The sequence below is a fragment of the Miscanthus floridulus genome, chromosome 9 (genome assembly GCF_019320115.1).
Source record: "Miscanthus floridulus cultivar M001 chromosome 9, ASM1932011v1, whole genome shotgun sequence".
Lineage (NCBI taxonomy): Eukaryota > Viridiplantae > Streptophyta > Magnoliopsida > Poales > Poaceae > Miscanthus > Miscanthus floridulus.
In genome coordinates this window covers 84,710,020-84,782,108 of record NC_089588.1, presented here as the reverse complement: position 1 = coordinate 84,782,108, position 72,089 = coordinate 84,710,020, and the positions used below count along the sequence as shown (strand labels likewise).

General features: G+C 45.5%; 2 protein-coding genes across 16 annotated transcripts; one reads left to right on the top strand and one right to left on the bottom strand.

Annotated features, from left to right (window-relative positions):
* Positions 1 to 40,273: 40,273 nt before the first annotated feature.
* Positions 40,274 to 43,625, top strand: LOC136483879 (nudix hydrolase 13, mitochondrial-like). Of its 4 annotated transcripts, none has more exons than XM_066481037.1 (6): positions 40,274 to 40,642; positions 40,839 to 40,996; positions 41,332 to 41,452; positions 41,645 to 41,728; positions 43,061 to 43,210; positions 43,318 to 43,625. In XM_066481037.1, exons 2-6 carry the CDS (start codon positions 40,887 to 40,889, stop codon positions 43,504 to 43,506), a joined length of 654 nt encoding a protein of 217 aa, XP_066337134.1. In that variant the 5' UTR covers positions 40,274 to 40,642; positions 40,839 to 40,886; the 3' UTR covers positions 43,507 to 43,625. The 4 variants fall into 4 exon arrangements, with proteins under 4 accessions (XP_066337134.1, XP_066337131.1, XP_066337133.1 ...); XM_066481034.1 differs by having other exon boundaries at positions 40,827 to 40,996; XM_066481036.1 differs by having other exon boundaries at positions 40,807 to 40,996.
* An 847-nt stretch (positions 43,626 to 44,472) lies between these two features.
* LOC136483877 (retinoblastoma-related protein 1-like) lies at positions 44,473 to 51,515 on the bottom strand. 12 transcript variants are annotated; one of them, XM_066481031.1, is made up of 18 exons: positions 51,302 to 51,512; positions 50,958 to 51,004; positions 50,555 to 50,738; positions 50,366 to 50,432; positions 50,097 to 50,276; positions 49,800 to 49,990; positions 48,849 to 49,716; positions 48,044 to 48,200; positions 47,876 to 47,948; positions 47,617 to 47,790; positions 47,422 to 47,535; positions 47,189 to 47,315; positions 46,997 to 47,109; positions 46,436 to 46,551; positions 45,596 to 46,342; positions 45,347 to 45,443; positions 45,213 to 45,273; positions 44,473 to 44,998 (listed from the first exon to the last, which is right to left on the bottom strand). In XM_066481031.1, exons 1-15 carry the CDS (start codon positions 51,341 to 51,343, stop codon positions 46,189 to 46,191), a joined length of 2,607 nt encoding a protein of 868 aa, XP_066337128.1. In that variant the 5' UTR covers positions 51,344 to 51,512; the 3' UTR covers positions 44,473 to 44,998; positions 45,213 to 45,273; positions 45,347 to 45,443; positions 45,596 to 46,188. The 12 variants fall into 12 exon arrangements, with proteins under 12 accessions (XP_066337128.1, XP_066337122.1, XP_066337123.1 ...); XM_066481025.1 differs by having other exon boundaries at positions 44,473 to 45,273; positions 45,347 to 45,485; positions 45,596 to 45,667; positions 45,767 to 46,342; XM_066481026.1 differs by having other exon boundaries at positions 44,473 to 45,273; positions 45,596 to 45,667; positions 45,767 to 46,342.
* Between the last annotated feature and the right edge of the window lie 20,574 nt (positions 51,516 to 72,089).

Below are 72,089 nucleotides of genomic sequence, written 5' to 3'. Positions count from 1 at the left end.
GCAGCAATGCTTCACCAACCAAATTGACCCGCTCGATCAGCCTGATCAAGCCAAGCAGCTGAAACCAACAATCACCGTCTATGTTGATGACATAGTGGTCAAAATGGCTCAAGATTGTGACCTGATCACAAACTTGGCTGCAACATTCGCGAACCTCCGAAGGTTCAACATCAGATTGAATCCTGAGAAATGTGTTTTTGGGGTTCCGAAGGGAAAGCTGCTAGGATACATTGTGTTTGAGTACGGCATCGAGGCCAACCCCGAAAAGATCAAGGCCATCTCCAACATGGGCCCTATATGCAACGTCAAGGGTGTACAAAGGCTCGCTGGCTGTCTGGCTGCCCTGAGCCGATTCATCTCCTGGCTCGGCGAATGGGGAATGCCACTCTACAAGCTCCTCAAAAAGGCAAACACCTCTGTCTAGAATGAGGAAGCTCAGTAGGCTCTAGAGAGCCTCAAAATGTCACTAACGTCAGCCCCGATCCTCATCGCTCCTAAATGGGGAGAACCCCCCATCCTTTATGTTGCAGCAAGCAACCATGTGGTGAGCGTCGCCCTGGTCGTCAAAAGGGAGGAGCCAGGACACCACCTTAAGGTCCAGCGACCCGTATACTTTGTCGGGGAGGTACTCACTGACCCCAAGGTTCGGTACCCCTAGGTGTAGAAACTCCTATACATCGTGCTGATGGTGACCCAGAAGCTCCTGCACTACTTTACCAACCACAAAGTCATGGTCGTCACTTCATACCCGCTCGAAGACATTATCTGCAACCGTGACACCGCGGGATGGATCTCCAAGTGGGCACTTGAACTCATGGGCCATGACATCAGGTATATCCCCCATACCACTATAACATCTTAGGCTCTCGTAGATTTTGTCGCCGAATGAATGGAGGTCCAGCTATCAACCCCGGACGTCACCCACAAGTACTGGACAATGTACTTCGATGGGTCCATAATGGCGCCCGGCTCAGGGGCTGGAATGGTTCTGATCACCCCAGATGGGAGTAGGCTCCACTATGCCATCCACCTCCACTTCTCGACCTCAAACAATGCCACAGAATACGAGGCCCTCATCAATGGGTTGCGCAACACCATTGAGCTCGGTGCCACACGACTCTATGTCCACGGCGACTTAGAGTTGGTCGTTGACCAAGTCATGAAGGAGTCCTCCTACAAAAGCCCCCTCATGGCAGTATCCTGCTAGGAGGTGCACAAGCTCACAGACAAATTCCAGGGAATCGAGCTACATCACATCCCCCAAAAGGACAATGATGCCGCCGATTTTCTCGCAAAATTGGCCGCCAGGCGAGATCCATCTCTGAGCGGGGTCTTCATCAATGATCTCCACGAGCTATCCACCCATGTCCTGGAAGGTCTGATCTAGACACACCCAGATGCCAAGCCAACTCCCAAGGGCTCTGACCTCGACGCCAAGCTAGCACTCAGGGGCTCCGACCCTAATGCCTCCATGATGGCGTCACCTGCTGATATCGCCGTGTTGGCACTCGATCAAACCAACTAGCGAGCACCACTACTCGCCTACCTCCTCGAGGAGGTTCTACCACCTGAAAGGACTGAAGCCCAATGGATCACTCAATGTGCTAAGACCTTCGCCATGCTCGGTGATGAACTCTACAAACAGAGTCCATCGAGGGTGCTCATGAGGTGCATCCCTACAAACCAGGGGAAGTAGCTCCTCCTTGAGGTCCATGCTAGGATCTACGAACATCATGCGGCCCCGAGGTCGCTGATCAGAAAAGCCTTTCGCCAAGGTTTTTACTAGCCCACCGCACTACGAGATGCAGAGGAGGTCATCTGCAGGTGTTAGGGATGCCAATTCTATGCTTGACAAACTCATTTGTCGGCATAGGAGCTTCAAACCATCACCATCACCTAGCCATTCGTGGTTTGGGGCCTCGACATGGTAGGATCCCTCAAAAAAGGCCTGAATGGCTTCACTCACCTGCTCGTAGCAGTCGACAAGTTCACCAAGTGGATAGAGGCCAAGCCCATCACCAACATCCGCTCGGAAGAGGCGGTCAAATTCTTCCTCGACATCATCTACCGGTTTGGCGTTCCTAACTGCATCATCACTGACCATGGGACTAACTTCATTAGGAAGAAATTCCTAGACTTCAGTGATGGATACGGCATCAGGATCGACTAGGCCTCGGTCGGACATGCACATACTAACGGTCAGGTCAAGCATGCCAATGGCATGGTCCTCCAAGGACTTAAGCAATGCATCTTCGACTGACTCAACAAATACGCCGGGCGATGGGTCATAGAGGTCCCAATGATCCTATGGAGCCTGAGAACAACCCTGAATCGATCTACAGGGTTCACACCCTTCTTCCTGGCCTATGGAGCAGCACCAGTGCTGCCCTCCAACCTCGACCATGGCGCCCCAAGACTGAAGGCTTTTGACCATGACCAAGCCACGGAGGCTCAGCAAGACATAGTCGACCTGCTCGAGGAGGTCCACGAGATGACCATCATCCACTCCGCTCGCTACCAGCAAACTCTTCATAGGTACCACGAAAGGAAGATCAGGGGAGGATCCTCAAAGTTGGTGATCTCATACTCTGAAGGACCCAATCAATGAAGGAGAAACACAATCTCTCTCCACCATGGGAAGGACCCTATGCGGTGGCCGAGGTGATCCGACCAGGCACCTACCGACTGAAGGACGACAATGGCAACATTCTCATCAACACTTGTAACATCGAACAACTACGTCGTTTTTCCCCTAAATTTGGTCTTACTGCTTTTTATTCAACACTTGCTCCTGTAAAGCACCCCAGCCCAAACACTTTCATCCTAGGTCGCTCGGGGACTCCATGAGGGTACAATACTAAATACCACCTCTCTTTTTTACTATCACATGGTAAAAACTTTTTGCCAGATCGATAGCGCATTCCATTCTTTTGATTACCCTATATGACTTTGTTTTTACTCCCAACCGAGCGCACCCCGTCACGACCTACGGTTATGAGTAGTCGAGCCTCGTGGGCTATGCCCAGGTTCTTAAAAGTTGTAGCCTACAGAACGAATGGGCAGGTGTGAAAATGAACAAAGCTATGCTAGGATAAAAAACAAGGAACGGATAGTGATTATTTCACAAAACAGAACTGATGTATTCATTAATACAAAAATTGTTCACACGGGGGCTCCCCCATCAATTTAACAATTACATTTGCTAACTACTTCTACTCCAAATACTACTGTGTCCGCTCGGCAGCATCGGCTGATGCCAAAGGAGAGGCCACGACACATGCCATCAGACATAACCTCTGCCATAAGGGCCCTGCCCAGTTTTGCTCCCTCGACCTTGGCGAGCATGACGGGTACCTCAAGGGCCCTGCCCAGTTCCGCTCCCTCGACTTCGGCCAGCACAACGGGTACCTCAAGGGCGTCGCACCCATAGCCACTCAGCAAAAGAACATGGAGCTCCTGACTTTCTCATGCAGTCGAGGTAGCTCCTAGGTAGGGACGCTACCCACCCAGGTATGGCCGCCGTGGCTAGAAGATATCTCATCAAACTTTATGAACTGGCCAACCTGAGCAGCTGCAAGGGCGAAACCTCCCACCGGCACAGTCCCGAGCATCTTTCTCTCCGACAAGGCTTGCTTGGAGAAGACTCACCAGAAGGAGTCCACGTTTGGCTCCATCCTGATGAAAGCCTCACAGACAGTGATGAAGCCAGCGATGTACGGCACCCTATAGTGCGCCACCTCCTTCGGCGGAACTAGCCCCTTCTCGGTGAAGGCAGCCAGCACCATCTCATCTACATTGGGGGACCTCCAACTCAACATCATGCTCTGGAATCACGAATAGGTCTGTGAGTCTCCTTTCCTTCTCCCTTCCCCAATTTAAAGAAGAAGCGGAGCGGTGGAGGAAAGGCGAAAGGATTGGGGCGAGAAACCCTCTCCCTTCCCCCATTCAATGCGGATGGGAAATGATGGGACACGCCCTAACCAAGGGGATGCACCCTGCCCGATGGAACAATGGCTGGTCAGATGGGACGTGGCCTAGGTATGGCCCACCACTACTGCACGTTGGGCGTCAAAACCAAAGCGCCACCAAGCAGGCAGCCCTCCGCCTTCCCAGGCGGGACTTGGAAAGGCCCAACTATGAGATCTCCGCCCAAGAGAAACTATTAGGCTTCTTAAGTCAATCGAATGGCTCAGGAAAACACCGAGAGATAGGTAAGGAGCAAAGGGATGCCCCATGTGGGCCATGCCGACTCTATGACGAATGATGAGCACGGATCTCGGATCAGACATTTCTGATTAGAGCTCTTCAAACCCTGTCACTCGGGTCATCAAGATAACATTACCAACCCCCACTATTTCTTTATATAATCATTGATACATCCATACATGCATTCATTCATTCGATACACCCGTGCCCCTAGACAATTCTACCCGAATCGCCCGGGGGCTCGGGGGCCAAGGTATCGCATATGCGGTTAAATGCATCACAAAGTTCCGTGTTGCATCACAAAGCGGCAGTTGCCTCATTCAACATGAGCAACGACCGACTGGGGTTCAAAGGCCAACCCATGAAGGGCTCAAGGCCACCTCGTGTCAAATAGAGCTAGGGGAGAACACACAAATGAGCCCCAAGCGGCCCTCGCCCAGTCTATCCTGAAGCGGACAGGGTTATCTCAACCTTCTCATTAGATCCTAAACCTCACCAAACCCATAGAATCTCCATCGAGGGGAGGCCAGCGGGCCACCTGGGTTGGTCTCCGGAACGACCCAGGCATATGCCGAGTTGCAGGTTAAGGAGCAGTGGAGTGCCACATGAGGGCTATGCCGACCCCATCACAAACCACAGACCCGGACTTCACTCGATCATACCCGTTAGCCAACTCACCGAGCACGTCACTCGAGCCCGAGCCATCGAGGTAAGTGATGTTAGCTCAGCCCCTCTGGTTGTGAGAAACCGAGGATGGGGTAACGCACAAAACTCAAACCGACCCCTACCAAGCCCTACGGGGCTCAAGACACCCAAAAAATGCCCTGGCTGTGCCTGGGTCCATGACTCCGACTCGCCCAAAACCCCTCGGTGCGCTCGATGCCTAGATCCACGAGTCCATCTTGGTGCGCCCGATGCCAAGATCCATGAGACCATTCCGATCCCTCGGCTATGCCCGACGCTAGGATCCACGAGCTCCATCTCACCCGATCCCTAGAAACAATTGCCTCGACTGCACACGACGGGTCTGCAAGTCTACCTTGACCGATCCCTCGACTGCGCCCAACACTAGGATCTGCAAGCTCTGTCTCACCCGATCCTTAAAAAACCACCTCGGCTAAAATACACGCACACACGCCCGCTGACAAAAAAAACCCCAGGCGATCCTGCCGGAATCACCCGGGGCCTCGAGGGCTACACCCACGGGTGCGCTCGTGCACACCCACTGATGAAACAAAACTTCCCCAGCTGGCAACACAAAAAAAAACCCCAGACGATTCTGCCCGAATAGTCCGGGGGCTCAGGGGGCTACTCCCGCAGGTGCGCTCGCGCGCACCCACCGTCAAAACAAAAATCCCCCAAATGACTCTACTCAAAATGCACAGGGGCTGGAGGGCTCCTATCGGGTTCATAAACCCGGGGTTGCTCATGGGCCCGCTTACCAGCAAAGGCTCGGCCTAGCAGACAACATTGCAAACAACGCAAAACTCATGGGCTGGCCCAAGTACCTAAACGACAGGATAGAAGGACGATCCAATCTCCGACCGGAAGGCCTGGCCGAGAAGGAATGGCGCCCACTTCTGACTCTAGCCCGCCTCTCTGATCGAAAGGCCTTGCTTTAGACTCTGGCTCGCCTCCAGACGGCCTCTCCGACCAGGAGGCTTGGCCAAAACATCACTTCTGACTCCGACCCGCTTCTCTGACCGGGAATGCGTCGAACCCCTGCTTACAGCTCTTCTCCAAACTAGCGCAATCAGAGCCGACTAGGACCAACCGACTAGGGACGCCCACTCGGTAAGGACCAGGACACTCAAGTCAAACCGCAATACCAAGAACTGTACCCTGTACACCTACAGGATAGTACCCTGCAACCTTCCTGGCATGATAGAACCAAGCAATGTTGTAGGCACTGACATTTTCCTTATAGTATTGTAGGTGCCATCAACACTCATACCAGAAAAACACGGTAAGGCTCCCCCGCATGCCTCTAGGCATCAATAGTGTTATGGGCGTTGGCATTTACCGTACTAGGCGAACATGGTAAAACCCCCTAAATGCCTCTAGGCATCGACAGTATGACAGGCACCGACGTCTGCCATACCAGAAGAAGACGACGCAACCTCCCACGTGCATCTAACATTAAACAGTATTGTAGGCACCTACCATTATCTGGTACCCACCGATGTGGGCAACAAGACTTAGTAGCATATGTATTCTCTCTCTCTCTCTCTTGTAAGGCCATCCCCTTCATCTATAAAAGGAGACGTGCCCTGTCCCAACGAAAGGGATCGGCCAGTTCACTTATATTGATTCACCCTCTATAACTTTAGACACTCTAAAGTTATACAGAGCACACACTCGAACACATAGCACATAGCGGAGCTCCCGTCACTCTCGGTCCATTAGACCAGAGTCTGACCAAACCTCTTGTACCCCCCCATCTTTCTCCCTTTTGTTTGTAACCCCACAGCAAACTTCGAGCACCTAGGCTCAAGAATAAAGTCACCGACGACTCAAACTAGATGTAGGGCACATTGCCTGAACCAGTATAAACCCTGTGTCATTGAGTGCTAGGACACTTCCGATCACAACGTACAGCAAAACTATAAATATTTATGTGTTGGTCACTTTCTACACCGACAGAGAACTTAGAAGATGTTAGAGGCATTCAACTTTCAAATGCCATGAAGAGCATGGATGTTGGTGAATTAAGGCCTAGACAAGTGAATAACGATGAAGATGATCAAGTGCAAGTGCTCTCTAACTCAAATGTGAAAATTGATACTAATCAAGCAAGTACAAGTGGCTCTCATGACAATAAACAAGATCAACTGGCTAGTACATCATCTCAACCCAATGATCAAGCAAGTGCAACCAATCAAGTTCTAATACTCCAACCAACCAATATTGCAAGAGATCATCCATTGGACACTATAATTGAAGATATTTCTAGAGGTGTACAAACAAGATCAAGATTAACATCATTTTGTGAACACTTTTCATTTGTGTCATCCATTGAACCAAAGAAGATAGAAGAAGCATTGAAGGATGTTGATTGGGTGAATGCTCTGCATGAAGAATTGAACAACTTCACAAGAAATCAAGTATGGAAGTTAGTGGAAAAAACAAAAAACCACAATGTGATTGGAACCAAATGGGTCTATAGAAACAAGCAAGATCAAGATGGGATAGTAGTAAGGAACAAAACAAGATTAGTAGCACAAGGATACACTCAAGTGGAAGGTCTTGACTTTGGAGAAACATATGCCCTGGTTGCTCGATTGGAAGCAATTAGAATCTTGCTAGCCTATGCTTGTGCCCACAACATCAAGGTCTATCAAATGGATGTCAAGAGTGCATTTCTCAATGGCTACATCAATGAAGAAGTTTATGTTGAGCAACCTCCCAGTTTTAAACATGACAAGAAACCCGACCATGTGTACAAGTTGAAGAAGGCATTGTATGGATTGAAACAAGAACCTAAAGCATGGTATGAGAGGTTGAGGGACTTTCTCCTCTCTAAAGGATTCATGATGGACAAGGTTGATACCACTCTTTTCACAAAGAAGATTGGAAAGGACTTGTTTGTATTACAAATCTATGTTGATGACATCATATTTGGATCAACCAATCAAGATTTTTGTGAAGAGTTTGGCAAAATGATGGCTAATGAGTTTGAGATGTCCATGATTGGAGAGTTGAGTTACTTCCTTGGACATCAAAATAAGCAATTGAAGAATGGTACATTTGTAAGTCAAGGCAAGTACATCAAAGACATGCTTAAGAAGTTTGGCATGAATGAGAGCAAAGCCATAAGTACACCAAAGGGAACAAATGGCAATTTGGATAGTGATGCAAGTGGCAACATGGTGGATCAAAAGTTGTATCGGTCTATGATTGGACGCCTACTCTATGTGATCGCATCAAGGCCAGATTTCATGTTTAGTGTGTGCATATGTGCAAGATTTCAAGCCTTACCAAGAGAAAGTCATTTGAAGGCAACAAAGAAAATATTGAGGTATTTGAAGCATACACAAAATATTGGTTTGTGGTATCCCAAAGGAGCAAAGTTTGAGCTAGTTGGTTACTCTAACTCGGATTATGAGGGATGCAAGGTTGAAAGGAAGAGCACATCGGGCACATGTCAATTGTTGGGAAGATCACTTGTTTCATGTTCATCAAAGAAGCAAAATAGTGTTGCATTATCAACCGTCGAAGCCGAATACATATCCGCCGGTAGTTGTGCACAAATTCTTTGGATGAAGGCCACCTTGAATGACTTTGAAATTAAGTTTAAGAAAGTGCCATTGCTATGTGACAATGAGAGTGCAATCAAGCTAACCAACAATCCGGTTCAACATGCAAGAACAAAGCACATTGATGTCCGCCACCATTTCATTAGAGATCATTAACAAAAAGGGGACATTTGCATTGAGAGTGTAGGCACTGAAGATCAACTTGCCAACATATTCACTAAGCCATTGGATGAGAAAAGGTTTTGCAAGCTAAGGAATGAGTTGAACATATTGGATTTCTCAAATATGTGTTGATGCACCCCCACTTATATGACATGCCTCTCCTTCGAGCAATCAAGGTAAAAGTTGATTGGCATGCATACATTTCTTGCTAAGGACATGTTTAGTGCATCTAGTCATTCATCATGTCTTATAGGCTCATTCATGAAAATCAAATGAATTTGATGCTTGTATGATACCACTATTGCTTCTATGCTTGATATGATCTAGTAGTAGCATATGACATGTTTGTGGACTTGTGAACCTAGTGTTTGATCTAGAAAATGAGCTATAAGTGTTTAACTCAACATGGTACAAGATAATCCTTATTTGGAGGTGTGAAGAAGCTTGTCCTTAGATCAAACAGAGTTAAATATCTTTGGCAAGTGTTCTAGATTGGACCAAATTTGGGAAAATGATCCTCACCCCATTGAATGACATTAATAATCTTAACCCATCTAAAATTGAACCTTTATGGTCATTGATGACAAAGGGGGAGAAATTGCACAAAGATAAGGTTAAATGACAAAGGGGGAGAACTTTGACACAGGGGGAGAGATATGAGAAAATAAGGGGATCGATTAAAATTTTGAGCACACAAGTAGGGGGAGCAAGCTCATAAACTTGATTGGTGCATTTGGATGTGCATTTCATGTGTTTGCTTGCATGGCACAAGTTTTAAATTTAAAATTCCATACTTGTGTGGTGTATGCTAGTTGTAGGTTTGAATGATGAAATGAAAAACTAGCATGCATAGGTTGAGTAACTAGACTTGTGTTTATATTATGAAAACTAGACCCTTGCTTCTAATGTTGATCTCATGGGTTATTCTCGTTTTTGTGTATGTCTAGTTACTAATGGTGCTAAGGATGGTATATTTGGTGCACTCCAATTAGTATCACGCTTCAAAGGTCCATCTCTTATACCTTAGTATCATTTGGTAGACATTACTCTCCCACAACTCAATTCCATGCATATGTGCAAGCTTTCAATCCAAACTCAAAGCACATATGTAGGGGGAGCTAATGCTACAATTTGGGGTTCATGAAACTTGCCCATATCCTTTTACACATGGTAAATATGCTTGGGCAAGCAACATGAATTCAATTGAATGTCAATTCATATCTTTGTGAAAGGGTTGTCATCAATTACCAAAAAGGGGAAGATTGAAAGCTCTAGTTTGGTTTTGGTGAATTGATGAAACCCTAAGTGCTAACCTAGTTTATCAAAGTGATCATGAGATAGGTAGCACTATTCCAAGTGATGGAGCAATGGTGAAGATCATGATGATGGTGTGGTGACCATGATGATCAAGTGCTTGGACTTGCAAAAGAAGAAAGAGAAAAACAAAAAGCTCAAGGCAAAGGTGAAACTTAATTTCATCTTTTTGGTTTGGTGATCGAGACACTTAGCGAGTGTGATCACATTTAGGATAGATGCTCGTACTATTAAGAGGGGAGCTCTTATCAGACAACTTGATTATCTAGTGCCAGACCGAGCGATGCCGATCACCCAGCGGGTATCATGACCGAGGAGAGTTCTACTCAAAAGTGAGCGGCTTTGTCGCCGATGAGGGGGCTGAGCCCAAAACGTCCTTGCACCATCACCAATGGTGGCCAGGATGCCTCACACAAGGCTCCTATTGCCCCCTCCCTAATGTGGCCCGAGGCTCCCGCCCAGGGAGAAGGCACTGAGGATGCGGCGGAGATGGGCACCGTGTCCCGGGTGGATGGTGAGGTTTTCCGCCCTTCCTTAGATATGTGAGAGGGAGAGGTCCAAGATCTCCTCTAACACTTTTTCACCGACATGGTGGTTTGGCACCCTCATCCTTGGCACTTAGCCTACGGATGGAGGGGCTGGTGGTGGTCGCGGCACGGAGGAGACCGACGTCGCCGATGCTGCCGGGGGTGCTCCACTGGCCTCTCATCCAGCGATGTTGATGCCCGCTTCCATGACCCTTTCCACTGGGTTGCTCATGGAAAGGTGGATCATCCTACCCCTCGTGGACCGCTGAAAGCTCTAATTTGGTTTTGGTGAATTGATGAAACCATAAGTGCTAACCTATTTTATCAAAGTGATCATGAGATAGATAGATCTATTCCAAGTGATGGAGCAATGGTGAAGATCATGATGATGGTGTGGTGACCATGATGATCAAGTGCTTGGACTTGTAAAAGAAGAAAGAGAAAAACAAAAAGTTCAAGGCAAATGTGAAACTTAATAGGAGCTTTTTGGTTTGGTGATGGAGACACTTAGCGAGTGTGATCACATTTTGTATAGATGGTCGTACTATTAAGAGGAGAGCTCCTATCGAACAACTCAATCATCTAGTGCCACTCGGTGTTGAAATACTTGCATTGCATTTTAGGCCTAGTGCACATTCGGTGAGAAGTGATTAACCTTTGAAAAATATTTGTGAAAATGCTAACACACTTGCACATGATGGTGAAACACTTGGAGTGTTAGCATATTTGCAAATGTGGTGGAAAAGGTGAAGAAAAGGAGGCATAATCGGGCTTGTGTTGCTGCCTTGAGGGCACCGCCACCCTTGTGACAGGACCGGCAGAGGAGGCCGAGAGGGAGGTGTTCTAGGGGGCACTAGCACCCCTTTTCTGGTGGCACCGCCACCCCTAGGGCGGTGCACACCTAGACATGGCAGAGAAGGGCTAGAGGTGGGGTTAGCACCGCTAGTTACGTTGTACACCACCCTAGGTGCGATGGTGCACCGCCGGGGGCACCGCCACCCCTATCTGGTGGCACCGCCCCTTTTCAACAGAGAGTGGGGTTCTGGAATTGGGCACCGCCGTGGGCACTACCGCGGTGCACCACCCCATTTTTCTAGAGAGCATGGTTTTTGGGGTATTTGTAGCACCCGAGTGTTAAGCTTGCATATTGTGCTTGCATTACATGAGTAGAAGCACCTTTCAATCATACATGAGCATCATCACATGTTAATGCATTTGTTTGTTATGTTTATTTCATGAAATGCTTACTTTATTTATGTATGTATGCCTTATGATCATGAGTGCTAATGCAAGTGATTGTTGTTTGGTCACTAAAACACCTTAGACACACTTAGGATGGAAAATGGAACCATGTTTCTATTCATGATCTAGCCCAATTATGCTTCTAAGTGTTGGTTTACTTTGAAATGCCTTTTTCATGATGCTAGTTTGACCAAGTTGAACAACAGCATAGAGAGCTTGCATGGCTATGGAACCTTAATAAAAGTTGTAGCTTATCTTATGTGGAACAAACTTTGTTTAAGGGCCAAGAGCTAATTCAGTGCCTAATATGGTCAAATAGAGCTCACAAAAAACAACTTGATGGTGTTTTGTAACTTAGAAAAAAATTCTAAGTCTAAACCGATTTACAGTTTTCATTTACCCATCTTTGGTGATTTTTAGTTTGAAAACCAGTTTGAATTAGACCAAGCTCCATTAAGCAATTTTGTAGTACTCATGTAGCTCTACAAAGTGGTGAAAATGGTTTGCAAAAATTTATCACGCATTGGGAGATCCAGGGGCTCAAAGTCTGGCTTTCAGTCGGGTTCACTAGGCCTAAAAATGGCCTTTGCCGCGTGACGTCGTGGCCGACCGGCGCACGCCACGCGCGATGCATGGCGGCTGTACACCGGCACTACCTACCCTGTCACGCTAAAAGGGAGAGCACACGGCTCTCCACTCACCCTCATGCTCGCTCTTGCTTTATCTGTCGCCCACGCGCCACTCCAGAGCAGAGCAAAGTAGCAACAGCGTCGCCGCCATGCCTTCGCCGGCCGAGCATGCCACCACCGCAGCACCGCCATTCAATTCGTCTAGCACATAGCTCCGCCATGACCTACTCTACCTCCCTGAGCAGCTAGCACCACCATCTAAGCTCAGGTGAGGCCACATTGCCCCACTACCATCGCCGCCATGGTCGCGGTGCACTGCCGAGCTCGAGCTCGCCCGTGGCCGACCCCCAACCAGTGCCTCTCTGACCTCCCTCTCCCTCGGTTTATCTTCACTATAGGTCCTATAAGCTAGTGCCGTAGCTAGTTCAACCACTACCACCTCATCAGCACCGAAACACGCGTCTGCACCATGCACGTCCGCCATGGCCACGAGCACGAGTTCACCATGGCCAAACCTGACCGGTCCCCCTTCTCTCCCTCTTGTGCTCGTTTCTGCACCGCCTTGAGCCCTAGTACCTTAACCCTAAGACGAGTGCATGTTGCCGATAGTTACCTCATTGGAATAGCAAGCATCGTCGCCATGCATTGGGCGCCGCCTAGCTCCACGCATGCGGCCGGACCTCATCACCGCTCCAACGTGGCTCGGTCCAAACCCTAGATCTCCGCTAGGTCACCATGAAGCTGTAGCCGCGCTCATCTGAGCTCGCCATGGCTAGAGATGGCTAGATCACCACCGCGCAGCACCACCAAGCTCCCATGGCTGTCGTTGAGCTAGCTCTGCGAGTCCCTTAGAGAGTGACCCCTCTAGTCGATGCACGTGATGATGGGGAGCACTCCGGTGCTCACCTCATCGCCAAAGAGCTCGCCGAGCTCTCGCCAATCAAAACCACACCCCTGCGATGTGCCTCTGACATGTGGGGCCCATTGACCATTGGACCCAACTGTCAGCACCTCTGGGTGCATTGCACTGGGTGCACGTAGCGATTTTGGATTTTGAATATTTTTCTTTATTTGTTTTCAAAAACTGAATACAAATTTCAAAAATTCATATCTAGAGCTAGGAGTGTCCAAATTAAGTGAACCAAATTTTGTTGGATTCATCTTGATGAGTACTTCCTATTAAAAATATGAAACTTGGTATGTGTTATAGTTTTATACCCTATTTAAATTATTTTATTTATTCCTATTAATCTTGAAAAATGCATAACTTAAGTTTGGGAGATGCTAAAAATGTGATCCCAATTTTTCTCGTCTTGTTTTGTCATGCTAGAGCTAGGAAAAATGTTAAACCTATAGCTAACATGCTTGGAAAATGTATTTTTTCTAGAATTTTATATGTTGTAGAAGTAGCACTTCCAATTTTAACCTAGCTATGCTTAGCAAATCAATAAATGTTTTAAGAAATTATTAGGGCTTAACCAATATACTTTTAACATGTTGGTGATGAATGAGACCTATTGGCACAATTGGTTGTAACCAATTTTGATTGGGTGTATGCAATTATATATATTTATTGCTCTATAATTCAATTGCATCTAGTTCTTGAATTGTTTTCTTTGTATGAGCATGATGCTTGCTGAATTAGATGATTAGGCTAATTCAGAGAAGTTGCTAGCTACAGGTAATAGACATCTTAATGATGATGAGCAACTCTATCTTAGGTTGTTAAAACATGGTGAGTGTATGTTTCTTGTACTAAAGAAGAGATATACACCTACTCAGTAAAAGTAAAGTTAATCTTGTCATCACCATGGTACCTTGTTGTTAAGTACGTGTATGTTTATACATTTCATCATATCCTACCATCCATATCATCACATGTGCATTCTTGTATCTTATTGCATGCTTATGCATATAGGATCGCCGGAGGGAATAACGCTGTTGGAATTCGAGGTAGTGGAAGAAGAGGACCAGGAGGCACCGCGGCAAGTAGCTCCAGAAAGTGAAGAGCAGGCCCTAGAAGAATTATCAGAGTGACCAGATCATAGGCCTACATCCTTTCTGAAAGGCAAGCCTCAGAGCATTCTAAGCCTCCTATGTTTTTTATAAATATCACTTGAGTCCTTTATATTTGATACATTTGGTTATAAGAGTTGATTGGAAACACTTGATGCATAGAACTACCTTGTCCAGAAATATACCTTGAACCCTATGTAGGTCCAGGATGGAACATATGCTTAGCCATGCTTAGCTTAGTAGAAGTCAGGTGATTTCCTATCACTTGCGAGATATAGGTGGATACCGGAGAACGGTTGGCTATATTTGCTATCGTGGAAAATAACCATGGGGTGTTATCTAAGTGGACACCGGGCGGGATTTTATATACAAATGGTGTTGGGTTGGCTATGTTGATCCTGTCTATGTCGATTAAGGACCGTACCATTGTTGGCACTTCTATCGAGATTGAACGCATGCCTCTCACTTAGCTGGCCGGATAACTCGTTTCGACCATGAAGCCGAGTAGCTCAACTCAGGCCGGGCCCTGTTCTATAAAAGTGCACACTCTAGATGGTAGTAAGGATGTGCGGGGAGCTAGACATTAGCCCAAGGGTAGGCTGGCTTGAACGTCCTGGAAGCTGGTTGTCCCTGATTGTGTGGCGCTAATCGAACCCGCGACATGTGCACCTGAGTTGTACCAAAGGTGACCTAAGGCTACCATGGCTGGTGGGCCTAGGTTTGTGTTAGGAATACAGCCCAGTTGGTTGCAACCGATTCAAATCGCCATCTCTCTCGGATACTAAGAAACAGGACTAGCTCCAACATCGTAGTAACTGGACTATAGAATTTAATGGTTATGATGAACATGAAAATGTTATATTGGCTATGGTTATTATTATTATGCTACATAATTATATATCACATGTTTGGCACAGGTTAGATGGAAATCTAGAGATGAATAGCTACAATTAACTTGGGACCGAATTATAAAATGTATAGCTCAACTAGTGGCTTTTATGCAAAATGTTGTCAAGCTAGCTCCACTTATAAAGCCTTGCATGATCCTTGGTGTCACTTTATTTTTGGTTTATGATGGGTAAGTCTAGCTGAGTACCTTCTCATACTCAGGATTTATTTCCCACTTGCTGCAGATGGTACTGTATACCATGGGTACTGCAAGAATTGTTTCTCTCCCGCCGTGGACGAGGAGTAAGGCCGCGAGAAAGGCTCTTCTATGTTGTCTTACCTATGATGCTTTTGTTGGACTCGATCACAAACTGGCATGTATTTGAACAAGGGTGTGTGATGTTAGATTTAAAACTATATTACTTCTGCTACTATATTTGAACTTGAGTTGTAATAACTCTTTTCGTACTCTGAGGTATGTTGAACTACTTGTGAACCTATGTAACATGTGGCTTGTATGTTGAATCATGTATGATCTTGGTTGTATGTTGGATTATTCGAGATCCTTCATGATACTCGATGTACTACCGGGTTTATATGGGCTCAAGTATGATAGTGCGATCGCCTCAGTGGTTGCCATTGTACTTGTGCTCTTATAAATTGGTCGGTTCTGCCACAATGTTGGCCGGGGTGGCACCGCCACCCCCTATCCGGTGCCCCAATGACTAGTGAATGTTGGATGACTATTGGAGGGGCACCGCTACCCCATGTTTGGTGCCACACCGATAAGTCCGGTGACCCCATAGAAACTGATTCAAAGGGGTAATGGCTCTATTTGCTTGTGGGCTTATAAATAGAGCTAGTGGCCAGCCTTGGACACTCTCTTGGCACTTCTAATAGCTACATACACCCTTCGAGAGTGGAGCACACCACTCCACTCACTTGCACACTTGATTTCATCATCTTGAGTGAGATTGGAGAGCCTCTAGTGCATTGCTTAGTGTTCTAGCATCTTGTGGCACTAGTTGGGCGATTTGGGCTGGTGGAGCTCTTGTTACTCTTGGTGTTTTCCAACACCTAGACGGCCCAGTGATTAGTGAATCATTGAGCGACTATTGGTGATTGTTGCCAGCTCCGATTGTCAACATTGTGAGGGGTTCTTGTGCCTTCCTCATGGGAGATCATGAAAGGCAACCCTAGTGGATTACGCGTGGCTTGTGTGATCCTCATCTTGTGTTGGTTATGTGGCACCCTATTGAGAGTTTGGCATGTGATGCTAATTAGTGCGTGAACCTCTAAGTGAGTGAATCGCCACAATGAGTACTAGCTTGCCGGCAAGCAAGTGAACCTCGGTAAAAAATCATTGTGTCATCATTTGATTTCGAGGTGATTGGTCTTCATTGGTATTCATTCTTGTGATTGATTGGCTCCTTTGGTGATTGGCTCATTCCTCTACATGGCAGTATAACACTCCATCCTTCCCGCGCATTTACATTTCTTAGTGTAGCTTGGCCCTTTAGTGTAGCTAGTTTTGAGGGCAAGCAAGAGTCATGTCTAGTGGTAGTGAGGCTCTTTAGTTAGTCTTTGAGATGTCACTAATTTAGCGTAGTGACATAGCCTTTGAGTGCTTATAGACAATAGCAACTAGAATTGTGGTAGGTGGCTTGCATTCTTAGTAGGCTAGAACAACATTCACTTCACCTCATATTTGTCTAACCACTTTGTGTAGTGTTGTTGTAGAAATTTTTATATGCTATTCACCCCCCTCTAGCCATTAGGACCTTTCAAACGCTCCACTAGGTATGCCGTCCTTCAATTTCTTTCTCACCATGCTTGTTGGTGATATTCAGTTGTCTGATTTTCGTCAATATTCATGATGTAGAGAGCCCCTCCTAGGGTCCTGAGTCCTAAGACCTTTAGGGAGCGGTACGTGCCCTCTTGTGTGGATGGGTTCATTGAGCGACATCGCTGCCTGTTGATGGTCATTAACACCCATCATAAACCATCAAATAACTTGTATAAATGCATGAAAATAATCGCCAAGATAGGTTTAGGGATTTAAACTGACAAATTCCACGAGTTTTGGTGAATCAGTGTTTTCAGCAGGGTTTATCCAGAAAAACTGGAAAGGGGGACTTATTCATCAAAGCAAATCATGTTTATCCGTAATGAAACTGACGTGGGAAGACTCTAGAACACTTTGGAAGGCAACTTACCAAAGCAGACCATAGGTGGATCACATGTGGGGCCAGCTAGCCTAGTGGCCCCACATGTTAGCCTCCCTTCATTACGTCGGTTCTCCACCACCTCCTAGACTGCATCTCCGCTGTTCTTTCAAGTCATTTTGATCCAAGGGTCCATAATTGATGCTCCGGCCTATATATAGCAGCCCCTACCCCTCTCTCAGGAGGAATCCCTGAAACCCTAATTCATATCCCTCATTCAGATCAACACAGACCAGGAGGATTAGGTCTAGAACTCTCCAATGTAGTAGATTAGTAGCTCAAGAGTGAGGGTCGAGTTGGGCTCATGCTCAAGTTTTGGATCTAGTCTTGGAGGCTCGGCAAAGCCTTATATCTTCACTTCTACATCTTGTAAGACTTATTATCAATTTATCATATTCTTATATACATGGCTATGCTTACTTTGAATATATATCTTGCTTAGTTATGGTTATCATTACTTTTGTGTGCGGGTTCAAAGAGCGCTTAGCCTGCTAATTTACCGGTTAGGCTAAGTAGTCGAGTCTCATGTAAGCATGGTGCTTATACGATGTTCTGCCTATTAGTACACCCTGTTCTCTGGTTGGGTGGTAGCAGCGGGAGGTGATAGCCCCGTCTATCCTTTGTAGTCCACTTCGAATTGAGCAGGTTCTTAAATTGTAGGACCGTAGTTGCGTCAGTAGAGTTATCTATTGTGGGTGCTCTACCATCCAAGTGGCATCCTGAAGTGCACAAGAGTAGAGTTAGTCTTAGCTATAGTCGGGTATATATATACTTTGATCTTGTAATAAGAATATCATAGGAATCTACCTCACCCTTTGTTCTCCTGAGTTAACTAGTTTACATTATCTTAGTGATCTATCCCCTGAGTGTCATTATACATAAATTCCTATCATTACATGACCCCTTGCTCTAGCTATGCTGGTATGTTGACTGATAGATATTACTTTGTTACCCAATAAATCTTTACTCCATTGTTTCCTTGTGGTTAAATATAAATAACGATACCGGGAATACTCTCGGTAAAATGCTACAATAGTATTCTAAGCGCTTATAGAATCCTTCATATTCTATTTGCGTTAATAAATACCAACAAGCATTTTTAGCGCCGTTGCCAAGGAAACAATTGACATAAAATTTAGATCATTAACATACCACTAGCTTTAGTAGGATTACCCTTGTTCTATTGAATTATGGAATAAGACACGACAGCAGATGTCGTTTCAACCTTCCAGCAAGCTTCCACAAGAAAAGAAGAAACATTGAAGAACCCCAGGGTGCCTGAACATTCAAGATCCATCAACATTGGAACCCTGCCATCTCATAGGTTTGTATACACATATATATTATTCTAACCATGTGTAGATTGGAGAAAAAGGTCAACGTCACAAGAATTCAAATCACATCTCATGTGACGAATACACACACTGCGATTGGTGTGGTCACCCAGCTGGGCGCAGAGGCCTAGCATCAGATGACCGATGAAGTGGCGGTCCAGGTGCAGGTGAGCCTTCTAGTCTTCTAGCTCCATCGTGTCCATTTGACTATTGTTGCGATCGTCTGATCGCCCTTCTTTTCTATAGGGGCCGATGAAGATTTCAATGGAGAAATCTTGGTTGTTGTGCCTGGCCTATCTGGAGGTGGGAGGTGCTACCGACCGTGGCCATCTAGACATGGTGGAGGCCGAGGTGCAATGTTTGTGTGGGGAGTTGGAGGCCGTCCAGAGGTCAAGGGAGGAGCTGACTCGTCGGGAGGCACAGGCTTGGTCCCAAATCGAGGCTCTAACATCCCAGATGGCCGATCTCAAGGACATGATGGTTGTCCAAGAGATGGAGCCCATCTCAGCTGGCGCTGCTCGAGATGTGGCCGAGCAGGGGTGTCATCACCTCAAAGCTGAGTGCCAGAAGCTGCGCTCCGCTTGTAGCGGTGAGTCCTCTGTTATTCTGCGTTGCATCTCCGTTCTATCGTCGTGTCTAGTCATGAACCATCTATCTCCTTTTAGGGTTGCACGTGAGGGCACTCTCAAATTAGGAAGAGAAGGCGGCTACGAACTAGAGGATGCTGGATATGGACAACTAGCTGGCAGTGTTGACCACCTCCGTATGGGTTCTTTGCAACGTCATGCTCGGCGCCGACCAAGGGAGTGCCCAGCTGGTGCCTCACCTTAATGAGGCTCATCTCCAAGGGGGTTCGTTGGGACGCTCACGTCATCTTGACATCAGTTGGCTCGCATTATGGTGGTGTCGACTTTGACGTCGTTGGACGAGGATGTGCGCTGGAGTGGTCCGAGAGTGACATCATCGCCATAGGTAGTGCCACTGCTCGAGGCACGAAGGCCATCGTGAGTAGAGTGCCGGCCACCACCATTTGTCTCTAGTTCATGACTTCCGATGCATGAGGGTCCTATAGTGTAATCATCTAGTATTTTGCTGCTTTTTCGCTTTTCTTTTCATTCAAATTGGAATGTGCTTCGTCCCCCCTAGCCTGGTGCTCATGGGTGCGTGTTTTAACTTGGGGGCTGGCCATGGGGCTAAGAGGTGCATGGTCTTTGGAGCGATGAGGAATTGAGGGTAGGTCGCAGATCCGGTATGATGTGAGAAGAAAGTAGCGGAGCGGCAAAATTCCAAGATTTCTTTCCTTTCGCTCCTTTTGCCTTGTTCGAGCGAGTTTCCCATCTCCTCTCAAGCCATGCGAGCGAGAAATCGAGGCGTGGGTCACCGGCTCGTTACGATGAGAGACGCGATTGGAAGGTGTTGGAAGTGGATTGGTCGCTGGGACGATGGCAAACAGTGCTACACTGTGGGTTGTGCGTATGTACCTATGTGTTTAGCCCCCATGAGTGAGTCATGTTCGGCCATGAGCGCGAGTCCTATCGAGTCAGTCAGGAGTTGAGCGCTACTAGTATGCAGGGAACAAGCGTCATACTATCTGGTTTGCTCTACGAGTCGGCCCTGAGTTTCTACGACTATTGGCGGGCTTGCATGTGTATGTGGACATGTTTAGGGAGAGGTTAAGGTCAAGGTGGACATGATTGAGCATTGTATCGGGAGCTATCGTGGGACTAGTTGCCATTGTTTGGGGCGTGGCGAGCCCCCGAGCGTCTGCTCATGATGAAGTCATTGCGGTCTCCGGGCCATGGCCTAATGAGAGCACTTCTTTAGTGCTTGGGACGGTCGCAGCTGGCACGGATCGACCTCTCGGACAGCTTTGGGTTGACCCTTACCAACTCGATGTCCTCGGATGGGCTTGCAAGCCCCCGAGGGTGACTTCTGACTAGGAGGGCTCGTGTGCTCTAATGCTTGAGCCTTCGTGGTGCGACGGCGTCGCTGTCGTCGCATCCCCGCCTCTGGGTATGGTTGTCGCTCTCGATGAGGAACTGGCATGACTTGTCGCTATGGAAGTGGGATCTGAATGCAACGCGGTTCGGTCCGCTTGACGTGGCACATGGTAAGCTCAGGAAGCCCGCTTCCTCGGATGCATGCGCCTCTGAGAGATAGCTAACATTGCGCTGAGGCGTGATGGGCGGTTTGTCCGCCAACCAGGTCTAGGCTCTAGTTTCAGACTTGCCGCCGGTGGCAGTTCTGAGAGTGCGTCTGCCGTAGACCATAGGGTCCAGATTCCCAAAGCGAAGGTCTAGGATGTGGCTGCAGGCGAACACGGGCGCTAGCCCTCTGACGCCGGTGAACTCATAGTTTTCGCGGCTGATTTGGCCACCATGGGCCATTCCGCTAGCGAGTCCACCGACAGTGCGAGGAGCCATCGCTTCCTTCTCAACAATTGAGAATGTGTGACTGTCCTCTACCTGGCACACCAACTCTCAGTGTTTCATAAACCGGACTAGTAAACTTATACGATTGTCGCGCTTCTCTAGAAAGACGATGGTAGCATCCAAAAGACATGAGGATTTATACTGGTTCAGGCCGGAGCTCTACGTCCAGTCTCAGGGATATGATCAAGTGCATGTTCCTAGCTTGAATGCTCTGAAGTTCTTACAATGGGAGGTGCAAAAATGGTGGAAGAGGTAGGAGACCTAAAGCTAGGAGATGGGCTACTCGAAGGGAAGCTTCAGGAGCCCTTCTACGGTGTAAGAATGAGTGAAATGAGAGTTGGATCCCCAATTGGGTGCCCTGGCTGCCCTTAGATAGAGTTTGGGGCCAGGGTGTATACAAAAAAGAAGGTTCTTCCGACCGAAGGGTCGTGAGCCTAAGGGAGGTCCTAGCTAACTTGGCTTGCAAGTTACGCCGTCCTGTGGAGTACGTCTGGGCGTGGTTGTCGTCATGGTCTTGTGGCCATGTCGTGTCATGGTGTGACGTGGTGCTACTGTTTGAGATGCTTGTTTTAAATATTTCATTTATTTTCTTTTGTATGATGCAACTGTTGCATCTGGATGTTTCAAAAGTAGATCGGGTGTTGCACATGGGATGCGTGTGGGAAGCGGCTGGCGGCGCGGACGACGATCGGGATGGCGTGGGAGACGTCCGGGGTACCACAGGCCCACTGCTGCTACGCTCCCTCGCGAGCCCGACGTGCTATGCGCTCATTTACTGCCTCTGCGCGGCAGCGCCTAGACGTCAGTAAGTCTGTTTTTTATTATCGAGAGACATACAAAACCTGGTTTAAAAAAGAGAGAGATCGAGAGTGGAGTTTCGAAAACTCCAAAAATTCCTATGGTTTTTAACAAAACCATGGTTTTAGAAACTACGGTGCATGTTATGTCTAAGCACCGAGCTAGCATTTTTAGAAAAACATAGTTTTTGCAAAACCGTATTATTGTCCAGTATTAATATTCCAAAATACTTTGTATCCAAAATGTGGAGCCTTACCGTAAGAATGACGCCGGCAGCACCATCAACATTCCCCTATCCTCAATTTGAAAGATAGATTGAGTTGGATTTAGAATCTCATTATATTTGGAATGGACGCACACAATTTGAAGTGCGGCACCAATAATGCACAGTTTGAAGTGTGGCTCTAATGCAACGTCTGCAAATAACCAATGCAACGTCTGCAAATAACCATTCGAGACACTCAAATATTCCTAAAGTTGCGGGCACTAGAATTTGAATCCTGATATACATATGAATCATATCGCCACCACACCAAAAAATGATTCATAGATTAAGATGACTCCAACAAAAGAGCTATCCATGTTGTGTAATCTATATTTGAGTATTTTGGAAAGAAAAGAGAGTCCAACAGCTATTGTATCTGGCTTTCCAAAATAGCAAGCCATCTATCCCAAAGTTTTCGCATGCTAGATATAGCTCACATGTGTCGCTAGCCATCAGCCTCGCGGTAATGGAAAGGCGGTTGGAGTTTTTCTGTTTTTTTTTTTTTTTGCTGCGGTTTCTATTTAGAGGTTGGCTAAACCATGGGTTTAGTCATCTATTTTTACCAACTCTCTTGGAGTTGCTCCGAGTCTCATTATATTTGGAATGAACGCACACAATTTGAAGTGCGGCTCCAATAATGCACATAGTTTGAAGTGTGGCTCAAATGCAACGTCTGCAAATAACCATTCGAGACACTCAAATATTCCTAAAATTGTGGGCACCGGAATTTGAATCCTGATATCTTATCTTATCTTACTATTACTAATTAGAGGCCCTAACGGAGGCTCCACGTTAATCCTCACCAGATGCACTAAGAAAAAAAGATAAATCCTAGAAATTCTCACAATAATTAGAAACATCTAGCCATCATTCCAATAGACTCTAACAACAATAGCCATTAGATCTATTTTGTTTTTCTAAAAAATTACCCACAATTGCCATTGTAAAAATTAACATTAAATGTCCCCTTAAATACACCCACCTATGCGGTTGCAAAAATCTCAAATAAGCATCTAATAAATAAAAACGATCTGATTCTGTTATTATGAAGAAAACCTCGTGATATATGCATGCATCCAAATCACCATAACGAATAGCCTAGTACACCATGTCCAAACACCGATGCAGGAGCAGCGGCGTGCCCCCTCCCCATCCTCGTGGGTGTCCTGCGGCCGGGGGAGATTCACCACCCAACAGGCGCATGCACTCAGAACCAAACCCTAGCCCGGATGCTGGCGGCGCCCGAGCGACGGCGTCCGTTTCACGGGCCAAACCATGTAGAAGTGGCAGTCCATCTGCTTTGTTGCCTGATCTCCTGTTTAGTTTGCAATCTGTTTGTTGTTTGATATTCTATATTTTATTCCAGATCATCGACGTGCTGACCCAGAAACGCATTCCGCGGTTGAACCTACAGTCCTCCATCAGCTAGGACGTGGATGGAGTCATCAATCTGGGCCTCCGTCATCAACAATTAAACCACGTAGACATGCACGGACCTAGGATGAGGATCAGTACCAACCTGCACGTACAATAATATGCTCTCCTGATCACCCAGTCCTATACCTAACGACAACGACAAGTAGTGTTGGGGTTATAACCACCGGGTTACTCAAGACACCGATTAGTTAGTGGGCCACGCGGTCCACAATATATCAGCTAGCAAAGGCACGAACGATTGAGACCCAGCTGATCTAAGAAAACCGGGCCAAGCGCTAAGGCGGAGGCTGGCCACGACCTCTCCACTGTCTCGACCCCTGGGAGGAACAGGGAGAGGTCGAGCACAGCCAGGCACGCCCGTCCTGACAAGGATATGCATGTCACTCTGACCCCGCAAAGGCCGAGGGTACAGCGGTCACCACGATCCGATCAGACGCCATCCCTACGCCATGCAGCACAGACAAGACAACACCGCCCAAGGCGGTGATGACCGGTACGATAACCACTGGCCAGATACGACCCGACAAGACGCATGTACGACTCCACCCACTACAGGACGGGATCTACGACGAAGGCCTTGACTTAGAGGCCATCCAACCTGGCGGGAGCCAGGACCCCAATGATTAGGATCGTGGCCCTCAGTCCCTCAAACTAACAAGGCGATTGATGACCCAGGGGCAGCTATCATTCTTGCACCCCCCCCCCATTGTAAGAACTTTATAGAGCATTCAAGCGAGGAACACGCACTCGATCATTTATGAGACTGGACGTAGGGCTCCGGCCTGAACCAATATAAATCCTCGTGTCTTTTGGATGCTACCATCTTCTTCCTAGAGCAGCGCAGCAATCGTTTAAATTTACTAGTCCGGTTTATAAAACACCGACAGTTGGCGCGCTAGGTTGGGGACAGTCGCGCACTCTTGATTGTTGAGAAGGAAGCGATGGCTCCTCGCACTATTGGTGGACTCGCTGGCGGAATGGCCCACGGGGGCCACATCCGCCGTGAAAACTATGAGTTCACTGGCGTCGGAGGGCCAGCGCCCGTGTCCCCCTTCAGCCGCACCCCAGACCTCCGGTTCGGGAATCTAGACCTCGTGGTCTATGATGGACACACTCTCGGAACTGCCCTCGGCAGCAGCATCCTAGAGTTCACCTAGATAGGAGGCCGGCACCCTCACTCATCACCATCGGTGAGCATGCTCATGGAACGACCCACGGTGGCCACATCCAAGAGCTTATCACGATGGGAGGGCCGGCACCCTCCCACGCTCAAGATCATGGCTAGGTCCTCTATACTAGAGGCCAGGACCCCTTGGTCCACGGCGGGCAGACTCGTGGAACAGCTTTCGAAAGCCACGCCAGGGAACCTATCACAACAAGACGACCGATGTTGTTCATCGGCGAGCCATCTGTGGACAAGTTGCGGTGAAAGAAGATTCCAGTGGGGAGGAAGATCAGCGTGACTACGACTCAAGCCTAGGCTGCCCTGGCTTATCTAAAATGGTCGAAAGCAGCGATCACCTTCGATAGGTCCGATCACGCCAACCACATTCAGCCGTTGGGACGGTTCCCCCTCGTCGTCAGCACAACAGTCAGTGAAACATGCCTCACAAAAGTATTGATGGACGGGGGGAGCAGACTCAATGTCCTATACTTACAGACGTACAATGCTATGGGCCTCTCTAGGGCGGCGATACGGCCGACAAGTGCCCCCATCTATGGGGTTGTACCCAGAGCACAAGCTTCTCTCGGGTAGATTACCCAGCCCACCACATTCGGAGGACGAACAAACTTCCATACGGAGACGCTCGACTTCGAGGTAATAGACCTCCCTAGTGCTTACCAAGCCAATTTAGGCTGGCCATGATACATGAAGTTCATGGCCATTCCTAACTACGCTTACCTCAAGCTTAAACTCCCTAGTCCTCGAGGAACCATCACAGTAAGCGGCAACCTACACTAGGCGCACTCCTGCGAGGAGGAAAACCTTAGCATCGCAGTAGCAGTGAGCCGACCCTCAAGCTACGAACTATCTAGGCTACCGTGACCGAGGTCACACCTGAATCTAGCATGAGGAAGCAGTCCACGGGAGCCTTTAAGCCAATAGAGGACACCAAGGCGGTGCAGATCAACCCCGAAGACACTAGCAAAACCGTTTGAATTGGACGCGACCTCTCCGACCAGCAAAAGCATGAGCTCATTGACTTCCTACTCCACAATCGGGTCATCTTCACATGGAAACCTTCCGACATGTCAGGAATCTCGAGGCAGGTCGCCAAGCATAGCCTCGATATCTTGCCCGGAGCCAAATCGGTCAAATAGTGCCTTTGCCGCTTCGACGACGAAAGGCAGAAGGCCATTGGAGAAGAGATCGCCAGGCTCCTAGCAGCAGGATTCATCAAGGAAGTCTTCCACCCTGAATGGATCGCTAACCCGGTCCTGGTTTGGAAGAAGAATGGGACCTAGAGGATGTGCATGGACTACACCAACCTAAACAAGGCATGCCCAAAGGTACCCTACCCGCTATCATGAATCGATCAGTTAGTTGACTCAACCATGGGTTACGAAACCCTTTGCTTCCTAGACGCATATTCGAGGTATCATCAAATCACGATGAAGGAGGCTAACTAGCTCGCAACCTCCTTCATCACCCCTTTCGGTGCCTACTGCTACATCACCATGCCCTTTGGACTCAAGAATGCGGGAGCCACCTACCAAAGATGCATGAACCAATGCCTCGGTGAGCTCATCGGGGAAATCAGGGAAGTCTACATCATGACATCGCTATGAAGTCTAGGAAAGCTGACCAGCTGGTTAGCAATCTAGAGGCTATTTTCACTCGTTTTAGAGAATTCAGGATCAAGCTCAACCTCAAAAAATGTGTATTTGGGGTCCCCAAGGGAAAGCTCCTCGGATTCATCATTTTCAAGCAGGGCATCGAAGCTAACTCGAAGAAGATCACGGCGATCAAGAATTTGGGCCCCATCACGAACCTAAAGGGAGTCCAAAAGCTCATGGGATGCTTGGCCTCTCTTAGCCGCTTCATCTCATGGCTAGGGGAGCATGGCATGCCACTATACAGGCTCCTAAAAAAGGCCGATCAGTTTACCTAGATGGCCAAAGTGCAAGAGGCCTTCGAGAAGCTCAAGGCATTCCTAGCAACAACCCTAACACTGGTATCGCCCGGGAAGGGAGAACCGCTGCTCCTCTACATCGCTATGACCACTCAGGTGGTCAGTGCGGCACTCGTCGTCGAGCAGGAATGGAGCGGGCACTCCCACAAGATCCAGATGCTAGTATTCTTCATCAACAAGGTCGTCTCGGATAATAAGGTGTGTTACCCGCAAATCTAGAAACTAATCTATGCCATCCTCATCGTCAAACGAAAGCTATTGCATTACTTTGAGGGACACCCCATCATGGTCGTGGTGTCTGCCCCACTTGGCGACGTGATCCAAAACTGTGGTGCCTCTGGCCACATGGCCAAATGGGCAACCGAGCTCATGGGTTGCCACATCACATATGTCCCAAGAACAGCGATTAGATCACAAGTCCTCGCAGACTTCATCGCTGAATGGACCAAAGTACAAACACCCCCACCTCTGACCTACCAAGAATACTGGACGTTGTATTTTGATGGGTCGCACATGGCCAAAGCACCAGGGGTCGGGGGCATCCTAATCTCCTTGATAGGAGAGCGCATGGAGTACGCCATCCAACTCTACTTATGATCCACCAACAACGTCGTAAAATATGAAGCCCTCATCCATGGCCTTAGGATTGCCTCTAAGCTCGGCACCCATCGCCTCTTCATCAGAGGAGACTCGGAGCTGGTCGTTAGCTAGTTCATGAAAGAAGTGTCATGTCACGATAGCAAGATGGCGTCTTACTGCGATGAGGTCTAGAAGCTCAAAGAAATATTCGATGGGCTAGAACTCCACCACATCCTCAGACAAGATAACCTAGCCACCAACACCCTAGCTAAGATCGCATGAAGTCAGGGACCTGCCCCACCAGGAGTGTTCATCAATGACACACATGAACCATCGGTGCGAGCTCCTCGACCACATGACCAAATGACGGGCGCGGCCTACAAGGCGAAGCCTACCCTAACGGACGAACACCACCGTGAACCGAAGGCTATGGGCCCTCTCAGCCTAATGGCGATCAGTCAAATGGTGATGGACACTAGGACGGACTAGACCACGCCCTTCATAGAATACTTAACATGGGGGAATTTATTTGATGACCTAATAAAGGCGCGGCACCTAGCGAGGCGCTGCAAATCCTACATGATCATAGGAAACATCCTTTACAAGCACAACACCTCAGGAATTCTCTAGAGATGCATCTCACAAGAAGAGGGGCAGCAACTCCTGCGAGAGGCCCACACGGGAATACATAGACATCACGCGGCACCTAGAACGCTAGTTGGGAAGTTTTTTTGACAATGCTTTTACTGGCTCACAACGGTTGCGGATGCTCAACAAATCGTATGAAGTTGCGAAGGATGTCAGTTCTACGCACGACAAACACACTTACTTGCGCAAGATCTACAAACCATCCTATTAACATGGCCTTTCGTGACCTAGGGCTTGACCTGCTCCAACCCTTCAAGAAAGCGCCTAGGGGCTAGACCCACCTTCTGGTAACGATTAACAAATTCACCAAGTGGATCGAAGCTAAACCCATGACAAGAGTAAGATCTGAAGATGCGTGGAATTCTTCCTTGACATAGTATACATATTTGGAGTCTTGAATTCCATAATCACCGACAATAGCACACTCTCCACTGGGAAGAAGTTCCTCCAATTCTACGACAACTACGGCATTCGAGTCGACTGGGCCTCCGTCGCCCACCCACGAACCAATGGCCAAGTGGAGCATGCAAACGGCATGATACTTTAGGCCCTCAAACCCCGCATCTTTGATAGGCTCAACAAGTTTGCGGGCCGATGGGCGGGGGAGGTACCGGCCATGCTCTGGGGCTTGAGAACGACTACGAACTGGTTTCACACCGTTCTTCATGGTGTACGGCGCCGAAACCATCCTACTGACTGACCTCGACTATGGAGCACCTCGAGTCCTAGCATACGACGAAGCCAAAGAAGTGAAGGATTGGCAAGATGCACTTGACCAACTGGATGAGGCCCGTGATACAGCACTCCTCCACTCCGTGAAGTACTAGCAAGCGCTGCGGAAGTACCACAACAAGAATGTCCGAGAGTGAGCATTCTAGGTTGGCGACCTCGCCTTGCGACAGATCCAAACCACCAAGGACATGCACATGCTGACGCTGCCCTAGGAAGCACCCTTCATCATCGCCGAGGTCATCCACCCAGGATCCTACCAGCTCATGATGATGCGGGTGAGATCTATACCAACTCCTAGAACATTGAATAGCTACGTAGATTTTATCCCTAGCCCTTCCTTCCAAACATATATTGTAACACCCTAGTGTTAAGCATTGCATTTGGCACTTGCATTTCATGAGCACAAGCATTATCCAAGCATCCATGAGCATGAGCATATGGAATTTCATCTTATTCTTACATATTATCACATGTGATGTTGATTATATACATGCATATGCTTGTGACAATATGTGACCAACGCAAGAGATGGTTGTGAGGTCACAAAAACACCTTAGACACATCTAGGATGGTAAATGGAACAATGTTTGTATTCATGACATGGGCCAATTTTGCTTCTAAGTGTTGGTTTACATTGAAATGCCTTTTACATGATGCTAGTTTGACCAAAGTTGAATAGTAGCTTAGAGTGTTTGCATGGTAGTGCACCCTTAATAAAAGTTGTAGCTTATCTCATGGGGAACAAACTTTATTTAAGGGTCATGAGCTAATTTAGTGCCCAACATAGTCAAAAATAGCTCCAAACTAGCAATCAAATGCTGTTTAGGGACTTAAAAATTTTGCTAAGTCTAAAGTTGGTTTTCCATTTCAAAGTAGCACACCTTGGAGCATTATAGTTTGAAAACCATGGCAAATTAGAGGAAGCTTTCTAAACCAAAGTTAGAGAGAACGTGTAGCTCTACATTTCCAATTAAGGGGTTTTTCATCAACTCGAGCTCGTTTGGGAGTTACATATGCTTGAAGTTGCTCCATCAGTCAGCCAACGCCGACCTAAAACCGAGCAGCAGCAGCGCAGCAGTGCCCGACCGGTGCCATGTGGTGGCCGTTCGCCGGTGTTGGCCCGACCAGTCAGGCCAGTAGGGAGAGAAAAGGGAGGCAAAGCCCCTGCGCTCACTCATTCTCACTCTCTCGCTCTGCTCTCTCCCTCTCGCTAGCTCGCCAAGCGGAGCCATGCTCGCCGTCGCCGCCGCACACCACCACCACACTCACGTGCCACCATCGCCGCACCTCCATCCAATAGATCACGTGCATAGCTTCGCCGTGAGCCGCTCTACCTCCCCGACCTAATATTACCACCGTTCAAACCAAGGTGAGGGAACTTGGGCCAATGCCATCGCCGCCATCGCCATGTTCATTAGAGCACCACTGAGCTCGGGCCCACCATGGCCAGGATAGCTCACAAGAACTCTCCCTCTTTCTCTCCTCCATGTTGTAGCTGCTAGGGATTTGCGCTTGCTCGAGCCATAGGCCATTCGCCAATGCCGGCCTCACCGAAGGCGAACACCGCATTACACCGCTACGCTCTCATCGCTAAGCCGCCATGCACGTAGCCATGCCTCACCAGTGCCACCATGAAGCCCTACCTTAACCCTAGATCTCCGCTAGGTCACCACGAAGCTATAGCCATGCTCACCCGAGCATGCCATGGCCAGGGATGGCCGGAGCGCCGCCGCGCACCTCCGCCGAGCAGCCATTAGCGCCGCCTCCATAGCCAACCATTGTTAGAGGTCTGATGACCTACCTCATTCGATGCGGGATGTTGAGGGGAACACGACAGTGGTGACCGTACCGCTGGAGACCTCGCCGTCGGTGAGCTACGGCCAGTTAAAGCGTACCCTACTTTTGTGTGTATGACATGTGGGGTCGCATTGACTGTGGGCCCCCACTGTCAGTGCCTTTGGGTGCACTGGACCGGTGCACCTAGTTGCTAGGCCCGAATTGAAATTTGATTTTTCTTTATTTGGTTTTCTAGATTTTGTAGCAAACTTGCAAAAATCATATCTGGAGTTTGGAGTGTCCAAATGAGGTGATCCAAATTTTGTTGGATCACAGACCTGCCTCCTTTCTGAAAGGTAAGCCCCAGAGCATTCTAAGCCTCCTATGTTTTTACAAATATCACTTGAGTCCTTTTATGTTTGATACATTAGGTTATAAGAGTTGGTTGGAAACACTTGATGCATAGAACTACCTTGTCCAAAAATATACCTTGAACCCTATGTACTTCTAGGATCGAACATATGCTTAGCCATGCTAAGACCGGTAGAAGTTAGGTGATTTCCTGTCACCTGCGAGATATAGGTGGATACCGGAGCACGATTGGCTATATTTGCTATCATGGAAAATAACCATAGGATGTTATCTAAGTGGAGATTGATCGGGATCTTATATGCACATGGTGTGGGTTGGCTATGTTGATCCTGTCTGTGTCGATTAAGGACCATACCGTTGTTGGCGCTTCTATCGAGATTGAACACATGCCTCTCACTTAGCTGGCCGAATAACTCATTCCGACCATGAAGCCGAGTAGCTCAACTCAAGCCGGGCCTCGTTCTATTAGAGTGTGCACTCTGAATGGTAGTAAGCATGTGCATGGAGCTAGACGTGAGCCCAAGGGCAGGCCAGGCCTGAACGTCCTGGCAGCTGGTTGTCCCTGGTTGTGCGGCACTGATCGAACCCGCGAAATGTGGACCTAAGTTGTACCAAAGGTGACCCGACGTGACCCCGATGGGGGAAGTGTGAGTTTGTGTTAGGAATAACTGCCCAGCTGGTTGCAACCGATTCAAATCGCCGTCTCTCCCGGATAGTGAGAAACTCGACTAGTCCCAGCGTCGTAGTAATTGGACTATGGAATTTGATGGTTATATTGGACATGGGAATGCTACACCAGCTATGGTTATTATTGTGATGCTACATAATGATATATCACATGTTTGGCATAGGTTAGTTGTTAATCTAGAGGTGAATAGCTATAATCAACTTGATACCCGAATTATAAAATGTATAGTTGAACTAGTGGCTTTTTATGCAAAATATTGTCAAGCTAGCTCCACTTATAAAGCCTTGCATGATCCTTGGAGTCACATTATTTTTGGTTTATAATGGGTAAGTCTAGCTGAGTACCTTCTTGTACTCAGGGTTTATTTCCCCACTTGTTGCAGATAATACAGTCTATCATGGATATTGTAAGAACTGCTTTTGTCCCACCGTGGATAAGGATTAGGCCATGGGTAAGGCGCTTCTATATATCTAATCTATGATGCTTTTGTGGGATGTGATCATGAACTGCCAAGTATTTGAACAATGGTGTGAGATGTTAGTTTCAAAACTACCTTTGCTTCCGCTACTACCACTACTTTATTTGAACTTGGGTTGTAATAACTTTTAATTGTACTCTGATGGATGGTAATGTAATTGTGAACTCTATGTAATAGATGGCATGTATGTTGAACCATGTACGATCTTGGTTGTATGTTGGTGATGAATCGAGACCCTTCGTGGTACTCGATGGACTACCGGGTTTATATGGGCTCAAGTATGACAGTGCGATCATTTTGGTGGTTGCCATTGTACTTGTGCTATTATAAATTGGTCGGTTTTGTCACATATATTAACCCTCCTGTCCTCACAAATTCGCAAACTCATCCTTTTGCAAAAAGGTCATGGACAGGAATGGCCCTAGTGGAACGAGATGAAGGATGAGGAGTGAAGAAGCAATAGGCAGAGCGCACATAAGACTAGCCCCCCTCGTCCATCTCTTTAATTTCCTACTCAACATTTTTGTGCTTCATGTGAAAGTGGTCACCGTTAAATCACGCAGTGACCAGGGAGGCAACGATCCCTTAAGTCCACGCGTAGAGCGACCCACCACATCCATGACCCCGCGTCGTATCTAGGAACTTGTCCCTCTAGCTGGTCCTTAGAAGGACTTGAGGCGACAAAGGGATAGGGGCAGGAAGGTGATGGGCCCCCGCAGCTCTAATCAGTTATGGAGCCACACAACCATCTCTCCTTATGTTCGAGTCATCCGCTTTGAAGTCTCCCAGGTAGACCCCCACTGGGGGAGGCATCTTTCCCTCTGGTCACTACGGAGGCGGTTGGGGACCAACAGGATTGATGGCCGATGATTTATGGGACGTCTCTCGACGAGGCACAGCCAAACTCCACATCAATTGGAGAGGATATCAGGTCCCACTTGGATTACCAAATAACCCCAACGAGGCACACCGCTCCAAACAGATGCTTACGGTGGACATGCCTCTCCCTGCGAAATCAAAATTGATGGAAAACCAGGCCACAGCGACCCTCGAGGTAGCCAAGGAACCTAAAATAAGTAGGGCAGAATCCCCATGACAAGCCCCTTCTGGGATCCCAGATCCATGACCTAAAACCGACAGACCCACAGGGATCAACGACGCCTCGTGAATGGTCACTCGAGTGCCCAAGGCTCGCGGTGATGCCCTCTTCTCGAGGCAATGCCAAACCCCATAGAAACAACCAACCATGATCCGAGCATGGATGATTTTGGTCCACTTGAGCCTAAGTGACAACTTTTGGCTAGGGGGATACACCTCGCGATCACGCCGTCGTTCGAAAATGAGACTACAACCCATCGGTAGATGAGGGGCCTTTGGCCCAACATAGTCAAAGCACAAATGAGGTAAAGACTCCTGAGTTGAGGATGGCCTCCCCATTCCACAAGAATGGAGGTCGGCAACACGCATGAAAGTATCAACCTTGGTAACAAAGCCCCGTAACTGAACCTCGTGGCCCAGGGGCTTGGCACGACTTCGAGGGAAGAATATAAAATTCGAATATTACATTTTGTGGTATGGGCATTACACGCGCGGCCAAGCCATGAAGGCAAAAAAGAGAAAAGCCCGACCCCACCTCGAGAATGATGCCACTGGGGGTACGAACTATGAGCATGGTCGAACAAGGTGAAAAAGAACACCTTGAAGGCTCCCTCACAGCATCACGACCCCCCGAAACTGAAGAACGTAGGGAGGAGAGGAAGGTGAAACGGCCCTCGGCGTAGAACATCTCGCCATGTCATCATGATGCTGTGATAGGGCAAAGTGATGAATGATGCCCCTGGGTCCATCATTCAGTGGCTAGGGAGCGACAGACATTCTCTCTAGAGAACCGACTCGTTCCCTGCACACTCTGATGGCTCGTGGCAGCGGGGCAAACCTTCCCCTGATCAACAGCCACCGTGGGAACAGGTGCCACTCAGGCACAAGTAAAACCAAGGCTGCATGATCACAGAGCCGGCCCTCATGGCATCTCATCCTCCCCTACTCACAAATTCCCTTCTAGCACCAGCTATTGGAAGGGGCAACATTGGCCCCGGCCATCATAGGCAACCCCTAGTGGGACGTATAACAAGAACCGCGCAGTTCTCTGCAAACTTTTCTCTCTCGTCTCTTTGCCCCCTCGGCATCTAGCCATTTAGGGAAATCTAAGAGGACTCGAAGTTACAACCTTGAGTGGTTCAAACCATAGGAAGGCATCAATTTATAGGCCAGGGACGGATTGAGCAGCCTGAAACCTCCACGCTGCATGGCGAGCAATACATGGCATAGCCAAAGTCAGATGCACGAGCGAGGTCAGCCCAAAGGCCAGGCCAGTACAGCGTCGACGAGAACACTCGGCCCCGCCTCGGTCACGAACCTAGAAACATGGCACACTAACATGGCAGGGCTCAGCAGTTGGGTACCATGTCGTTAGGGTGTCCTGATAAGGCCAAACGTAGTGGCCACCTACCGCATTGAACCCACCAGCCCGCGAAGGGTCAAGTGACTAAGCTCGAGCAGGCCACGACTACGAACCCGCGCACAAACGCACACGCATCTCAGCGCTTCTACGATCACTTCATGATAGCAAAAACGCTCGGGGGCTACTATCGGAGTTATAACCCCGGGGTGTCTCAAGGCACCGATTAGTTAGTGGGCCACGTGGCCCACAATATATCAGCTAGCAAAGGCATGAATGGTCGAGGCCTAGCTGATCCAAAAAAATTGGGCCAAGCGCTAAGGCGGAGGCTGGCCATAACCTCTCCACCGTCCCGACCCCTGGGAGGAACGGAGAGAGGTCAAGCACAGCTAGGCATGCCCGTCCTGACAAGGATATACACGCCACTCTGACCCCACAAAGGCCGAGGGGGCAGCGGTCACCTCAGTCCGGTCAGATGCTATCCCTGCGCCACGCAGCACAGACAAGACAACACCACCAAAGGCGGTGACGACTGGTATGATAACCACAGGCCAGATATGGCCCAACTAGACGCATGTACGATTGTACCCACTATGGGATAGGATCCATGATGAAGGCCTTGACTTAGAGGCCATCCAACCTGGCAGGAGCCACGACCCCAATGATCGAGATCGTGGCCCTTAGCCCCTCAAACTAATAAGGCGATCGACGACCCGGGGGCGGCTACCAACTCCTATACGACGTCCCCAGAAACCACGAGGCGATGACGAAGACCACGTCAAGGACCATGTCGCATAGGATGGCTGGCGACTCACCACCGTGCCTACAGTCCGCCACGACCGGCACAGTAGCACCACGCCACACCACACCATGCCACGACGTGGCCACAAGACCATGATGACACCCACGCCTAGACGTGCACCACAAGACGGTGTAGCTTGCAAGCCAAGTTAGCTAGGTTCCCCTCAGGCTCACGACCCTTCGGTCGGGAGAACCTACTTCTTTGTACAAGCCCTTGTCCCGAGCTCTATATAAGGGCAGGCAGGGCACCTGTCTAGGGATCCAACTCTCATTCACTCATTCTTACACTGTAGAAGGGCTCTTGAAGCTTCCCTTCGGCAGCCCGTCTCCTAGCTTTGTCTCCTACCTCTTCCACCATTCTTGCACCCCGTTGTAAGAACTTCAGAGCATTCAAGCGAGGAACATGCACTCGATCATCTCTGAGACTGAATGTAGGGCTTCGGCCTGAACCAGTATAAATCCTCGTGTCTTTTGAATGCTACCATCGTCTTCCTATAGCAGCGCGGTAATCTTATAAATTTACTAGTCCAGTTTATAAAACACCCGCAAGTAGTCTGGCGACAAAGTGTTTCGGTGTGCTCAAGGTGTTGTTGGGTGATGCCGCGTCATGACTCAATACAGGTCAGAGCTCAACTCTAAATGCAAATGTCCTTTCCAGCGTCATTTCGTCCATAGCTATGTAATTTAAACACAAATTATCCAGTTTACCTATATTAGAACCCAAGCAAAAATTTTCATAGCATTCATTGCACGTGCTATCCGGCTGACAATCACCAAGAAACATAAAAAAAGGACTAATACACTATTCGTTTCTGTATTGAGGAAAAGCACCAATATGGTATTTTAAGGAAATCTAAAACCTTAGTTAACTACGTACTGTAGTAGATGAATTTTGTCAAACAAAACAATGCACAAGAATGAAGTGTTTTTCCCAAGTTATTTATGTTAGACGTATTTGGTAGAATATGATTATCATTGACAATAATAGTCATTAGATATATATAAAGATATAAATCTCTGCATTTTAAAAAATAGTCTAAACTAACTACTAAATCTTAACCCAAATCATCACCCCTGCCATTATGTAAAAGTATCCTAAAGTAGCTCCCCAAATATTCATTTAAATATTTGGTATCATAAATATCAGTACTTTTCTATATATATATATTTGATCAAAAGTTGAGATTGGATGAGTCATCAAAATGTGAGATGGAGACTTATTTTGGGATACACCGAGTATGTGATTAGGAAAAAATAATATAACGTAACCCCTAAATTTGCATTTATAGATTACCCACGTACATTATATTATTAAACATAGATAATGTAAAGTAATCCCTAAATCTAAACTATCTACATCTATCATATTACAAAAAAAAAATTCCAAAAATACTATTAAAACCATTCTGAATTATTCACTTGCGTCATTGTTAATATAGAAAAAAAAAACTAGCGCATGCATGGCATTTGTCCCTATACATATACCTATGTACATAAAGCGACGAGTATGCCGATTTCCAAAACTAAATACATAATTGACGTTTCATCTAAACACAGATCGAGCACATATGAACGTACAGTGCGAATGTGAAAAATATGAGTAGGTTTGGAAAAGCATATAGAGTAATCTGTAACAAAAGTCTGTAACTAGCGATTACTAATAAGAAAATATTTATACGAGTATTTTTAAGAATATGAAAACATGAGAGACATCAACTAAACACAGATGCCAAACACACTTGGAGGTCAGGAGTTGTGATGCAATATGAATGGGGATGGAAAAGTGGATAGAGCAATTGTATTAAAGCCTACCACAACAAGATTAAAGAAAAATAAAATAAAATAATCAGTTTCATATTAAAATATTGACAACTAAACATATGTCACATGTATGGAGATACGATGCAAAGTCGGCAACCATATATTAGGATGGAAAATTATATACATCTTATTAAATAAAGTCTATCACAATTGGATCCATACATATAGACGAGCATTGTGTTTGAATATGTCCAACTTGAAAGAAGGTAAAAGTTGTGGAACCTAAAATTTTTATACAAATTTCAAATGCTTATATCTCTTCAAGTTATTAGCCCGTGCGGCAGCACGGGTTGAGAGACTAGTACGTAAGAATCATATCGCCACCACATTGAAAAGTGATTCCTAGATTAAGATGACTCCAAAGACATATATAAAGACTTTTATGAGAACAGCAGCCCCGGCCCCATGAGGAATTGTGAGAAGTCTTTTTAGACCAGAGACCTCTCGGTCCTGCTGCTATTGAAAGCAGATAATAATAAGCTCGTTTGGGCACAACAAGGCCACCAGAACATCGAGGAATTGAGAGAACTTATGCATTTCAACTCATATTTATCATGATGCCTCTCATATTATTTCAAGTGAACATTCGTAATAAAAAAGCTACAGTGTTAGACCCCTGATGTCTCTATTCGCTTCTCTTATAATCTGTCTTTTTCAACTTATTTTTTCAGCCGGAACAGTATTTTTCTCTCACGACAAATTAACCGAAACAGTATTTCGGCTTGTTTTTTCTCCGGAGATCGAGAGCGACAGAGAAAAGGCAGGAACTCGGTGTCCTTTTCCTGTCCATGTGCTGCAACGGATCCACCCGAAGATCGAGAGCCGTGCACATCATGGGTTTTTGGGTTGAACCGGTCTGCCGCGCGAAATTTCTCACCAAGCCTATCCTCTGTCCGTTCCAGGACAATTTTTTGGGCAGTCAAAACATACACACACCACGAGAGGACAAGCGAGGGTGCAGACGGATTAGTGGATGGACATGGACCAGCAGCCAGAAGCCGTCAAAAGAACTGCCGTTTTGCCTAGCAGTGGCCAAGTTGCAGCAGGCACCAACTCGATCGATCGATCCTGGTGGACGGCTCTTAATTTGTACATTGTGACTTGCGTCTCCGTCTCTTGTTCTCCTGGAGAGGGAGAGCCAGCGCTGGCTCCCTGAAAAGATGGCCTCAGCACATATGTGGATGTGGATGTTGGTTTGAGAAGATCAATATCTACTAGCTTGCAGCATTTACCCCCAAACATATGTACTCAAACCAAGGCGTGGATCCTCTTGTGGCAATGTGGCGTTTAAATTTATTATTTTGATGCCAATCATCTAGGTAGGTCTGAGCAACTCTGGCTTGCTCCTCCGTGCACGGTAGTGCAATGTGGTGGAACTATTTTTCTCTCTCCTCTCAATATGAACCAGCAGGAGGAGCTAATAAAACTATTATTTTTGACTTCATGGGCTCTAACTCCTCCTCGGAGTATAGACTATGTCAAAGAGCCAGAGCTGTTAGAAACTGTACCAAACAGAGGGCCTTAATTAGAAACGAGGACTTGTGGCTCTTAGTTTGAGGTTGCTCAAAAATGTCAGGTGATCATAGCCATCTTGCCAAAAATCTCTCAATCAGGCCAATGTGGTTTTAAATTAAGTATTTTTAACCCCTAGACATAGAGTTATAATTAACCGTAGATATTAGTATTAGAGTATCGAGTATTGACTGCATACACAGTCTTCAGTATGACACTTTGACCAACAGTACATAAACATATTATTTTGAAATAGAACGGTTCAGATATGTTATATGATAGTAGTGTTTTAGAACAATGGTCTGGGGAAAGACAATCCCATACAAACTTAACTATATTTTGGTCCAAGGGATCGCGCAATCTGATTAGCACAATGTGCGTGTTCTTGTCACGTTATACGTAGACATGGACCCTCCATTTTTTTTTTTTTTACATTCAGGGTTGATATGAGGCAAGGAAGCAACCTGCTCATCCATCTCTTGAAGTTAGTGGGGAGAAATAGTAATGTACCCTCCCAACTAATGGGTCGTGAATAGTAGAATATGAAGGGGATCAGAGAGCACAACCGAGTTTAAATATAACCTGCAACTTCTTGGTGGCTAGCTTGGTAAAAGAGAAAATGGGGTGGAGGAAGGTGTCGAGTAGTTTCCTCCACCACTAAATTTATTTACATCAAAGATAAAATATTTCACTTCACTAGCAACGCACTTGGCATGCATATGACTAGTACTTGTCGAAAGTTACAGCAGAGAATAGTGGACCTGTTTGCTTAGAAAATGACTTGCTGATGACTTGCATGTATAAGACCACTGCATATTTAGTCTATTTTGTTTTCCTCCAAATTGGTGCATATCAAATTATGAATCCACCAAATGAAAGAATTAGATTCCATTAAACTGAGCACCCTGCTACATACAGGCCGGTTTGGGGAGCCTGTGACTTCTTTTCTTTTGTTTTAGAAACTAAATAAACACTTCCATACGGAAGTCATGTCAAAACAAACCTTAGTTGATTGTATCAACTCGATGTAATGATCTTGAAACATAATAAAGGATTCTTTTATCGAAAAAAAATAAACCTCAGAGTTGTAAAGTAACGCTCTACTTGGGTAGGTAACTCAGCATACACATTAATGTACAAACAGTGTGTGGGTAGTTCAGTGGAAACAAAGGTCATTATATTCATTATTCGTTCTCTGTTTATAATAAGAGAATTAGTTGCAACGGCCAAAGGAAATGGATCGGATGTTCTAGGTACAAACAGATCCGTAAATAAACTGAAACAGACAACATGTATGACCAAGATCTATCCTTCGTCCATATTGGCGGTTTCCTAGTAACACGGTTTGGTTGACACAATAAGAAAAAATCTAGCAACCCATTGACCAGCTGAGGAAACACAAGAAAAAGCAGGGATTCATCCGAGATTAGACAGAAACCAAGGGAGTTCAACGCATATTACGCCCTACATCTTCTCCTTATAAATAGGTCCAAGAACCAGTAGAATCAAGAAGAAAGGCCACCTCTGGGTACTTTGTATATAATCCCCTATGCGCTCAATTCCAAAGCTCTAGCTGGTATCTAGCTAGCTATATAAATTAAGGTCTAGGCAGCACAGGCAGCAGATAGAAGGATTAGATTCCAGGAGAATTGGGTTCCGGTCCGGTCATCAGTCTGTCCGATCCTCCGGCCATTTGGGCTTATATATCTTGCAGCCATATATCTCCCAAATCTAGAGCCTCCATCCAATTGCATCAGGGCCAGTGGACTAATGCAAAGGGAGAGATTCTTTGGGTCAGTGGCATGCAGCTGGGAGAAGCTTGTGGCATCATCAGCAGCAAGGATACCATTCTCTGCAGGCTTTGGGTGTGGTGAGAGAGAGGTTGAATCGCTCTTGGATTTGTCTTCTTGAGGTGAGCTTACTAATCTGTATAGATACATATCTGCCTATATATATATGTGTGTGTGTGTGTGTGTGTGTGTGTGTGTGTGTGTGTGTGTGTGTGTGTGTGTGTGTGTGTGTGTGTGTGTTAACTTGGAGGTTTTGTTTTGACGATGTACATGTGTGCATGAATAGGTTGTGACCTGGATTTGTAGTTGTTTGCGTAGGTTCTTGTTCAGCTAACAAGGAGATTGTTCCTGTGGAGAAGAGAGAAGATGGCGCCTCCTGCATCATCGTCGCCATCGCCGCCAACGCCCACCATGGTTTGCGCGAGGCAGGGGCGCCTCCGGCAGCGCTACGAAGGATGCTACCGCCTTGTCTCAGGGTACCTATTAACTAGTTTGCTATAAACACCACGCACGCACACCTTGTTCATTAAGCATATCATGGTCTACATGCATTTGATTAGCAATTTGACAAGAAGGTATAAATATATAAAAATCTCTCCAATACTCACAGGGTCATATAAAATCACAACTGTTCAGTTTAAGAACAGGAAAGAACATGTAGTTATATAGCCTTTCACTTGCTACCGAAGGTGTAGATGCACAATAACATTATACATAGTAATTAGCAAGGACTTCTCTTTGTATATTCAATGAAATAGTACTCCTGTTACATTAGTTAATCATGTATATATGTTCTTGATTCCTATACCAGATGCGTTCCTTACATGCTCGAGGAGGATGTTGGGGAGAAAAGCTGCCAGCAGGACGTGCTAGGCAGGCTGCAAGTGCTCATGATATCGACGCCCAAGCGAAGCGATCTCATCTTCCCAAAGGTGAGACAGCAAGATCAGATGGTCATACCATACGCGCCCTTTAATTAATCATGCATGTAAAGAATATGAACAATTGCTCAATTATGTATATGATGCTGAATATAAGCTCTCATCAGATCAGGAGCAAATGAAAAGTTTTTATTTGTGATATGTAACATCATGTGCGTTGGCTGGTGTCTGATGTTGCTGCAGGGTGGATGGGAGGACGACGAGAGCATCGACGAAGCTGCGTGCAGGGAGGCCTTCGAGGAAGCAGGCGTCAAGGGCATTATCAGCGTGGGTGCCTAGCTTGATGACCTATTCTTGACGTGGCAATGTTTCCCGGTTTATTTATTAGTGTATACTATTATACTATTAGCTGGTGGATTAGTAGATCATAATAATATATATTTTATCTATGCTTGCATCATGCATGATAGGGGAGTCTGTTGGCTTAGTGCCGTGGCATGTTTGGATTTTTGTTGTTGAGCATCAGATTAGATATGCATGGTAGTAGACTAGTAGGATAGGATGTTTCCGGTCATTTTCATGCGTGTCATTTTGCTATGTGATGGGCGCGATAGAACGGTCAATTTTAAGTGGCTAGCTTTCCTCAAAAAAATTTAAGTGGCTAGCACCTAAGAGAAGTGCCTCAAGCTAGTGCTCCTCTATATATATGTAGCTCATAGGCCATACTCCCTCTGTCCCGTTAAGTTTGTCGCTGAAGCACCCGCGGCACCCGGCTGTTGTCCCACCGAGATTGTCGTTCTAGCTAACGAGGGGCCCACACCTAGGAAAGCAAAGCAACAGAGACCCAGCTACTTTTCACTGCTTGCCGATTTGTGCCCATTTGTTTAATCGGTGAATACTATTGTACTAGTGTCGTGGCTAGTTTTGATATGGTGAATGTATTTGTAGCATTGACATGATGTAAGCATTTAATGAAGACATGTTGTAGCACAAAACTTGGAATCTGTCGAACACGTACGATTTGCTAGCCTTTCTTCTCTCGTCTTGGTATGCACGCTCATTCCTTCAGCGACAAACTTAACGGGACGGAGGGAGTATATTGCTAGCTAGCTACACGCCTATACCTCTTTAATGGTGTTTTGTAGCAAGGAAATTTTCTTTTTGGTGAAGGAAAAAACGTGATGCACGCTTCATCAACTATTCAAGTGTGAGATGTAAGATTTCGAACAATTGAAAAAGATGCTCAGCATGATGAGCATGGCCAAAATTGTAGTTTTCTTTGCTACATCCAGTAGGAACAAATGCACGAATGGGCAATTGTTAGGTACGGTGACCAACAACCTCGGCCCATATGCTGCGCAGCCACCATCCGTGCTCATGAGTTTCATGTGCTGACATGGGGGATAATCAGCATTATTGCCAGCAGTACTTCACATGTACTTCAGAGAATGAGAGATATAATAACTAATAAACGAGAGCATGGGAGAATCAATAGATTAGATTTTTTTGGTAAAAAAAATACAGACATCTGTTCCTTGATCGATTCCTTGAGCATTGTTCTTACTTTTGAGTATTTTATTTAACGACTGAAAAATCATGGGGTGGATTGCCAGTACATAAATAAATAGCTAACAGCTGAAAAATATGGCTTTCATTCAGGCGACGCCGCTGGGAGAATGGATCTTCAAGAGCAAGAGCAAACAGAACAGCTGTGGTCTGCAAGGGGCTTGCAAGGGCTTCATGTTCGGACTGCAAGTCACAGAGCTGCTGGAGATCTGGCCTGAGCAGGTCACCCATGGAAGGAGATGGGTGAGCATGCATGCATGTCATTCTGCTGCAACAACTAGCAGCTCGCCATTTCGCAGATTTTGATCTCACAGCAGCAGCTCATGCAGTTCTTGCACATACATGTTCAGGTACCCGTTTTGGAGGCGTACAGTCTGTGTCGGTATGACTGGATGCGGGAAGTTCTGGACAAGCTCAAGGAGCAGCTGCAGATCGACAGCAACGAATTCAGGCCTCTGCCATCGCCAGAGCTGGTGGACTCGTCGAGCCTGTACATGGTGATGCCGGCTGCCGCCGAAGGGGCGGTAGCGCTGTGCTGATGCTGATCTCACGCCAATGGCAGGTGGCCAGCGGCTTTCCTCGTCGTCATCTGAAGTTCCAGGGGCCAAATGGTTCAGACGTCGATGATGGGTTCAGTGTTTCAGGCTTCAAATCTCACCTGCACAGAGTTGCAATGTCAGAACCTTGCGGAATCACCAGAACAAATTCTAGTGTTTACATAACCGTTTCATGTTGCTGAGAACTAATTGGAAGAAACAAGCTAACAAATTTAAAGTTCTATTTGTGAATTTTTTTTATCCTTATTATATGAATGAAAGACAATTTTGAAAACTGTACCATGTTCTTGAAGCCTATAAGAATTATTATGCAGTGTCCTGAGAACACAACTGAATGGTGCGGAAAAGAAAATAGGTTGCTCTGGATGCGCAGGGCAATACAAAATAGCTCAGTGCCAGCAAAAAGATGTGCATACTGAACTCAGCACTCTTTGTGATGACAATGAATTAAATGGCCCAGGCAATGGGATCACAGTTCAACATTTGTTCATCGCAAAAGTAATTTCCTTAAACATGTGACATACAAAATGCATACTCGTCCCAAAAACACAGCAGAGGGCATGAGTGTCATAACTGATGGAGAAGCTTCGTCTGTCAAATCACTGCAGTGCGCTGAATATGGAACCATTAGTCCCATGAACAAGTGGAGGAATACAGTACGAAAGGAGAATTAGAGAAAGTAAGCACAAGAGGAAATTTAGAAGCACATGAATCCAATGCACTATTCAGTGACAACTGACAAGTGCTATAAAACCGGAACACATTCCAAAAGCAAGAAATATGATTTGGTAGAGAAAATGCTAGTACAAAACTAAAAATATGTAAAAATCAAATGCTATAAAACCAGCAGGACAAGTATTTAAGACAAAATATACCCATGACAGATACATTCCAAAATTTAGGACAAGGACTTCATACTGAAAATGGTAGCAAATTATTCGGTGAAAATTAAGGTCAGTTAGCATTCTAATTTCTACTCGTATTCAGGAGTTACAACACACAGAATCTGTGAAATGAATGATGAATCTCAGAAGAATGAAATGATGAATCTCAAAAGCTAACTCTAAACAAAATCTGCGGCTTGTATACAGAGAACTGAATTTGATTATCAACCTATATCGCCCTTCTCCATTTGCTGGCAACAAGTCGCTCTCACTTTTGAGTACTATTGTGCCTGACGATCACAATGCTGGCAGCAATGACTTCTCGCCTTCTCAGAGACTTAAACACCGCATGACTGCAACCCAACACTAATCTATTGATATGTCAAGGATAGACATAACAACAGCCAGAAATGGCTTTTATTTAGGTGGCAACATAGGAAAAATGGATCTTCAAGAAGCAAGCAGGATTGGTGTAGCCTGGAAAGTGCTTGCAGGGCCTTCACATTTGCACCCCAGGTCAAAGTGCTGCTGGAATCATGGCCTGAGCTCGTAAAGATGGGTAAGCATCTCATTATACAGCCACACCTAATCTGCCATTATGCAGATGAGTCGGCGTCAGCAGCTCATTCAGTTGGTACCAGAAGGCAAGGTGGATGCTCTTGGTCAATACAATCAGATATGAGAAGCGCTGAACAAACTGAAGGAGCAGCTGCTGTTTAAGAACGACTCCTGCCATCACAGGAGTTGCTGGACTCTACCATACATGCCAATGTCAGATGTAGATGAAGGAGCTTTGCTAATCACCTGAACTTCCAGGAGCCAATGTTTTAAATGGTGATAGTGTTTCAGGTTTTCCTTATCTCACCTGCAGAAAGAGATGTGATGTCAGATTGTTTGGAATAAACAGATGAACATCTATTGGAACAACTGATTCATACCCATTCAGTGTTGCTGAGAACTAACTGAATGAAAGAAGGTAGACTTCTGAACTAATTGCAATTTGGGAAGTGTAGCATACAAGAATTATCTTGTGTCCTGAGAAAAGGATTGATTGATGCAGAAAACCAATCATCCTGGCTGTGCAAGCCAAAAATAGTAGAACAATATAAAGCAGTAAAGGTTGATTCTAACCAGCAATGAAGTCAACAGTACCATTACAAAAGCAATGAAGTCAACATGAGACATACCTGAAGGATAAGCCATATATGTCAAATCACTTGCAGCGTACTGAATAGGGAACCATCAGTCTGATGGAGAAGCTGGAAATACACAGTACAAAAGTAGCAGAAACAGAGAAAGTAATTAAAAATTAGAATATATAAAAGGATTCAAATAGTTTAGAGTTCGCATGCTTATACCTGTGAAGAATATGAGCCTAGTCAGGAAAGCAATTTGGGGTTGCCAATGCTAGTGAAAAATATGAAAGATATGAATTAAGTACAGTACTATTTGACAACCAAATATAACCCTGATGAATCATGAATGTCTCCCAACAACCAGCCAACTAGGATAAGGATTTATTATGTCAACCCACTGAAAACTAAAGATTCATTAGCATTCTACACAGCGGATGTTACAATCTAATATGTTCAATTAGCAGGGAAATGTCAATACAACCTCAAAGCTAACTTGAAACAGTTTGCTGCCTATAAACTGCTGCTTCTCACCAACACATACATGTACAGTTAAATCACTCCAGTTAACCCACTTATTCAGAAGAATAGACTGCTATGGAGCATGGAGCTGTGAGCTATATACGACAGTCGCCATTTATATTTGATCAAGTATCTGGCTCTCTCTTCTTTGAAAGGGGGCTAAATGCAGCTGCAGGATCCAAGGAGGTAGAACCACCATTTGACTGGCCCAGACTGCCAGCTACCACTGAGTCGCTCACCATGTCGAAGTTTAATCGACTGTTTACTCTCCGGCCGCTACTGCAAATTTAACAAGAAACGGAGTGGTATAAATTAGTGTTGTAGACATGAAACCATGTCGTAGAAAAGAAAGTGTCATTTTGAGATTCATACTAATTTAGGCGGCTATTTATAGCAGCCAAATCTTTAGATGGGCTCTGATAAGCATGGGTGCCTTCACCAATGCATGCATAAAAACTTCTGGAACTTGGTGACAGAAGTAAATCCATCTGACAAGTGGCATAGAGGAATGTGTTATATATGCAGTAAAGAGATAAGTGCTAATGATTCGACAGCATTACTATTATGATATGAAGTGGACAATAAGGCGGAAGCAGTACCACCCACCCTCATAGCAGCATTGACTAGTCTTAAAATAACTTACAATAAAATGAAATGTGGTGACAACAAGCTGTAGTATTGAAAGGTATGCCAACCCTAAGGAACTTAGGTAATCTCCATCTCAATTCTTAAGAATTATTCCCAGCATTTAATGAAATGTAAGGAGTGGCCTAGAAAAACTCTCATCAACACGATACACTACTGTGTTATGGCTCTTGTGAGACTTAACCTCTAGCCTGCCCCACACTTGGGACACAACGGCTTTGTCATTGATGCTGTTGTTGACACATTAGTGTGCTGTAGAAAGTAAAGCGAAGAATGAGAAAAAAAAACCTTGGTTTGCCGCAAAGGAGACACATATACATTATGAGACGCTGAAACTTTCTTCGGGGACAAATCTGGTAAATTTGGGAAAGGGGATGGCTTGGGAGATCCAGGAATTTGGCCTAAGCAAGAGTAATGACATCATTGACACATAGGAAAAGAAATAGCAGTTCAAACTGAGAAAGTGGGTATAGCATATACCACTAGCATTCTTCTTGTCTTCTGGACGAGTACCAGATGATATTAGTGACACCAGGAAAGGCTTGGCTGCTGGAACAAACACCTCGTTGTAAAAAGTAATGATATCAACATGGCGTGATACTAATACCTGTTGATAGCAAATAACTTTCAGAAAAACAAGCAATAAGGAGCACCCGAAGAATGAAGAAAGAACTGTCAGAATAAAGGTGCAATATAGAAGCCAAGGTACATACGTCATTACGATTCCTACTCCCCAAATAGATATTTTGAAAAACTTCTGGTTTGCATTGTGCTTCTTTTCTGTAATAGTTGAGTAACTCCTTGAATGAGAGTTCTACTTTACAAGCCTGTCAGAGAAGGCATTGGTCAGCCAGCCTAGATAAAAGGGAAATAATGACAGGAAGCTCATTAAATAGTGTAAATGATACCTTTGCAACACCATAAAGACAGCAAAGGATAAGTTGATCGATGTGTCTATTAAAAAATAATGTTGTCTGTTGATCAAGAATCTGATTGAAGACATTATAGACACGCTCTGTCAGTTCCACATGTTGAACCCTTTCACACAAGTTTCTTATTCTAACAGCAGCCAACTTCAGAATCTGAAGAAATTGCAGGTCAAAATCAAAACTTAAGGAAAGAAGATAAATCATAGAAGTGAAGTTCTGATTATGAGAAGATCCATACTTTGGAAAAGAATATCTGAATTGTCACGTCACCGCATTTTTCATTCCCACCAACAGGATTACTGACAGTTGGACTGCAAAGTAGACAAATGGTAAAACAATACTTCTGTTTCGTTAACAGAAAAGTAGAATGCATAAATACTAGTACAACTGAAACAGGTGACTAAACCTTGCAAATGTGGACTCGAGTGGATGGCATTTTGCTTTCAAACTAGTCGACACCATTTGGCTTTGCTTGCGTGGAGGTGTCTGCAAATTGCGCTCTACCACTGTGTTCCTAGATTCATTGCACGATCTCTTTGGTGATCGAGGATCAGCGTTGTCATCTGCAAGAAACATGTGGTGAATAAAATAGAGAGAAGAGTCAAAAGCCTAAAAGGAACAAAGAGGAGTACCAAATAGAATTCTTGTTTCAAAAATATTGCAGTTTAATTTTTAAGGTTATTGAACCTTCAAATTTTTAGATGGTACCCAATTGGAAAGGCACTGTATTGTCATAAATTCCTTGTTCAAAAAGTCACTTATACAAAACTGTTACACAATTGATATAAAGGAAAATAGATCCTGCACCGCAACTTGAGTTCATGTTACCTTCTGCACTAATGTGACAAGGAGCATACTTTACACTAATACATTGTACATTTACTAAGAATACATTGTACATTTGTACTGCTACAAACAAACAAATTCAGGGTGAAGTTTCATTGGTGCAGAAGTTTCACATTATTAAGGCTGATTTTCATCTTTCCTGACCATAATTTTCGACCACATTACCCTTTACTTTTTTTGCCTTTCAGCAATAAAGCTAATCTTAACCTTCAGGACACAATGCTAATACTGAACCGATATTTCATTCCAGCTTCTGCTGATAAAATGGCAGTGTTAGCAATTATAGTGACTAACGCACTGAATATAATGACTGCTACCTATAGACTAAATGTGAAACATCAAACTAAGGCTGAGTAGCAAATTACCTGGACCAGCAGCACGTTTTTTAGATGGTGTGGCAGGCAAGCCCTCAACATGAATATTCTTCCTTGCCACTAAGTCATCAAGAGATGGCATTGGTTCAGCCAAAAGACCAAGGCGCTTTATTTCTAAAGCAACAGATGGCCTAGCAACAATCAGTGAGTTATACAATGATGAACCTTTCTCCCATACCATGCTTTCCAAAAGTTGTTCTTCTAAGGAATTTAGGTGCCTTTTCAATTGTCTTGGGAGGGTCTCTTCATGTCTCACAAAGTTCTCAATTATTTTGCTCAAATCAAATGCAGTTAGACCCGTACTCTCAAGAACAGCAGGAAACATCATGAAGACTGGCTTATGTGTTGCCAATACTAGCTCCGCTGAACATGCAATCAAACATCGGTGAAAACGCTCATTTGACAGCAACGGAGTTAGATTATTTACATTGCTGTTTTGTAACTCAGCTCTGCAGATTGCCTCTAATACCCTATAGTACAACTTGTAAGCCTCCATTTTTCTGGCTTCTGCCCATGGAATATCAAAGAGATTTGCACAATTGAGGCCTAATGAGCCACCCCCATCAGCAGAAGACTTGGTTGGAAAAATTGCTTCCAAAACTATGCTGACCCTTTCTGTGACAGCACTTGTCAAATCCGTATCGCATGATGACAGCAACTGCTGAAGCTTAGATGAAGGCTTCTCTGACAATGAAGATATCACCTCACGAAGCCACTTAGCTGTCGTCATGGCAGAAGTTACTGGTGTCATTTGCACAATCTTGACTGAACCACCGGTGGCGGGTGACAAAGGGGAACTAGGAACAGTCAGCATGTTCTTTATTGTCTTTGTGGGAGATGCCAATATTTCAAAGACACGCTGCAAAAGAAGAAAAAGAATCGATTGATACAATCTGCAAAAAGAAATTCAACCTACTGAAATTTACAAACCATTCTGGATACCTTTGAACATCCTAAATTGGTGGAATCCCCAGGCGAGTTCTCAGCACAGGGGATATAATCATTACTGATCAAAATTGATTTAAAATCAAGCTCCCCTTCACAGCTATTAGAATTACATAGTTTCTCCATTTTTTCCAGATTTGACTGGAAACACTCCATATCAATGAGACCTTTGAAATACATCAGGCCATCTGCAACAGAACATTGACATAACAATAACAATTCAGCTAATTTAAGCATGCGGCATAATCAGAACTAGGTTTGCATGCACAAACATTTGAAGGAAGGGTTCCATGCCTGTGTCTATCTTATCCAAATTTTCTGTTTTGCACTCTGAAGCACTTAGTGCTTTCATGCCGAAAACGTCTTCTATTGCCTTGTGAGACTTGTCCATCATTTCTTTCAAACGTTCTTCAGAGGCATGATAATTATGACATAACGAAGCAATAAGATCCACGCCTTTCTCAGTTTGTTTGACTGAATTCAAGCAAACCAAAAAAAAAACATAACTACGGGCCACATGCTGAATGAACAAATTAAAAAATAGATTCAGAAAGAACAATTACTTAAGTGAGAAGAGCCTTCAATCGTGAAGCTCCTAAATTTAGCTGGCACGTGGATCAAAAGTATGGCCTGCATTGCAGTAAGCAGTTCTGTGATCAATCAAAAATACAGGCAGCAGCTCACAGCACTAAAGGAGTCATAGTTCAAAAATCCATAATGAAACAAAAGAAAGGGGAAATAAGCAAACTGACCAATACAGCAACTAATCCATGGATGCAGGACACCAGGTCCTTGAACAATTCTGGTGATCTCGAACGAAGCATTAAGAAGAGATGCCACCCAAAAAGCATATACTCAGGAGTATTAGTCGATGATTCAGGCTCCTGCTCAGTAGTTACACCTGAGAACAGTTCATTGTATGCTCTGCGGTAGAACCTGGCATTTCACGAGAACGTTGGTAAGAGTTATCATACCATATGAAATTATGAACCAATCAATAGACAAAATAAACTGTTACGAATTGTATATCACTATATCAGTAGCTGTAATTAGTAACACACCGATAGAAATTATGAGCATCACACATCGACACGACAAAATTACCAGCAATTTTGCTATTATTAAACTGAGCGGAAAGGTGCATAGCAACATTACCTGCTTGCCTCTGCCAGTAGATTTGCCAAACTGTCCAATTGTTTCTGCTGGATTCGCAAGTCCAGGTACCAATGCAGAAACAAAAACAAGTTAGCTCCTCCCTAACCCTCCAACCTGCATCTCTACGGAGCAAACCAAAGACCAACTGCAGGGGCGGATCCAGTAAAAGGACATGGGTGGGCATATGCACACCGGATAACTTTTGCAGCAAAACCGAATTTGGTAGGCATTATACATGTACACGCTTGCAATTAGATCAGATCCGAGTACACCAAATAGCCTAAGTTAGGGTTTGGGTCCTCGGCACCGCACAGCAGGGGGGAGCAGAGAAGGGGTGGGCATACCTGTTGGGTGCTCGACGACGGCGAAGGGTCCGGCGAAGACATGGCGAAGGGCCCGACGAAAACCTGGGCACCTGGCGTGGGGCGGCCGCTACGGTCGTCGATCGCCAGGGGAGAGAGAGAGAGAGAGAGAGCGCCCTGCGCCTGCGGGGTGAACGGGAGAAGGAAAACGGAGTTGCTCCTCCTCAACGGGCAACGGCCGTGCGATGCGGACGATGACTTTGGAACAGGCTACATCTACGGCCCAGGTAGCCCACTAGCGACCGTCACGCCCGGGTCGCAGCCGCCGCGACCGCACCTCGCGCTCGCGCTCGCGCCGTGGGGCCACTTCGCCAGGATAGAGGATAGGGTTAGGGGATGGGATTGGGGTCGTGTGAACTAGGGGGTGGGGGTGGAGGCGTGGTGGTCCTATCTATGTGGGCCGTGGATTAGGGATATTGGTGACAAGGCTCTCACAGAGGTCCATTGGACCAATTCCTTGTCCGAATAAAACAGCAATCAGTACCGTTGTTTTATCTGACCATATCTCTATCTATATATCTATATTTATATATATTAATAATTTCCCTATATTAATATATATGTCAATTATATTAATAAAATATCAGAGTTGACTACTGAGAGTGAAATTTAGGTCCTATTTGGGACAGCTCAGCTTCATCATTGAAGCTGTTTTTTTAATGGCTTCACGAGCGGCTTTCTCGGTGAAGCGGAGATTTGTTTAGAAAAACCGATTAGCAAAACAGTTTCACTAGCAGCTTAATACATGGCTGAGAGAGGGAAATGAGGGAGAGATCCGTGAAAAACTACTTTTGTTAGCTTCATCTCTCTTCATTCCTTTGTGAGAGCATAGAAAAGGACCTTCACCCATGAAATTGTTTTGAAAAAAGGTGTTTAGCAAAAAAAACTCATGAAGTGGTTGGTGAAACTATGTCAAATAGGGTTTTATTCTATCGCTACCATGAGAAAAGTATTGTTGTCATATATCTTTAGCTCTCTAGACTATGTTCATACTCCCTCTATTTCTAATTATAAGATGTGGATTAAGAATGAAAGGAAATGAATTGAACGTACTGCTACTCGATCGCACCAATTAACACGGCTTGTTCAGGTAGCCTAAATAGTGAGGGATGAGAGTGGATTACCCAAAAAATGCTTATATTTATTGGGAAAAAATAAATTCTACATTTGATGGACATTGTTTAATTCCTTAGTTTGTTAAAAGTTAAGGACGCGTTTGCTTCGCATCCACACCTTGCCGCATCACGCCGAACCTTCCACGCCCTATTTTTGGCTCACGTTTAGTTCGCTACGTGAGTTGCGGCATGCCGTAGCCTCGCCATCACTCGCTAGTTTATTTTTCATGCCAAAACGCGCCATAAGCGTGGCGAACGAATTTGGCACCGAAGTTTTGGCATGGCCGCAGATTAGTTGCAGCATGCAGCGGCTGTAAACCAAACGCGTCCTAAACTATCCTAAACGTGACAAAGGTTAAAAGCCAATAATGTTGATGATGTCAAATGAGAAATATTAGATCTCTTACTATCTCCATTCTCAAAAGAAAGTCATTCTAATTCTATCCTAAGTCAAACACTTTTTCAGTTCAACTAAGATTACACAAAAAAACAATATTTACGATGGCAATTTTAGTAGTTACTTCTTTGACGTGATAAATGTTAATTCTCTATCAGTCTGATCAAACTTGAAATAACTGAACTTATGACAAACTCAATATTTCGAAACAGATTGAGTATATTATTTTATATGACTTAAAATGTATCTATGTAAGGTTCATGTCTTCACTCCATCATGGCCCGTCATCCCCTCTCTCCCTTTTTCTCCTGTTTTGATTTTTCTTCGGTTTTGCACTCCCGTCCAAAATCCGAACCAAATCCCACGCCATCTACGATGCCTAAAGAGAAACGATCACAACAGACCTGGCTGGATTCCAAAACCGACCAGGCCGGATTTACCAGAAAAATAGGTCTAGCCAGATTTAGAACCGGCCATGCTAGTTTTCTTAGAAAAACAACCAGACCACCCCGCAAAAAACCGGATAGACCGGTTTTGCAACCTGGCTAGACCGGTTTTGATGGGCCAGTTCAAAAATGAGTTGTATTTTGATGTGTTTGCAAGGGATTTTGACCACTGTAACACCCTAAATTTTAGCCTTTTTGAAATAAGGTTAAAATGATTTAATTTTGAAACTTTGAGCTCATGAAAATCTAGGAAAATAATATTTTTCAATAAACTAAAATTTATCATAGGGTTTAGCAACAAGGTTCTTGCATTCATGCTGGTGCACATGATTTAATGTGATGTGTGGTCTCGGCCAAAACTCAAAATGATTTCAAATGCTTTTGGATATGGCTTTGAAAAATAGATAAGAAAAAGAAAAAAAAACTAAAAGAGAACCCTCCCCTCCCTGTTTTCGGCACGAATGGCACAGACCCACTCCTCTCTCGGTTTGCCTCTGTTTTCCCCTCCCACAGGCCCAACCGCAGAAGCTCATGCGGGAGCCCTCCTCCTCTCCCCCACCGAAGCCAGCAGGCGGCCCAGCTATGCAGATGCGCCCCCTCTCCCTCTGTTTCGCTGCTAGCCGGGTCCTGCTCTCTCTCCCACAGACAAGACGGGCCCACGCGTCAGCTGTCCCCTACCTCACGTTGGCGCCGAGTAGGACTCTGCTGAGTCGGTTTCCATCGCCGAGCACCGTATCCTCTGAGATTTGGTGTGCTTCCCAAGCCCTGTGCCCCTATATAAGTCGGGCCCCAGCACCGCATCGCCCCATCCTCAAACCCTAGCGCAAGTCGTCGCCTCGCCATAGCTCGCAGCGCCGCCGCAACCCTAATTCACCGTAGCCGAGCTTGCCTCGCTGTTCCGCCACTTCGCTGTCATCCGCAACCGCCCGCCTGCCTATAGGAGATGGTAAGGAAGCCGCCTTACCGCATGCTCGTTCTCTCTTGCTCCGAACTGCGCGTGCCAGCTCACCGGAGCAACTCCGGTGACCCGGTCTACCAAACCGAGCCTCTGCTCGCCTCTACTTGCTCACCACCATCGCCGACCCCTCTTTGCGTTCGCCGTGCACCACTCTCCCTCCCTGTGCTTTCCGTTCGGCCAGTGATGCCTGGAGTCGCTGTATCGATGAACTCCGGTGAGGTCCCGAGCTTTTCCGGCCATGGCTCCACCGCCCAGCTTACCACCGGCGACTCTCTCTCCCTCCCTTCTAATCTGGGCCGTCCAGATTCGATCTAACGGTCTACGTCTATCCATACCGGTTCGGCTACCTTTTTTTCCAAAAGAGCCCCTCAGATTTCTTTTAATCAACCCACAGTCCTCGGCCAGATTCAAAATCATGATTTTTCTTTATTTTAATTCAAAAATAAAATCTAGTTATTTATAAAAGTGCCACTGATATCGTTTTAGCTCTGTTTTAACTCGTATAAGTTGCGTTAGATTCATAACAACGTAATCTACATGATAGTAACATTGTTTAGCCTATTTTGTGCTTTCAAATAAAATGATAAATTGATCAATCTATATGCAATTGGTTTTCCAATTGAAAGCAACTTAGTTTTTCCACTTCGATCTTTTCTAGGTGAAATATGATTAGTTTTATACCTTTGTTTTCTCAATTCAAATATAATTGGACTTAATTCAATTCAGGTGTTTCTATGAAATATCTTATACATGCTTTATATAATTAAAATAAATTAAGCCTATAGTTTTCTTTTTCTCCTATAAAAGTAAATCTTACGGTAGATGTTTTTTGTTCACCGTAGCTCCAATTAGCATGCTTTTCACGTCTGTATGCTCGTAGCAATGCGTAGATTAGTTTTTAGATCTTTTTATTAATTGGTGTACTATTCTAATTTAGTCATATTTGTATGTTATGCATGTCTGTGTTTGGATGCTTGTGTGGTGCTTGATGATCTTGTCCAATCAGTGAGCTATACGTGGTGAATCCACAAGCAATTCATTGAAGGTTTGGACTAGAAGAAGGATATGAGTTTAAGGCAAGTATAGCATGGGATCATCCTTGATTCCTAATAACTTTTAATTATTTAATTCATACTGCATGTGTCTACCTTAACTACCACTAAGGATTTCCTAGTACTTTGTTACTTTGTACCTTTATTCCTATGGGTTTATGCATTTGGGTAGTGTGATGCTAGTGCTCAATTAAAGACCATGATCTTATAACTTGACTAATGGTATATGCAATAAACACTAAAAGATGCTTTTTAGCAACAAGGAATAAGGGGGCTAGAGCATAGTTTTTGTGATGCTCTAGATTCCTCTTCTTAAGGACTTATCTGTAAGTGGTCAATCAGTACAACCATGAGTGCTATATGGCTCTGGCTTTAGTCAAGTATGAGGACATTTTCTAGCTTGTAGTAGCCTACCGAAAGGCACAAGAGGGGCTCCGATTGGTTTGATCCCGTGACCTACCAAGGGAGTGCACTTTGGTTTCTTTGCCTTTTTGTTAGTCACACCTTGGGAGAGGGATCTTACTAGTTGATGGGGAATCCTTAGCGGGCTACACTTGTTAGACGTACCTTTGAAAGACTTCATAGTGAACCCTGCCGGCCTTTCTTGGTAGTGGGTCAAGAGGTTGGCCACCTCAGGTGAAAGGGTAAATCATGGCTGATGGTGAAAGTGTGCAACCTCTATAGAGTGTAAAATTGTTATAACAGTCGTGCTCATGGTCATGAGCAGCCTTGGAACTCTTACGGAATAGATGATCATTAATGGTTAATTGTTTATGCTATACATTATTCATGTTTACCTGATCTTGTGTTTATATGGGCTTATGATAAACTTGTTGCTACTCAATTGCTAAAGTTGTGACATAATAAAAGCTAATCACAGTAAACCAGTGTCAACCTTTTGAGCCTCATAAACCCCATGTTATATTGCTGAGTACGATATGTACTTATGCTTGCTTTACTTTTTAATACTTTGGAAAAATCCTAGATGGGTACCAGATTGCTAGAGTCTGAAGGAGTTAGGCTTGTGATCAACCAGTCAGTTGTCTCTATGGATTTGGAGCCTTTGCCTGAAGAATGGAGTGTCTTTCCACTGTCTACTATCTAAGGTTGTATTCTTTGTAATAATACATTATTTTATAAGCATTGTCCTTTGATATTACCTCTATTTGTAGCCATATGTGTGATTTGACTTTCTAGGCTCACATATGATGTGATCTGGTTTTGTCCTTAAAACCAAGTGCTACAACCCCTCATGGGATAAGATTACCTCTGCTTATAAATATAAGGGACATGACCAATTGCGATTCCCAACATGCACAATCGACAAAAACTAATCTACTACCTCTCTTTTGCCCTTACAACCTCCATGATGTTGTTCATCGCTTGATCCAACAACTATGGATGGTGCCCTACGCTTGCTTGTCGACCTAGAGCAACCCGACGACAACCTTGCCTCGACGGGATCCCTTCTAGACGAGAGCTTCGATAGTTCCTTTGTTAGTTTGTCCGGAAATTAGCTGTTCTTCATCACATAAGCCTGATTGCTATCCTTTGTTGGTTTTGTTGTAAACTTCACTGCTCTTCATCGTGAAAGTTTGTTGGTTATTCGTTGTGTTCTTCGGGTCATGGTGACCCAAACAATCTAGCCCCTAGATGGTTTGTGACCAATCTTTACGCAATTATGTCAACACCCTCAAAACTGTCATGGGGTCAAAGAGGGTTAATCCTAAACTAAAAAGGGTAGAATAGGGTTGCCATCGACCTTAGGTCACTTGAACCGTTGCCCTCCCACACTCCCTATAGCTCCTACTCTGCAAGGCCACCAGCCCGCCACCACTAGGGTGGTGTTTGGTTCATCCTTAGGTAACTACTGGCGGAACTAGGAGGGCCAGCAGGGGTCGTGCCTCCCCCTCCCCCAACCTAGTGAAACAATTTTATTACCTTGTAAAAAATGAATCAAATAGCAAAAAATATTATTTCACCCATTTTTTATTATAATATTGTGTTTTTCGCTATAAATACTAAACACATATGTAAAATCATTGAAAAACTATTGAGACATATACTTGATATGTATATTTGTCATATTTACGAGGTATCGTTATATTGTCTAGCCTCCCTTAATCAAAAGTTCTGGTTCTGCCACTACAGGTAACATAACTAAAATTGAAATCAATTCACATAGGTTTAGTTGGTGGGATCATTGATTGTTGACTTTGTTTGGTACCAAAGTGGTAAACGATACTATAGTAAACGACAGTAGCATAATATGATAAAGGTCAGAGATGAGTGGTATCAGCGGAGAGTAGAGTGTTATCTGATTACACAATATCTCATTGTGGACCAAACCAAACCAAGAAACTATATCATCATCTAGGCATGAAAGAAATATGATTACATTACATTTCGTCGAACTGAACGCTTCATAGATTGAACTCATTACCAATCAGAGGTACCTCCTGCCAATCTCCTTGTCTTATTTGAATATATCTTACTCTAAGAAACTTTAGTAGGATATATCATTTGTAGGGAGGCCTTGCCATTTAGTATTTAGCACCAAGTAATTTGGAGCATAGTAAGAGGCAAAACTGTACATATTTTTTAAAACTTGGGAGTCCATATTGTGCACCTGCAACGGAGAAAGTGCAGCATGTAAGCCCATAATAGTCCATTGGTGTGAAACAAGAGTCAAGGATAGACTCATAGGAAGACTGGAAGAGCAACACAAAGGCCCTTAGTGACACTACTAGGAATTTCCACTTTCTTGCTGAACAATTTTCGTCACTGAAGAAGCCAAATTCTTCATAATTTTAATTTTATGATGAATTTATGACAAAAAACGGTTCATCATAGAAAGCGCGTCATACTTGAACTTCCATGATGAATCTAGAAATTCATCATAGAAGTGGCTTGATCTATGACGAGAAAAACTGACCGTCATAGAACTGTTTTGGCATTCATGGCAGAGGGCAGCCACGTTGGTGGATACTTTCGTTGGAGATGCTTTCTACGTGTACATGCTATAGCCGGTTGCATTGGAGATGGTTTGGATCACGTGTTACCTTCTTATTGCACAACGGGGCCCTCTCTTGTCCTTGCATGTTTCAGGATCTAACTAGACCACGTGTCGGGTCCCTATTGTTCCACATGTCAGTTTTCTATTGGCACACGTGTCGTGTTGTGGTTGGGTCATATGTCACTTCTTCATTAGACCATGTGTCGCATTTTTATTGGTTCACATGGCATGACCACAATACCCCGCATGTCTTTCTTTTACTCGACCATGTGTCATGATGTTGTACATTCGCGTATCAGTATTTTATTGGGCCACATGTCACGCCCTGAGCTACCCACACATCTTTTTTTATTCGACCACATGGCAGGACTGATTTGTACCACGTATTTGGTTTGTATTGGCCCACGTGTCATGTCCTGCCACTTAGACGTGTCATTCACTAGTTTGTCCACATGTTAGATTCTTATTTCATGACATGTCTTGTGCTGGATCTACCACGTGCACACCAATCATTACATTAGAAAAAATGATTTCATATCTACACTGCTGCACAAAATGGCTACATGCATAATTATATTGAACTTGAATCAAATAGCAGTAGTTCAGCTCAGCAGCAAACCACTAATAGAGTTCACATATCAAGCCACCACAAGTTCACATCAAAACAACAAACAAACTATATGTTCACTACATCAACAAGACTGAGAGTTACTAGCATTTAAGAGCATGATATGCTCACGGAGCTTATTGTACTCCTCCTGTTGCTGTTTTTTGTACTCCTCAAACTCCCTTTCAGTGTTTTTTTATCTTCCTCTTCAGTTGATCCACTTATTTAGCAAGGCCAGCTGAACTTTCCTGTTGAGCAGCAAGCCATTCCCAAAGTCTAGAGTAGCTTATCCTAATACTAGCATTCTTCAAAGAAAATGTGTTGCAGTTGGCCTAGGAGAGGACCTTGGAAGCAACATCAGCAACAGGTTCTGCTCGTATAGTTTCCATAGCTTCCTACAAAAACCAAGGAGTAAACATTAGGTTACAGATTATGTAAGAGGACTTAAATTGCAGAACCAAGAGATTATTTCATTACAAGTAATTCATAGGTCTTTCTCAGCCTACTGTCGACAGAGATACAAAAACACAATGCATAGATAACATATTAACTGTTGTAATATTACACTTCAAAATGATGGTGCCACTTTAGGCTCCTACTTTTCCTTCTTTTATGGCAATGGCTTCATCAGATTTTAAGGAAATCAAATGAAGGTACTTACCACTACTTCTCTTGTGGCATCGCTCAGTCCCGTGTTGCTACTTGTATGGAAGTTGTTGAAGATTCCCATTGCATCAACATCTTCATGAGGTCGATCATGTTCTTCATCGAGCACTTCTTGATCATGTCCTATGTCCTTCCTATTTTTGTCCTCCTGATATAATTGACATGCCTTTCTATTGATACAAAGGCATTGCGTATTTGATATAAAAAGAGTAACACAACCATCACTTACATATGCTTGCTGGTGGGCAACATAGGAGCGAGATCCTGTAACCTAGTGGTACTTGACTTTTGTACGATTTTGCTTGTTCTGCTCCAAGACTGCCTATAACCATAATTGTGTTAGACTTCAGCACAAGTAGACCACATAAAGACTAGACAAGAAATAAATGAGTTCACACACACCCCTTGTTCTTGGAACTTGACCACTTTTGGACAAGTGCACACCACTATGCCTCATTCATGCAAGACACAGGAGAGGTCATTCTAATTTGATCAACAGGAACGCCATTGAAGTAGGATCGCTTGAACCTATACCATGTCTACAGTATAATAGACTAGAATACACTTGTGCATGCTTCTTTTGTTGCTTCATCATTGTCGTCAATGGCTAGCCTCAACTACAGAAGTGTGAATGCAAATTAAATTCATTACTAAATTGCTCAAGGCAGAGTTGAATGTCAATAGAGGATATACATACTTACAAAGAGCTTGGCCACAAATTCATTGAGATATTTGATCTGTTGGTTGTAATATTTCCAGTGCAGGAAAATCGATAGTGGGACTTGATATAGAGCAACCTAACAAGAAATAAGAATCTTGAGTAGGTAGATCTAGAAAAAATGATTGCTTCAAATCATCCAACACTCTTGTAAACTTTGTCTCTCTTCTAGCCCGCTCTTCAGATGTGAACATGTTTGTAATTAAATCATCAAAATCTAGTAATATGTTATCGTCATCGTCCTCCTGTTCCTCCTCTGCAATCCAACCATCATGATGAGATACATGCATATCCGATGGAATGTTAGTACCTGAAGATTCTTCCCCATGATGAATCCATCTGGTGTATGTGGCCAACATTTTGTATATAAATAAGTGGTCCTTCACCTGCTGCCAAGTATGATCCACCTGGTTAAGCCATTCTCGACATGGGCAAGGGATCTTTTGCCTTGGGTATGTTTTTTTAACCCACTTGATGAACTCTTCAACTTCTACGTTGAATGTAGGTGAGAATGGTAACACATAAGGAATTTAGGATCTGTCCATATGTTGCAGCAAAAGTATGCAAAGTCCGTTAGAGTTTAGACCATTGGGTGGACAATGGTAAAACTAGCATTAGACCAAAGCATACAGTGTTGGAGAGCACTAATATGTGCATTTGTTCATATCATACTATGGGACAATCTGGTTTTCTATTTTTTATGTGACAAAAGCATTGATTTCAATTGAAATTCATATAGAATAGCCTTTCTTTATGTTTACTCAGTCCTATAATCATAGAAGAAGGTACTCATACCTTTGTTCTATGAACTAGCATGGCTCGCTGTCGCGGGGTCAGAACCACAACAAGCATAGTTGTTCGAGTCGGTGTCAGAGTACGGGTCTCCGGTGGCTTGGGTGGACTCAAAAGCACAAGAATTATAGGGAGGACACAACGGTTTCTCCTGGTTCGGGTCAATCGATGCCTATGTCTAGCAGCTAATGATCCTTATACTCAAAAGCACCCAAAATCGAGGGGTTATAATAGAGTGTAAAGAGAAGTTTGGTAGGAGGTTGGCTCGGTGCTAATCCTAAGGTTGCCTCACCGCTGATGGAGTCTTACCCTCGTCAGAGAGGAGGAAGATGACATGATATGATGGAGGAGCTCTCGGTGCCCCTCTCTCTAGGTTGCCCATGCTCTCATTGCTGAGCTGGAGCAAATTGAATGGAATGATCTCTCTTAGATCCCTCTTTTCCCCCCTATATCTGACCTTATCCCTAATATAATGAGATACATCGGGTACATGGTGATTTAGGGAGATGAGTCTACAGTCTATGTGCGCTAGAGTCAAGGAGGGTCTTACAGCGGTGCTCTATAGACCATGGCAGTGTCATGGAGCCGAAGAAGCCTTGGGCGTCGTTCGACTGCTCTGTTCTGACACTCTGCGTGTCAGGCTATGTTGGCTTGGATCGGCCTCCTCTAGGTGGACCTCTGGAGTTTTGGTGGTGAAGGAGGTCAGCTCTAGGTGCTGATGCATGGTCCTAGGGGCTGCTCAGCCCCTAGAGGCTATGAGAAGCTTGTCTTCTTCTGCCACGCCCCATGCGTGACCCTATCGTGAAAGTGGCCAGCAAGGCCATGCCCAAAGCATGATGTCTGGGTGCCCTGAGCCTCGATGGCTCAGGGCTTGTCTTCTTGCGCCCAAGCCTTGGCTGGCATCGCAAGCTAGGCAAGATCCATGGCCCAAGCTTGAGCGTGTCTTTGATCGGAAGTCTTCGGCCTAGGTGAGCCCCCAAGCCCTGAGCGGGTGAAAGGACCTAATGGCTAGATGAGGGTGAATAGCCTATTAAAAATTTCTATAACAACACTTAGCAAACCGGTTAGACAATTATGAGGCGAAGCAAGTATTGCGCTAGCCTACTAAAAATGCAAGCCACCTACCACAATTCTAGTTTCTATAGTTTCTAACAACACAATAGCTATGTCACTATACTAAGTTAGTGTGCTCTCAAAGGCTAACTAAAGAGCCACACTAACCAAACTAACAAGCTCTCACAACTAGCTACACTAAAGAGCTTGATAACTAGTTTGCGGTAATGTAAAGAGAGTGAGCAAGATTGTTATACCGCCATATCGAGGAAGGAGCCAATCAATCATAAGAATGAATACCAATGAAGACTAATCGCCTCAGAATCAAATGATGACACAATGATTTTTTACCAAGGTTCACTTGCTTGCTGGCAAGCTAGTCCTCGTTGTGGCGATTCACTCACTTGGAGGTTCACGCGCTAATTGGCATCACACGCCAAACCCTCAATAGGGTGCCGCACAACCAACACAAGATGAGGATCACACAAGCCACGGGCAATTTACTAGAGTACCTTTTGGCTCTCCACCAAGAAAGGTCAAGAACCCCTCACAATCACCACGATTGAAGCTGAAGACAATCACCAACCTCCGCTCGATGATCCTTGCTGCTCCAAGCCATCTAGGTGGCAGCAACCACCAAGAGTAACAAGCGAATCCCACAGTGAAACACGAACACCAAGTGCCTCTAGATGCAAACACTCAAGCAATGCACTTGGATTCTCTCCTAATCTCACAAAGATGTTGAATCTATGATGGAGATGAGTGGGAGGGCTTTGGCTAAGCTCACAAGGTTGCTATGTCAATGCAAATGGCCAAGAGAGTAAGCTTGAGCCGGCCATGGGGCTTAAATAGAAGCCCCCACGAAATAGAGCCGTTGTACCCCTTCACTGGGCACAACACGGGGTGATCGGACGCTCCGATCATATCGACCAGACGTAGGACCCCATCATCCGGTCGCCCGATGCTTGCCACATGTCATCGGCTTTAAACGCTGATCGCCCAATCTCAATGGTCATCAGTACATTTAAGTAGTGACCGGACGCGCTCTCAAAGTGACCGGACGCACCAACACTAGCGTCTGGTAGTTTCTAGTAAGGTACTAGAAGCAAAAAAGCATGCCCGACCGGACACACCTAGCGTCCGGTCACTCAACGTCATCATACGTCATACTGACCAGACTCAGTCCCTGAGTGTCCGATCATTTTTCATGCTAGTGTCCGGTCATGAGACCAAAACCACGCACATACTGCTGCCACTAATCGGACGCGCCGGTCCTACCGAGACCAGCGTCCGGTCACTTATAGTGACCACGTTCACTTGGGTTTAGCCACCGGACATGTCCATTACACTCTGTGAAACCCTGTCTGTTCTGTATTGGGCACCGATGGCACCGTCGGACACTCCACCAGTGAAGTTTCTAACCATTGCTTAAATGTGCCAACCACCAAGTGTATCACCTTGTGCACATGTGTTAGCATATTTTCAAAAATGTTTTCAAGGGTGTTAGCATTCCACTAGATCCTAAATGCATATGCAATGCGTTAGAGCATCTAGTGGCACTTTGATAACCGTATTTCAATACGAGTTTCACCCCTCTTAATAGTACGGCTATCGATCCTAAATATGATCACACTCACTAAGTGTCTCGATCACCAAAAATAAATTGGCTTCTACCACTTATACCTTTGCCTTGAGCCTTTTATTTTTCTCTTTCTTCTTTTTAAGTCCAAGCACTTGATCATTACCATGGCAACACCATCGTCATGTCATGATCTTCATTTGCTTCACCACTTGGAGTAGTGCTACCTATCTCATGATCACTTTGATAAACTGGGTTAGCACTTAGGGTTTCATCAATTCACCAAAATCAAACTAGAGCTTTCAATCTCCCCCTTTTTAGTAATTGATGACAACCCTTTCACAAAGATATGAATTGAAATTCAATTGAATCCATGTTGCTTGCCCAAGCATATTTACTATGTGTAAAAGGATATGGACAAGTTTTATGAATCCCGTATGGTAGCAATTGCTCCTCCTACATATGTGCTAAGAGTTTGGATTGTAGCTTGCACATATGCTTAGATAGGAAATATAGGAGACAATGTTTACCAAATGATGTTAAGGTATAAAAGATACACCTTTGAAGCATGATACCAATCGGAGTGCACCAATATACCATCCTTAGCACCATGGTTAGCTCGATACCACTTGGAAATGAAATCACTAGATAACCTATGCATGCTAGTTTTTCATTTCATCATTCAAACCTACAACTAGCATACACCACACAAGCATGGATATTGAAATTTAAAACTTGTGCCATGCAAGCAAGCATATGAAATGCACCATACAAGTTCATGAGCTTATTCCCCTACTTGTGTGCACAAAATTTTAATTGATCCCTTTCCTTTGTCATATCTCTCCCCCTATGTCAAGTTCTCCCCCTTTGTTGTCTTTTCATTATCTTAGTACACTAATATCTTTGTTTTCCCCCCATGTACTAATATCTTTGTTTTTCTCCCCCTTTGTCATCAATGACCACAAAGGTTCAAAATGTAGATAGGTTGAGATTATCAATGTCAATCAATGGGGTGAGGATCATTTTCCTAAATTTGGTCCAATCTAGATCATTTACCAAAGATATTTAACTCGGTTTGATCCAAGGACAAGCTTCTTCACACCTCCAAATAAGGGTTATCTTGTACCATGTTGAGTTAAACACTTAGAGCTCATTTTCTAGATTAAACACTAGGTTTACAAGCCCACAAACATGTCATATGCTACCACTAGATCAAGTCAAGCATAGAGGGAATAGTGGTACCATACAAACATCAAATTCATTTGATTTTCATGAATGAGCCTATTAAATGTGAGAGATGTCTAGATGCACTAAACATGTCCTTAGCAAGGATGTATGCCATGCCAATCAACTTTTACCTTGGATTGCTCGAAGGAGAGGCATGTCATATGTGTGTGTGTGGGGGGGTGCATCAACACATATTTGAGAAATCCAGTATGTTCAACTCATTCCTTAGCTTGCAAAACCTTTTCTCATCCAATGGCTTGGTGAATATATCGGTAAGTTGATCTTCGGTGTGATTTCTTATGAAATGGTGGCGGAGATCAATGTGCTTTGTTCTTGCATGTTGAACTGGATTGTTGGTCAACTTGATTGCACTCTCATTGTCACATATCAATGGCACTTTCTTGAACTTGATTCCAAAGTCACTCAAAGTGGCCTTCATCCAAAGTACTTATGCACAACAACTGCCGGCGGATATTATCGATAGAATATCATCGGCTGTCCTCCGAGGGGTATCTCACGAAGGTAGATTGATTGGCAGAGGAGCGTGAGATCAAGAACAAGAAAGTAACAGAGACACACGAGTTAGACAGGTTTAGGCCATCAGTATGATGTAATACCCTACTCCTGTGGTCTGTTGGTTTGTATTAGCTATCGTATGATATTTCATGAGTTTGGAGGGGGTCCCTACCCGCCTTATATGGTCCAAGGAGCAGGGTTACAAGTCGATTAGATCTGAGAGATAACCAGAAAGTAATAACTGATTATAGGAATCTTGGGATCGTACATATCCTAACAAATCTCATAGTATCTTTAGGATATCTTCCAGATGTCTTTTGGAAGGCACCGAACAGAGTCGTGCCCCGCAAGGCTTCATCTTGTGGGCTGGGCCACCCCTGAGGGTGCAGCCCATGTGGTCTGCCATGGGTATCCGGGGTCATATCCCCACAGCTAGTCCCTGAGCGCCTTGTACTCATAGTGCAATGCCGTCTTGAGCTTGTTTAGGCAGGTGCGAATGAAGCCGAGTAGTTGAACTCATGGTCCAACCACCATGATGAGTTGCCGAGCAGCATGTACTGTCGCCAAGCTCGAACCATAGTCAAGCAGCATAACCCAATCATGGCTTGCCATAAGGGTGTAAGGAGCTCAAGTTCAGAACTGAAAATTTCTTCGCAGTGGAAAAAGTGTGCCCACTTAGAGTCCGACCATGAGAAAAGGAGATGGTCTTCTTCAACTTCAAGAGGCGTGGAGTCTTCAGGAATAAAGCAAGCACATTCACTATGAGGTGAAGTGTGCCCACTTAGTCCCCAAGCCTGACAGTAGATGACATAGTCATGTGGTGCTAGGGTCCAAAGTAGAAGAATAGTAAAAGACCAGCCGAGCAGGCAGCCAGTCCTCGAGCGAAGCTCTAAAATGAGAGAGCACATTCACCGTAAGGTGAAGTGTGCCCACTTAGTCCCCGAGCCTAACATTAGGTCAAGCAGTCACGTGGTGCTAGGGTCAGAAACATAAAAATAATAAAAAGAGCAACCGAGCAGGCAACCAGTCCCCGAGCCGTTTACGAAGATATCTAAAAAACCCAACTGTGGAGAAAAAACTAGAGTAATGGTTGTACAGTAACTGTTATCGAGACTCAATAAATGGTGGAGAAGTCGGCGATTTATTCAGCGAGTGATAACCAATGGTTGTGATAAATTAGTGACATGGGATGCGGTTGCATGAAGGCCCATGTTACGGCCCAACAAGCCGCGTCAGAGAATTCGGTGAGGCGCAAATCGTGGGAACGGTTTCCCAAAAACCCTCGAATGCGAAAGGGTGGGGAAAGTGCTTTATAACTGCACCACCGCATCCCTTGTTTATACCTTTGCCACTTTGCCATTCCATCTTCCTCCTCAGCCCTCACATTTCTAGATTCGCATCCATGCATGCTCCCAATGCCAGTCGCCATCCAGATCTGAGAGATGGCACCGAAGAGGAGAGCTGTGAACTCAAAGAAAGTGAGCCCAAAGAAGACAGGAGCGGGAGCCAGTTGCGATGAAGAGTGGGTGCCATCGCACATGGGGGAAGCAAAGCTCGAGAGATTGGTGGAGGCAGGTGTGCTTCCTGACCATGTCACTGCCGGATTGTGGCCAGCCAATGGTGAGCCCTTCTCGATGCCTAACACGGATGAAGCTGTAGTCTTCGAGGATTATTTCTAACGTGGGTTGGGGTTCCCTGTTCATCCTTTCTTGTGGGATCTGCTAGACTTCTGGGCGATTAGTCTATGCAATCTCCACCCCAACACCATATTACACATCTCGATCTTTATTTATTTCTATGAGATGTTTCTAGGGGTTCTATCGCATTTCAACCTCTTCAAACACATGTTCTGGTTGAAGAAGAAGGGTGGTGGTGGATCCAAGGTGGTCGGTGGCGTATATCTTTAGCTCTGGGATGGAATGGTCAGCGAGTACATTAATGTACCACTGAACACTTCTCTAAAAGGGTGGAACTCCAAGTGGTTCTATATGAAACAGAGTCACCCTGCAATCCGCTGCGACATCCACCATATCCCAGAGAACCAGAAAAGCTGGTCGGAGAAACCGAACAATGCTGACATGGAACAAGTAAGGGAGCTCCTCGACCTGCTTGAAGGCGTAGAGATTCACGGCGAACTAGTGGCGGCGAGCTTCATAGTGCGCCGAATCCAGCCCTGCAAGGAGAGGGTCCACCCAGGCTTTGACTACAGAGGTGATGACGATGGGACCCGGGAGAGGACGGAACAGCTGATGAAACAAATTGTCATAGAATGGTCCGCAGAGCTATTTGCTCCCAACGCCTTGTTCAGCTAACCAAAGCAAACAAAGACCTTCAACTGTACAAATCCACCTCCTCAGGTAACCATCTCGATGGTTTTTTGATACTTTTAATCCTGAAGCATTGTCGAGCAGTGAACTAATTCACTTATGCAGAGATCCATTCGCAGGAAAGAGCGGTGTACTTTTCTAGCATGCCAAGGGGTGATTGGTTGAGGGGTGTAGACACCCGGCCACCAGCTCGACCTGAGGGAGATGCGGCTAGCGCTTCATTAGAGCCTAGAGATGGTCGGATAGAAAATTCACCCCCGGTATCAGAGAAAGTCCGGGGAAAAGAGCAGTAGCAGATGAGCCAGCCTAGAAGAAGAGGAAAATAGTGGCCATCGGTCCCCTCAAACTGGGCGGCATCTCGCTTGGTGATGACAAGACCACTCGATAGCGGAGGACCACGATGCTCGAGTGGTCGAACAACGATGAAACTTTGGTGGCTCCTTCGCCGAGCACTGAAGCATCTCCGCGTAGCATTCGTGTGGAGGAAAAAGCGAGGAGAGGTGAAGAAGTCCCTGAGCGATAGGCGATGGGAGTCCCTAAGTAGCAGAAGATGGGAGTCCCTACACAGTAGGCAGAGGGAGTCACAGAGCGGTAGGCGGCACAGAGGCCAACGGTGGAGGAAACCGGACCTCCACCCTAGAATACGGGAGTCGACCCTATGGTCGTGCCTGGGTGTTCGGGTAGGCATCACCGGTTCAAGAAATTGTTTCGGCAGACCAAACCATGAGTAAACTTTCCTTAGAGTTACTTTGTTGTCATTTCTTAGCTTTTTTGGCGCTTGACAAACTGATCTGAAGCAGAGCAAAACACGCGGAGGGTCTGACCCCATCAGTCTAGACTACCAAACCACTGAGGGCTGATCCCATGGTGGAAGCAACGCCGGCAGCTATTGTCCTAGAGTCCTCGAGGGCTCGGCAGCCGGAGGAGGAGTCAACCGCTGCTGCTGGCGATCTTGGCGACGACAAACGAGCGGCATTGGTGATGGATGGATCGGTGCCAGTGCCCAAGGCAACTGCGAGAACCGCCAGGTCTTTGGGAGCAAAGGCTGGAGTTGTCGACAATGCACCAGAGTCTGGGGCGGTGAAGTCGGTGGTGTCCGAGGAGCAAACGGTGCTTCTTGAGGTGTCGCAGGGCATGGTCAGAGCCGCTGTCTAGCCATGGAGCCCCTTGGGTGTGCCTTGAGCTACAGCAGAAGAGGATGAGGTGGAGATCGAGCACGTTGAACCTCGACCCCAAGCTGTTCGAATCCTCCACAAGCGCGGCGACGAGGTGGTGGTTATCGAGGATGAAGACACCACCAGGGAGATGAGGAGATTGAAGACCGCCCTCGTCGAAGTGATGAAACAAATTGAGGTCAGTACTGCATCTGGAGTGGTCATCTTTGATGTTGGAGATTGAAGTTCATCATTATAATTGTGTATTTGTAGGGGATAACTCGGACTACCGAGCAGCGGCACCAGCTGATAAAGAGGATGGAACCCCTCGCCGAAGAGAACGAAAAACTCAGAGAGGCGATGAACCTGATGGAGAGAAACATCCAGAGAGCCCAGTGCAAGCGAGACCTTGCTGAGTCCAACGTGCAAGATCTAGAACACCAGAAGGGGGTCCTATCCAAGCAACTGGCGGCTACGTCCGAGCAGCTGTGGAGCAAGTCTGAGGAGCTAGTGAGTGCCTCCACGCAACTAGAATAGACTTCCGAGCAGCTCAGAAGTGTATCCAAGCAGAAAGCTGGTATAGTATATCGGCAAATGTGCTTTGTATTGCTGAACAGCCATATTTTTGGCGATGACTGTTGTACTTGTAGAGCAAAACACAGAGCTCGGCCAGCTACGCCAAGCCCTTGAACAACTCCAAGAGGAGAAGGCAAAGGAGATAGGGCAAGTAGATAAACTAGCCTTGGAGTTGAACGGTAAGTATTCCCTAGTCGGAGTTACTGCTAAAGTAGTTTCCTTTCTTGATGGAACTTTGTAATGCTTGCAGACTACCATTAGTTGGTCAAAGCGCAATTCGATATGCTGGAGCAGGATGCCTAAACACAAAGGGACAAGTTTGATGCCATAGTTGCCGGAGTCAAACCAGTGCTCGACTGCGTCGACCTAGAGGCGGCTCCTCAAACCGACGATAGGCCGCTGCGCCCGGACATTGTCATCGAAAGGAGCAAGACAGCGTGGGAGAGCTTCAAGAACTTCAATCGCAACGCCATTGTTATCGGCATTACTCATGCCCTTATGGTGGTTCGGTCCCACTATCCATCCGTTGACCTTTAGGCGATAGGGGGCGGATTCGCCGAAGGGCTAAGCAAGGCGGAGACCTAGCAGCTGGAGGATGAGGTGGAGGATGCGGTGAGAAAGCTGGCCGATGACATCGACCTGTTTGGTGAGACGAGCGGTGATGGCAAAGCTCGGTGATATGCTCGGAGATTATCATCTGTAATTTCTGGACAGCGTAGTTAGAATGCGCGATAGCGCAAAAAACACTTATGTATGTGATAAATGTTATAAGGTGCATGTATATGCAGTTTGCTTGTAGTTCGGTGAAAAAATCTTCGCAGTTTTAACCATAACACAATTATACGTTATATAAGTAGCGTCCAAGCAGTTGGTTTGCTACTGAACCCCATGTCCTCGACTAGCCCATAGTCCATAATGTCGAGCGTGGAGCCCGTGCACATGTAGGAGGAACAGGCGTGACCAAGTAACCGCAGCCGACCACCCATAACGCAGAGCGTGGAGCCCGTGACACGTGTAGGGAGAGACCAAAGATTGGGTCTTCTCCATAGAGAATAGAGCAGAATGTGTGCTGCTCGGTGGTTACCGGAATAACTTGGAGACATAGGTAGTATAAGCGGCGTTCGAGCAATTAGTTCTGTGCTGAGCTCTCGGCCTTGGCTAGCCCATAGTCCATAACATCGAGCGCAGAGCCCGTGGACGTGTAGGAGGAACTGGCGTGACCAAGAAACCATAGCTGACCACCCATAACGTCGAGCACAGAGCCCATGGCACGTGTAGGGAGAGATCGGGGACTGGGTCTTCTCCGAAGAGAATAGAAAAGAAAGTATGTTGCTCGCTGATCGGTGAAATATCTTGGAGATTTGGAGCAAAGTGTTCGGCAATTTGGAGAAAACTGTTTGGCGATTTGGAGAAAACTTATTCAGCGATTTTTTGGAGAAGACATGCTCGGCGATTAGGAGAAATCGTTCGGCGATTGTGGTGAAAATGTGTTCGGCGATAACGTTGGAGATTTGGAGAAACGTGGTCGGCGCGGTTATGGTGATTTCGAATTGGTGTTCGCTATGGAGTAGCATAGAGCTTGCCGACCATAAGTGGGGGTTAAACCACAATGGAGAAAAAGTGGAGACAAGTTATGGAGACCAAAACTTTATTCAATATAAAGTGGAGAGTACATATCTGGAGCGTTTCAAGGATAGAAACATATAAGGTGCTCGATACAGACCAAGAAGTATGGAGACACACCGGTGCTGTGACTAGCTTGAGTATGCAGTCCCCAGACTATAGCTGGTAGCTCCTTGAGCCATCTGCTCGGGTGCTTTTCTTCTTTCCAATATAGTCTCTTTTTGAGGGCATCAATGATCATGCCATTCGCCCATTTGACCTGGCCGTTGGCTCTAGGATTAGCAATGGAGACATATTTGATGGAGATGCAATGGTCTTCGCAGAAGTCCCAAAAGTGATGGCCAGTAAATGTAGTTCTGAGGTCAGTGATGATGCTGTTCGGGAGACCGAATCTGTGGATGATGTCTTTGAAGAGCTCGACTGCTTTCTTTGCAGTAGCCGAGACGAGCGGTTTATACTCAATCCACTTGGAGAACTTATCAATGGTGACATATACATACTAGAAGCCACCTAGCGCTAGCTTAAAAGGGCCAATCATGTCTAGTCCCTAGCATGCAAAGAGCTCGGAAGCTAGAATGGTCTACAGTTCTTGTGCCGACATGTGTATTTGCTTGGCAAAAAATTGGCATCCTTCACAATGTCGGACGAGGTCTTCTGCATCGGAGATGGCCGTGGGCCAGTAAAAACCAGCTCAGAAATCTTTGTCGACCAGTGTTCTTGAAGCCACGTGGTTGCCGCAAGAACCAGAGTGAATTTTGAGAAGTAACTTCACTCGGTCTTCTTGGATGATGCATTTTTGCAAAATCCCTTCCTTGGTACTTTTTCTCATCAAGTTGCCGTCTACCAGTATGTAATGTTTGCTTCGATGGATTAGGTGTTCGGTTTCAGTCTTATTGGCGGGTACTTCGGCGCTGGTAAGGTACTTGATGAATTGTTCCCTCCAATCGG

Coding starts and splice junctions, on each gene's coding strand:
- LOC136483879 (XM_066481037.1), top strand. CDS start 40,887: ATGGCGCCTCCTGCATCATCGTCGCCATCGCCGCCAACGCCCACCATG. Junction 40,997..41,331: donor TGCTACCGCCTTGTCTCAGG/GTACCTATTAAC, acceptor TTCCTATACCAG/ATGCGTTCCTTACATGCTCG. Junction 43,211..43,317: donor TCACCCATGGAAGGAGATGG/GTGAGCATGCAT, acceptor ATACATGTTCAG/GTACCCGTTTTGGAGGCGTA.
- LOC136483877 (XM_066481024.1), bottom strand. CDS start 51,343: ATGTCTTCGCCGGACCCTTCGCCGTCGTCGAGCACCCAACAG. Junction 49,991..50,096: donor TTTGGATAAGATAGACACAG/GCATGGAACCCT, acceptor GTTCTGTTGCAG/ATGGCCTGATGTATTTCAAA. Junction 47,110..47,188: donor AGACAAGAAGAATGCTAGTG/GTATATGCTATA, acceptor ACTCTTGCTTAG/GCCAAATTCCTGGATCTCCC.